Below are 72,089 nucleotides of genomic sequence, written 5' to 3' on the forward strand. Positions count from 1 at the left end.
ACATCGCAGTGTTTACACCGCGATGCCTTTATAACGCAGGGATTACAACGACTTGCGCTGGAGGGCGCTGGATTCAGGAATAGTAATATTTACTATTCCAACTCCAGTCTACGTACAGTAGGGAAGGTGTTGGAATAGTAAATCATACTATTCCTTTGGTTAGAGCAAAATCCAGCGCAAGTCATTGTAATTATTTGCGTTGTAATACCTGCGTTGTAAAGATATTGCGGTGTAAACACCGCGATGTATGCGATGTTTCCCCGTGAAAATGGATAACCATGATATAGGGAAAATCTCAAAGAATACAGACATGGAAGCCAGTGTGGTCAAGTGGGAAAGTTCTTGACTTCTAGCTAAACAGCCAGGGTTCAAACCCTGGGGTCAGAACCAGGTGAGTGATGGCGGTGAAACAAAGGCAAGTTGTTAAGTAAAGTGTGTATGTAAAGTTAGGTGCCTTGTTGGTGGATTGCAGAGTGGCCGTTGTGTGTGTTTTGGTTGAGCTAGTTCAAGGATTATGTGGTATATTGAGCCATTTCCTTTCTTTATTTTTTTTCCTTTGTGTGAGATAACATTCCCTGGCTCCATTGATGTCAGGGTAATTCCACTATGTTTCAAGCAATTGACCATGACTGGAGCAGATATGAGCCTGATTTGTCTGTAATACTTTCAGTATGTGTGGGTGCTTACAAATTGTGCCAGACCTAGCTGGTTGGAATAAATCTTAAGTCATTGATGGGGTCAGCAGTCCCAGTCATACGAGCCACCCTCAATCCAAGAGGATGGGCATTCCTTGGAGAAGGATACATTCCATAAGAACCCTGGTAGAGCTCTACCCTTATATAATCCTCATAAGGGGTCACTTTTAAACCTACAGTTAAATAGAATGAGTTCTAGAGATGTGTGTGATTATTGCTAAAATTCAATTTTAAGCTCCAAAGTGGAGTAATGCAGAAAAGATACTTTTAGGTCTTTTCAACAGAGAACCAATAATCCTCCTTTGTTATTATCAGCTTAACAAAGACTTGTTTCAAAGAGATACAGGGTTGGAAGGAGCAAGGATGTAGGAGGTTAGTGAAACAATGAGAAGGCATGGGGAGGTAGTCTTATAGTTTGTGGGTAAAAGACACCTTTCCTCTGGACACCCCTGATTCGTCTTGTCTGAAGGGACCCTCTTCCTCACTGTTGTTGGGCATTTGACTGTGTCTTGAAGTTTAGAGCAATCAGTCAACGGATGTTCAGAATAATCAGTCAACAGAAAAGCAAGTCAGTAACCTACAGTGCGGTTCATATTTTATAATTAAACTGTGTATTTCAAGTCAGTATAGTATTGTTAGGCTCCATGGTTCTTAAATTTCCAAAATGCCAAAAAGTGGCCTCTCAGTGGAATGTCGCACTCAATATCCTTATTTACCTGTAGAATACCAGCTCTGCAGTGTTTGAAGTAAGAATGTATGGGTCAGAAGAGTTTCATATAACAATGTGATACAAGCAAGAAGTAATATCAAGTTAAATGCATTCAAGGTACTATGCACAGACATATATTCTGGCCCATATAGAATAATATTTAGATGCAATCAGACAAAGAAATGATGTGCTTATGTCACCACGTGTTTTACAGGTCAGGCCAAACTATAGCAATCAATTCTATGAAGCTCCTCAACACACACTTCACAATCTACCTCATACATTGTCTACCTCAAAATTATTTTTATCTTGAACTGTAAACACTAGGGCAATTCCTTTTAACCCCTTCGCCGCGGCAGGAATTCCGCCGCGGCGCTGGGGGATTTGGGGGCAGGTGCCGTGGCGTTGTGCTCATGACGGAACCACTCTGTCACGAGCCACGGTTGAGCTGTGCTCATGACGGAGTGGTTCCGTCACGTCTCTGCCCACTGCGCTAATCGCCCGCACAGGCGGGGAATTAGTGCCGCGTGGGCGGAGCGGCCGCCAGCGGCCGCAGCATGACAGAACCACTCCGTAATGAGCACAGCGCAACCGTGGCTCATGACGGAGTGGTTCCGCCATGAGTGGGGAAGGGGTTAAAAGCTTAGAAATAAGAACAGTGCAACCTTCCTGATACCATGGAAATCAAAGAATCTGAACCAGCCCACACAAAGGCAACTTTGTTAATCCCTAAAATGCCACCTTTGATACTACTTGCTTGGTCCAGCCACAACCCCATGCCGCTCGTCATCCTCCTACACAAACAAAGCAATATCTGGATTCATCATTGACAGAGACCTCCTACTAAGAACACCTATTGCAAGGAAATTCAAGCATCATGGTTCTAGCTATAAATTATGTGCAGGACAAACCCCTTCTTTCCTGCATCAGACTTCATATATTCCATTTAATGCCTATTCCTTTTCCCATTAGATGGTAGCATTTACCAAAATAAAAGAGAATATACATATTTTATTTTTTGCATTATATTGTATTTGTAAGGACTCAACAAATATATTTGTTTGTGATTTGTATTATTTTATGGCAGTAGTCATCCATTGTGTTTGTAAACAAAGTGCCTAATTTTTGATTCATTACACACAAAAGGGAAATTAACTTTTTGTTCCTATCTCCGGAAATGCCATAGCTAAATAAAAAGAACCTACCTAATTACTTTGAATGTTAAAATAAGCTTCCCTATCATAATTGTAATATCTACTTCTAAATATAGGATCTTAATCCAACATAAAATGTCTGTTAACTATAACATGACACACACATATCCCACTCACAGCTAACGCATTTCATCTATCACACCTTATTCTCATCATACACTCAACTCCCCTTTTCTCTTTGAAAGTCTATGTCTGGGAGGTATCTGTAAATTCTTAATCATGGTATCATCTTTCAAATGAAACTCCATTCCTTTAATACCACTCACACTCTTGTTTCATTGGATTCTCTAAGAAAATTATGATCAACGTCAGTCACCTTACACACACTATTCTCATTTGTTCCATTAGTAACAGAATTGTAAAACAAAGAAAATGTGAACAGAACAATTCATAGGAAAGAGGAAGCTGCATATAATCACCTTCTGAGACTGAAGGTGAATGTGTGCAGATTAAACCATTAGAAACATTAATAATCTCTTTCTGAGCACAATGTAAATTAGAATAAGTATTTTCTTCATAATTTCCATTAAGACTATCTCTATAGTCTAACCTCTTATCTTCAGTAGTGTTATTATCCTGTGCATTATTTATTTTGATTTGAAACATCAAACAGGAGAATAAAGACTCAATAAGATTCCATTAGGTATTATCAAAGTAAAAATGAGAGGAAGTATTTTACTCGCGGATCAAAAAAATCTTCTTTATATGAAGCTATATTCTTTATGTTAAAAATCGATTTTCTCAAAAATCTTAAAGTCTCAAAACGAAATGCAAAGATTAATAAATTCTCCCAAAACGTTACACCTAATATTGTGCTAGCATTAACAAAAATAGTCCTTTAATCAACAGATGTGGAAAAAATCTTGATGCTGGGAGACATACATTCTTCTTCAACAATATGTTCAAATGTCAAGAAAAAGATGCCGGCTGAAAAGTTCATCCATTAAATACTAATGGGGTTCTCCCGGAGAACGTCTGAGGACCTGGGAATCTATACAGTATAACACTTGGTCCTGACGTGTCTTACCAGCCCTCCTCAGGTACACAGGACTATAGAAATCAATTCAAACGGTCATACAAAGAACATTAATTCTTGTTGCAGAGAGAAGGACCAAAGGCAACAATGTTTCTAAGAAAAAATCTTTCTTTATATAGTCTTCATGAACAAGCAATATTTAATCAATCATTATGACAAATAGACAGTTGTCAGAAAGAAAGTGCTCATGTGCAATGTGAAAGGTAAAGGAACAATCAGGAAAAATGAGAAACAAAAATACCCTATTTTATATACACAACAGTGGTTGGATTAAGTGATTAGCCGACCGAACCTATTTTGGGCCTGAATACATTGTCATTCCACTATCTTATTCCCTGGATGACCTCTTGGAGATTAAACAAGGGTCAAAAGGTAGTAACGCAGGCCAAAGAAGGAAATTGTCGAAGTTTCGACCTGTTTCCACGATAAGGGTAATTTCTACCTCCGCATACGTGTCTTCATCAGGAAAAAAGGACAACCTAAATATTATACAAATATAATTAAGACCTATCTCTCTACTGTATTAATGTGGTGTGAACAATACAGATTCAAAAACTTAAGGATACTGACCGCTGTGTTAGCCTGGACATTCAATAATATCGATGTTGCCTAATTAGGATGATGGTAATCGTAGAAACTATGAGAGGGTGGTCTGAAACTATTAATGTATCCTAATTAGGCAACCAACCTTATCTTGCAAAACAGCTCAATGTAAATTGTTAAAAATGCAAAAAGAGAGAACTTAGCCCCAAGACACGAGTAAAGGGGCTCCCAACAATGCTGCCAAAAATTTCAAAATTACTGCGAGGTAAGCGCCACACAAGATCAATTGTATGTCATTACATGGGCAACTTGCCAGACAAATCTAAACAAATAGGTAAAAAAGCCTTAGCACATTCTTAGTAAAAAAGATTAAAGTACTGTCAAAGGGAGAGCAATATAAAAAAAGATTTTTTCTTATAAACATTGTTACTGATCTATTAGTCTCTTTATCAGTCACATTTGTTACTGTTTCAGCTCCTTTTTTCTATATTTCTCTTCAGACTTTTACATTTTGATAATGCTCTACTTTCTCGCACACATTCAAACCAGCTTTCATTTTCTGGTTTATCTTCTTCACTTGTTCCATTTTCATTGTCATTTGTGTCTTCATTTTCAACTGGAATGCTTCGATTAACTCGAGGGGTTTTCAGAGTTCAATTTTCATCTTCTTCTTGTTGACATGTTTGAATTTGGGCATCAATTCCTGAACTTCAATTTTCATGATTTTTATCTCATTGTTCTACTTGTTAATCCTGTTGTTTTCTATGTTCTCCTGCAACTCTTTGTTCTCCTACTTCAGATCCATGTAGCAAACTCACGCTTATCACTGTGAATCAGAAGCATGTATCACTGCATCTTCACTTTTTTGTGAGGTGCATGGTTGTAATATGGACAACCGCCACACTTCAGAGCATTTTTAATTTCCAATATGAAGTGTTAAAGCCCGCTCAATCTAGGCTGAAGAGAAGGCAACCCAAACTCCAGGTTCTAGGGTGTGGCAGGATTCTACTAACATAAAATGGGAAGAAGATCTGAAAGTTTATTGGTCTATAAACTGTCAGAATAAAGTGTGTAAAAGAGTCATAAATCTTCGACAGCAGCAAGTACAACTCAAGCACTATATTTTGTACATAATAGATTATTGATAACACCATTTTCACTATTTAGATGGGAGGTTATGACACAGAATAAATGTTGGTCATGTGATATGCTAAAAATGTATTTGAAACATAAATTATTTATATCTACCTTTTGTAAATGAGTTTGGAAACAAACGAATATGATTTTAATGTCAATATTCCGTATATATTTTCAAATATCTTCCTAGAAAGCATTTCCCTTTATTGATATGCTCAATCTCATTCTTGAAAAATAGCAGACTTTTTCCCAGCTCTAGCATTTCACCAGATTACTACTAATTTGAAAAATAATGCAAATGTTACCCTTAAAGCTTGGTTATATGCTGTATGCTGCAATAATATGTTAGACAGAGCATATGTTAACCCTATCACTTTGGCTATTAAAAGGAAATAGATGTGATTGTCTTTGAAAACATTTCTTACCAATCTAGTCTTATCAGTGAGACTAACGACATATATATGCTGTAGAATTAGATACGTTTAAAGGTCCCAAATGTTTCAATGTATCCGAGTTATATTTACTTATATGACAAGAATGCCACTCCTTTAAACTAGTCGGCCACAAGACAGCAACTTAGAAGGCCCATTAAAGAGCTGTCACATGCTCCACAAATGTTTCCACAGAGCGTTTGCAAGACTAGTTAAATCTGTTTATTCTTCTAAAGCTATTTACTCACTCTTACTCACAAAGCAATGGCAATGTACCTGGTACAGAAATAGGATTCCCAAAAGGCTCCATGTTATCAGAACATCTATTTCTGCAGCCAAACAGTGCACCTGGTTCAGTTTAATTTAACACATCAGAGCAAAACACCTGAAAACACAGACTTATAAATACATAGAAACAATTGCATAGGAGCATTTATGAAGTCACAGCATAATTAAGAGGCTTCATTCCAATCCCATGACAAAAGGACAAACAACTATGGGCCTGATTTTGAGTTTTGTAGGCAGACTTAACTGTGTCAGGATGGTGGAGAACAATAGCTCCAACACCATGAGGGTTCTCAGCCCGTCAAATTTAGAGTTATCCACTGTCCCTGTGGAAAGCTCACTGCATTGACCGGAACTGCAATATTGGTCATTCCTACCTATACAGGAAAAGTTAGACGGATGGTACCGTCAAACATGGTGGCCAGCAATCCTTTCAAAAAACAACTCCCAAAGGGGGAGTTTGTTTTTGAAAAACAAAAATCGAATTGCCCACAAACAGGATGATGGGGTCATTTTGTTTTTTTAGTCCCTTACAGCCAGATTGTATCCTATATTAGGAGTGGATGAAATTCATGGAGTTTCACTCTGTGGAATTCTGAGGAGTTACCTAAAAACTCAGCGAGATTCCGTGGAGCCCCGCGAGTGGCTGAATTTCAGTACGTTGCACTGCTCGGGCTGATTTTTAGCACCAGCAGCTTGTCTCACAGTAAAATCAGTGCAAATGGCACCAGGTGACACGCCAGAGGGCTTTGCTTTTTCCTACTGCTCAAGTAGATTTCTACTTGGGCAGCAGGCTTCTCGACGTGAGCGGCAGGTTTCTCAACGTGAGCGGTAGCAAACTGCCGGGACCGTCTGCATTGAGAAATCGCTCTGGGACTCATACTAGTGCTCAATTTTCTTGCTGGTGAGCCGTGTTCAAGAAAAACTCTGCCTCCCGGCAGTTGGTGGAGTTTTTCGGGAACTCCATGTTTTACCACCCACCCCTACCCAATAGGATGAGCGGTATAAAGTCCTTCATCAAACGGTCACAGAGTGTCAGGTCATGAGAGGAAGTATTCCATCGAGAAGCCACACACAACGGAATGGTACTATAATTATTTTAACTGAATGTCATTGGAATGTGAATTAATTCTCACAGTAAATCAGAAAAAGACATATTGGCATCAAAGACACAAAAACTCACAGAGATATTTTATTCATTGACTTTATTACAAATATTGTGAGAAATAAGACACTGAATTAATGCACAAGCATTGTCAGAGACATTTTTTTATCATCATTGTTGTTGCCTACAGATTGATCATTTCACAGTTCTACTTTTATATTAATTTCGCAGACAGGGGATGTGGATTCACTGCTGAGGTTTCAGAGCAGATTTGGTGTAATTCTCTTTCAAATGTAATCTTCTGGCTGTATCTCAGACACAGCCTTTGTGCAAGGTGATGATTATCACAGCAGTAGCAATAGTGCTGGCTCTATGCATGAGTTTCCAAAACAAGGGCACAATGAGGTATGAGATTTCAGCACCTGGCTATCATCAGCCTTCCTGAGAAGTCATCATGCAGAGACAAAAATGCAGCACTGCTAAGACTCTTTGTCACCTTTAACAAGAGAAGGCTATGACCTGCACCCCACTCCTACCATCTGCCCTAAATGGTCAATGAGGAAAAACTAACCAGCAATCCTTCACTAACCAGGACTTCACATAATTTCCGGGGGGCATCATTTTCTCCATCTGTTCAGGGTCACCACCCCCACCCACAGAGATACAGTTAATACACTTTCACTGCCTAGGGAAGCTGTTTACACTCTCTATCATGTCATGCAAAATCATCCCACTAGTTCATGCACCTAGACTTTGACCACACAAGAAGGGAGATTTACAGAAAACCCATGCAAAGCAGCGCAACGCAGCCCCCTGGGAGGCTGCGCTGTGTTGCGTGACAGGGAAGGAGCAGGAGAGCACCATATCTTCAGAGATATGGCTCTCCCATCCCTCTTGCCTTGCACTGGTGCTCATTCTAGCTGCCGTGTGCCAGGCACACACCTTAGCACCATAGTGCTATGGTGTGTGCATGAGTCTAGCATAGGTTTTGTACAGGGTACCATTCCTGTACAAAATACTAAGCCTAGACATGATGCAAAGCTTTTCCCATTTCGTATGCGTCGCGCACAGTGCAGCATGCATGCAAAGTCGGAAAAGCACGGAGAAATGAAAGCATTTCTCCAGTTAGCGCCTCCTTTGAAGGGGCATTAACTTTTGGCGCAAAACCATGTCTACAATTCTTTTTAAATATGGTTTTGTATCAAAAGGCATGGGCGGTTGCATGGGAACGCTCATGTCCACCCATGTAACACCCCCTCGGTGCTAAGTAACACAAAGCAGTGCTTTGTGCAACTTTGAGAGTGCTGCCCAGTAAATAGTAAAAAAAAAACATTTTGCGCCAGTTAGGATCCCTTTTGTGGCGCTAACCCAGCGCAAAATGTTTGTAATTCTCCCCCAAGGTGTCTTACTCCTACACATTAGTTACACATCTACTGCACATATACTCACATGGAATGTAAGCACAGTTGTCGGGGAATCACCAGACTCCTCTGCTGTTCTTGACATTAAGCGCTTCTTTGCTGGCCTTCCAAACACTTCTGCTGCATTTGTATCTCCACCAACCTTCATCTAGCCCTCGGAGCAACACAGATCACCCATCCAGTGCTGAAGCTATCACTGTTGGCTTTGGTCCCAGTGCAATCACAGATGGCAATCAGAGCTGTTTGTTTCTCAGAAGGCCTCTTAGGGCCATCTAAGACGATCTTTCTGGACATCCCTTGTCCCATCTTCTGCTCATTGGAACCTTCTTATGATCCTGAGCTTCCTTTTGCTGATTGCCGCAGCCCCTTAACACCCTATGTTAGTCATTAACCATTTTTGCTGACTTCAACTGAGTTTCTCAAACCCTTTCTACCATTTTTCACAAGCCACACACTCTCTTCACTAATCTACATTTAGACCCATCTGCTAAGTTGCAGTCCCTCTGCCCTCAGACCCACAGACCACTGTGCCAGCATTAGACAGCATCTTCTATCAATCAGAGTGTAACAGTCCTGACTTCTTATTCATTTTGCATATTTTGATTTTACAGAAAATAAATTCTAGGTCTATACGTGGGCTAAAAAAGGTGGACATTTCTAGGGTATGACAACATAAGAAGCATGAATAATAACCACTTAAATCCTTGAAACACAAAAGGTGCCCTTCTATCCCCAGTCTATTTCCATCTCCTCCAGGTCCTTATGTGATTTCTGGTATTGATTCTGTTTAAAGTCCTCCTTTTTTGGGTTGTTTTGGTCCTCGTGATCCTCACCTTGGCTCTGGTCCAACTAGTTCCGGTCACCCTACTATTGGTTTCTTGAATCAGGTGGTCCTTGTTCTAGTCCTTCTGATCCCACTCTACTTGAACGTGATCTGGCCCAACCTTGAGTTAGGCTTCTTTGGGCCTCTTAATCCTCACCCTGATCCGGCTGGTCTGCTTACTCCCTCTCCACCTACTCCTGTTGCCCTGGTGCTCCTAGGTATAGCTCTCTTAGTCTTCCTGGATTGGGTTATCCTGCTTTTCCTTGCCCTGGTCCTTGTTGTCCACCTTGTACTGTGTCCACTACTCCTGGTCCTCCTTATTAGGTACTCTTGGGTTGGGCCTGTTCAATTTCATCCTGGCCTAGTCCCATTGGTCTTTGTGACTCTGGTTGTCCTGGTTCCCCTGATCCTCGCCAGTCTATTCCTGATACCCCAGCTGCTAGTCCTCTATCTGCAATTGGCACATCAAGTAGTAGGCCTCTCTGGCCTTCCTAGCCCTGTTCCTGTTTATTCTGATCCTTCTAATACACCTAATCCTCCCCATCTGGTCCTTCGACTGAATGGGCCTAGCCCACCTGCTCCTTCCCTGACTAATTCTCCTGTTCCTCCTCCAATGTATCATGATGTTTTTAGCCCTGGTCCTCCTGCTTGATGTCAAGCTGGATCTGCACTAACATGTCCTCTTAGTCCTGATCCTCCTTGACTCAAGTTGTCCTGTTCTTAGCCACCTGAATGTGTCATCCTAGCTCCTATCATCCTTGCCCTCCTTGTCTTGGCCCTCTTTTTTTGATAGCTGCACTAGTCTTCTTTGTCCTAGTATCAAAGGTTCTGATACTCCTGGGTTCCTTTGACTTGATGTTCCTTTTTCCCTTGATTGTTGCCCCACTGGTCTTCTTGCCCTGGTCCTCTTAGCGATTGTCCTGCGGGATCTGGTTTCCTGCCCATCTCCTCCTGATTCTCTGGGTCCTATTCTTCCTAGTCTTCCTCACTGCCAGTCTGGTTTGGCTAGCAATGTTCTTACTTTACCTGGTGGTACAATCTGCGTTCTATTCCTGATTTTGAGCCCACTAGATTTGATTATTTTGCTTCTGGCTCTCCTTGTTTGGGTCTTTGTGCACCTAATCCTATTGGTTCTGGTCCTCCTGGCCATCCTGGTCCTTCCAGGACCCCTTCTATGAGCTCTGCCTCTTATCTTCTGATCTTCTACTTGACCTGGTCCTTCCGATTCTTCCCACCCTGCTCATCTAGTTCCTAGTACATCAGCTCCTGGTCCTCCTGGTCCCCTCTGACCACATGGTCATTTGCATCTTGGTGCTCTTAGGCCTTGTCTTCTTAGTCCTTGTTTGGATCATCCTCATCCACCTGGTAGTGTACCTTGTCCTCATGGTCCTTCTGACACTGCACCTAATAGTCTAGGCCCTCTTTGTCCTGGTTATGTTTGTTTTGAGCCTCATCATTTTGGTCTTTGTAGTCCTTTTCAATCTGGTCTTGATTCTCCTGGCAATAGTCCTCCTGCTCCTTGCCCTTGTGGTTCTGCAATAGCAAGTCCTGGCCCAAAGATCATTTTAGCCTTTCCAAATTCTGATGTTCCTTGACCTCCATTTCATGTGAGCCTCACAACTTTCTGGCCATGTACTTCCCGGTCCTGCTCTGTCTGGTCATCTTTCCTATAGATTCCTGCCCCCGTCCTTTAGATCCTGGGTCTCCTGTTTCTCAGACTCTCAGTCATGGACCTTTCTTTCCTCCTCATCCTAATTCTGTTCCATATGTCCTCCTGGTCCTCCTCTCCTTGGTTATCTAGTTCCTCTGGTTTGCCTGTTCCCAATCCTTCTGCTTCGGGTCCCCCTCGTCGTTGTTGTCCTGGTTTTAGTTCTGGTACTCCTTTGTCTAGTCCTCATGTATTGGGTCCTGTGGTGCTGGGCCCACTGACCTTCATTTCTCGAGGTCTCTTAGTTACCCAGTCCTTCTGCCCCATCCTAGTCCTCCTGGTGTCCTGGTTTGCTTGTTATACTTTGTTCTTGTCCATCTGACTGTGGCCCTCTCAATCATGGTCATCCTGGGTCTCTCGTCTTCCTCATCCCTGTTGTATTAGTTTTTCTAGTTACCATGTTGCAGGTCAACCTCATTTATAGTGTCCTTGTTACCCTTGTTTAGGATCTCTTGAGTCTGACCCTAGTCCAACTGAGCTTCGATTTCCTGGCTATTTATATCCCTACTGGTCATACTGATCTAGGGTCTGCTGGTACTGCTAGCACTGATCCTTGCTGGTTGTGGTTTTCCTCAATCCTGGTCCATTCGCCTCTAACCCATTGGTCCTCCTTGATCTAATCTCCATGGTCTTGGTACTCCATTCTCTGACCCATCTTTACATTGGTCTCCTGGTACTCATCCTCATTGATATGTCTTCCTGGCTCTGCTATTCCTGGGCATGGACATCATTGACCCTCTGGCCCTGGTTGGTGAACTAAGGCCACCCATATTGTTATGGTACAGGACCTTCTATTCCTGGCCCTTCTATTTTCTTTGGGCCCTTGTCAGCTGAGTTGAGATCTTCCTGACCCTTCTGATCCTTTTCATCCGACTCTAATCCTGTTTTTCCTTGTGTCTTCCTCATCTGTTTGTCTCTGGTCCCCTCTGGCATTGGTAACCCTGGTCCTCATGGATTAGGTTACCCTGAACCTTGTTCTTCTCGTCCTTGTCCTCATGACACAGATCACTCTAGCCCTCCTTCCCTTCACTCTCTCCGACTGGTGATCATCCACCTAATAATGGCCTGCTCCTTCCTTTGCCAGCTCCCTCCACAGTGTTTCTAAACAGTGTTTCTAACAGCCTCCAAGCCTGTCACTCAGATTTGTATTTTATATTACTTCCAGATTTCTTTTGCTGAGGCAGCACTGTCAAAGACATAAATGAGAGTTCAGTAGAAACATAATCTCGCATACTTAAAACACTGCTTACCATGTTTAAAATTGAAAACTCTCCTTCCCAAGATACATTGTGTGGGTGACTAAAATGTCAGTGTGCCTGAAGAGGTCACTCATGACATGGGAAATCCACTCTGCTGGGTGAAATGAACGAAAAGCTTGTTTAATCAGTAGGCAGGTGAGTGAACTCCTCCCATGAATTATCCAGGTGCATTACTTAACTGTCTCCTGCTTTCCCTTCCCCATTTCACAGAAGTCACATTACTGTGTCTCACTCAATTTACCTCCTGCAAGTGTAAATTTTGAAATAACAATTAATGTGTTGTGGACGCAAATTAACTTTAACTTGGAACCTGGCTAAATGTGTGGGACAATAACTTGAACTGGGGCAGCTGCTGTTTGACACATGTGAATTCAGGCTTCTGAATAGTTATGTTTTTTGACTGAACGTTTCATGATACATTTATGAACTGAGGAGGGTAGATTTATGAACTGAGTTTTTAGTACTAGCTGTATGCAATATAAAGGCTGATACAATATGAAAACTTGTTGGTTTAATTGACGTGGCTATTTGTGTTAACAATTGAGGCTAGGTGACTGACTTGCTGAACTGCATAGGCTGTCTATGAGAACAAAAGATAGTTTAACAAATAGTGTGAAAAACAGAATGAAGGCAACACAATTCTGATGAGCTATTTTAATATACATTATTGTAAAATTTAAAGAAACATGCTATAGTTAGAAAGTGCCACGTAAAATATATTCAGACATAGATGGCCATCTCTGATGTTTAAAATGTTAGATTGCTTTATTTTGTTGTTATGTGGTTAATACGTTTTAATGAAAAAGGTTGCAAAACTGAGCATATATTTTCTAAAATACTTTGTATTGAATGACATATCATAATTGTTAAAATTGATAAAGTATATTTTAATCAGTGTACAATTTAATGCCACTAGTGTATGTTTCCCTCAGAAACCGGCTGAAACTTTAGCTCACTTTGAATCCCTGCACCGTGTGGCAGGTACTGTGAGGTGCCTGCCACACAGTGCAGGTATTTACAGGGGGGGCCCCAACAGGAGGCCACTGGGAGAAGGGGGCCCTGCTAGGGGCTCCCAAAGTCACTTTTCAACAGGCTTTTCATGTAGGAAAGCCCGATATGAAAAGCCTGTTGGAAACCAATATAATAATCCCGATGGTGGAAACGTCATCTGTAGGGGATTATATGCTGTCTTGAACTGGCCGACGGGCTCATTGAGCCCATTGGAAGCCAGCCGGAATGATGGCGGGTTTGAGTTCTGACTGCCATAATCCTAATACGGCGGTCGGAATTCAAACCAAGGATGTCAGTCGGAGGGCCTAAGTTGTTCAATTGGGTGATGAGTGCCTTAGTGTTGGACAAGTCAGCTGAATTCACTTCCGTAATGTTCTAAATCAATCAGTAAAGAAACACTTTCCCTACCACTGCACTCTGCCAGCAGATTTGCAGGTTAATCATTTGTAATTCTGCTCTACTTCTTCATCAAGTAAGGAGAAGATAATCAGGAACAGATAGTTGGTAAACCCTTAAGTTTACAGTGAATTCAAGTTCAGGCATCTCTAGTTCTAAAACGTTTCTATAGATGGTTTTAATTGTTAATTTTCCTAAAAAGAGTATTTGTCTGATTGAAAAAATCAACGGTATGTGACCTGTTTGTGGACACCTTGGCTGGTTTGTAAAAATAGAAGAATGACCAGCTGCAAACACTCCTCAGCTTGTTTGAGGCATCAACAAAAGGTTTTGAAAGGGGCTTGTTTTGAATCCTAGCGAAAAAGAGTTAGGGGCTGATTTAGAATTGGAGGGTAATGGAATTATTTAGAATAGTTAATCTGGAGCCGCACCCACCTGAATGACTCACACTACCACAAGAGCAGTATTGTTGATTAACCTCTCTCTAATTTACAACTTACCACACAAATTAAGGGAATTTTACTATCACCACCAAACACCAACTCAAGCCACTCACCATATTTAATGGCGGCAATGGAGACATGCTGCCCAGCGTTAATGTCACACATCTGTGAACCACATTTGATTAGCCAATGATGTATAACTGCCATGGCATCAGAGCTAGCCACAAGTGCCACTGCTTACCACAGATAGCCACACAAATGCATAGAAAAGAAATATAACACAACATCAGACTGAATCTGAAATAGATACTTTTCTCTCATTCAGAGACTTTCATGGGTTGTCGTTCGATATAAATGGATTTTGATGTAACTTGGTCATACACAAATCATAGAAGTAAAATAACTGTCTACACATTTCTAACAATTTAGGCATCGTCTCCACGAAGTTGCTTCCATTCAAACGTTGTATCCAAAGCCAGGTCAAAATTATCTTTTTCCTGCTCTTTGGTTAATTCTATGAACACCTAAAACAAAAAGAAAAGAAAAAATATAATCCCGTCAATTACTTAAATTCATAACAGCAAATACAAAAAAGTAAACACACTGAACAGGAAGTCCAGGGAGGAATTTCTGCCATGCCCTCCACTCCATCGTTGACTTGAGACTTTTCTAAATATCAGCAATATAAAAAAAAAGGAAGATGCCAGCAACAACCTGAATCATACAAAATGTGTAATACACAACGGCAGCTCCTCCGCAATGACGGAAGAGCGTCGCTCCACTGGCTCAGAGCCAGCAGGTGAAAAATCAAACGCTATTTTACTATCATTTTATTTTTCACCTGCTTGCTCAGCTAGTGTGTTCAAGGAGGGGCGGGCCATGGCAGGGGGGAGGAGGACCGGTTACTGCACTGTAAGTGCTCATGTGTATTTGGCCGGCCGTCTCAGGCTGGCCAAACACACATTCTCACTTGGGTTTGCTCCAACCTGGCTGTATTAAACAGCTGGGCTGTAGAAACAGCACAGACTCCCTGTACCTACGGAGCGTCAAAGCAGCCCACTCAGGCTAATCTCCGCAGTGCTCTAATATTTGAGAGCAGCACAGGTTTGCACAGGGAGTCTCTGATGCTTGCTCAGGGGCTGCTGGGACCCAGAAAGCATCAGAGAACTGAGGAGTGAGGCGGCAGAAGCAGCATCTGGTAAGTTTTAAAAAAACAATGAAACCTGCTATCTCCCCTCCACAATTGCCCCATGCTCCCCCTATACCCCTTTGCTCTCTCATGCACCACCAGGGGAGGCGTAGTATTTTGACGCATTCCCAGGTTTACCTGTACTGATACATTAGGGAGTGCACTAAAATATATCGGTGGATACGTGGGAACACCGACGCTCCACCTGTTGAATGCCTCCCTGGGGAAGAGTAACGCAATACCGTGATTTGCGCTGCATTGTGTTACTCTAGATTTATCAAGTTAAGCAGGGCCACCAAAGGTGGCCCTGCATGACTTGATAAATCTGACTTTGTAGTTGCGCCCTTGGGCTCCCTTGAGTGATGCCTGGACAATGCAATTCAATGATAAATTTGGCCCTAAGTACTAAAGTAGTGCCATTGTATTATTGGAGCTGAAGGACCTATTGCAGTAGACCACATGGAGCAACATAATTTAAATAGGGCCGTTCTTTGACATAATTGAACTCTTGAGTATTCCATTCTGACTATAACAAATGATACAGGGCTATGACTCCTACTTCAAATCACATAGATCAACTTGGTTAAGGGTTTTACTATTACAAAAGCAGTGTTGCTCATATTATCTGGTCCGAGGGTTCACACGGTGCACTGTACATTCTTACATAAATTATAAATTAGTGTATAAAAAAAAACATAAATACAGAATTTAGGGGCTCATTAAGTCATTGTAGTGGGATCGGGACCTCCCACCTGCAATGCGGCAGTCCCGCACCCCTAATTATGATGCGACGGCCATCGGGGCAGTCGCATCTGGCAATTTAAAATTGCGACAGGTGCTGGTGGCTGCAGCACCAGCCCCAATGGTAAATGGCCATGTTGTGCATTTCCCTGCACAACGTGCAAAGCCCCGCGCCATGCCTGCCACCTTGTGCATGGAAAAGTAGAGGGATACCAGGGGTAACCCCAGTGCCCAACAGCCCCTCCACAGAGGGGCCCCGTAACGGGCCCCCGAAGCCAGCCTCCACCAGCCTTTCCATGGCGGTAGAACCGCTGACACCAGCCTTGTGATCTGGCGGGCGGTGCCTTCAAGGCACCGCCCCCATATCCCCAGGCTTATCCGCTCTACCAGGCAATCATTACTATTGCATGTGGCGGAAAGTGCCCGCCACGCTTGTGGCACATTTCCCCCCACCATCCTAATGTGGCGGGGGGAAATGGGGGTCAACAAGAGGGGGGACTATGGAGCTTTTTATCGAGGACCGGCACAAATGCCCAGTCAGATCCTACTGCCTAAAGGTATGCTGTTCCTCTTGAAGTGGTGCCTAGACAATAAAAAGTCAGAAATCCAACCATCGTCATAGTCCCTCCACTCTCCCTCCCAAGCCAGATACCACCTACCCTGTCATTACGAATGATGGTGGTTGGTTTTCTGACTTTTTATTGTCTAGGAACTACTTCAAGAGGAACAGCATACCTTTAGGCAGTAGGGGGGAATTGGGGCCAAATGGCGGAGGGACTAATAACGGTACAGACTACAGAAACTTTTGTTTTTTAAAATGCTTAGCAATACAAAAGTAAAAACTAATATTTCTAAATAAAACACAAAATGCCATACCTGGATGCAGCCGATGCAGATAAGGAGTGGTGGGTGGATACAGTTGATGCGGGGGGTACAGGGGGTGCACACGCGGTTAATAATTTAAAAAGAAGACATAGCTGGTGCTGCTGGCTGCCTCCTGCTCCTCTGCTTCTGCATGAAAGCAGCATGGGGATTGGCCTGAGTGGGCTGGATTAGCTCTTGCTCAGGCACAGGGAGCCTCTATGCTGTTTCTTCAACCCGCTGTCAGTTTGGCCGGGCGGCCAAACTGACATGCACACTTAAACGTACGCATACCACTCCTCCTCCCTCTCCCACATCCCAGACCACCCCTCCCTGCACCCACTGGCTCAGTCAGCAGCAAAAAAATGACACAATAATAGAATATTGTTTTATTTTTCAGCTGCTTGCTCTGAGTCAGTGGAGAGATGCTCGTCAACCATTGCGGAGGAGCTGACGCTGGCCGTATCTCTAAAGGTTGTGACATGAATTCCACTTCTAATGATTGTAACAGGTCTTGCTCTTTGTGGCGTAGCTACATTTTGGCAAATATTGATTTAGTAGTTCTTGAGATCTTATGAAACCAGTAAGTTGCATACTGTAGTGCTAATGTGAGGTTTTGGGCTCTCTATTCTGCCAAATACGCATTTCTATCTTTTTATTAATTCTTTGCCCATCAAAAATCTAATATTACAGTAGCCCAAAATGCTATCAGTATCTAGAAACGTTGATGTCTTTTTCAAATTCATAGCAATAGCTGTGACATTATAAAGGTTTTCTCTCCCAACAAAGTTGGGTAACAACTGCATGTGCAATCAACCATTGTGGTTTTAACGTTTTTATAGGGCATGAGAAAATGCATGGAGGCACACAACATCCACACATGCAGTGAAATACATGAGACATACATGCAAATATGCATACAAGCAACATACCTACAGACATCTATTCTCAGAAAAAACCATGGCAACTGTCACCCACTAACATTGACCAGCAGTCGAACAGGCACCCATGCACAGAGATCTACTGCTACCCATAAACAGAGGCCACTTAACATCAATTCACCCATTAAGAGAAATTGGTTTATGTAATATTGTTTGCATTTGTTTATGCTTCTCAAAGGCCACGTCGAATTGCACGATGTGTCAGGAGAGTGGAAAGTAGCTTACAAGTAAGAAGGAATAAAAATCGTTGTGAATTGAAGGCTGGTAGTTGTAGCTGAACTTCGGTGTCTGGAAGGCACAGAGAAGCAGTAAAGGAAAATAGGCTGCAGCAGATTGACCAGGAGAAGTTAGAAGATTTAAATTGGGGGTGGGGTGGAGGGGAACAGACTGAGGAATCATCCCCTGCAAGAATGATAGACTATTAAGGAGGTGTCAGACCAAGATACTCAAGCGTTCAGGCCCACAACAGAAGTTGACACACATACAAAACAAACATGCAGGGACCCATCAGTCCTACAGTTGGAATTCCTGTATTTACACTGATACACATGGAGAGAAGGAGAACATTGGTGTCAATGCTAATTCAATATTTACCATCTACTGGATGATGGAAAACTTCAGTCTCCATGCCCATTTCATTACTACCATGTTCATCTGTCAATTAAAATGCAGTGCTCTCAGCATGCCCATTCCTTTCTTAGCCATATGTAGCACTACAATTCAACACTTTCATACAAAAAATGTCACAGGGAGGTGAGCCAGACCACAACAGCTACACAATCCTTTGATATCCACTCTAGACTTTCCATTTCTTCATCATTTTTATTATAGAAAGCATTGTTATAGATTGTATTTTTTAAGCTGTGCCACTACTGAATTTCATTAAAGTTAAATAAGAGTTTCACTATATTACAGGTCTCTGCAAGCATGCCCCTCTAAGCTATTACTTTAAATACTCTTCATAAAGCATCCTGGGACAGTTAAAAGCCTTTTTCAATGTTTTAACAGAGCCGGATGTTTGAAGAAATCATCCAGTTTATCAGAATAATTAAAAACACCATTTACCTGACAACAATTGTAATTCCCTAGTTTGTGAAGTCTACAAAGTGAAAGGAAAAATCCCAAATAACCTCTTTCATTGATAAAATATTCTGAAAGTAAAACATCTACTTCAAATATAGCTCCTCCTGTTCTAACATACACCATGGGATGTTTTTGAAGATCCAGTCCTGTGAAGACCTTCCCTAACATGTCCTCCTCGTGAGAAGTCAAAACACAAAGAAACTACTGGGGAGGGCAGACACATCCTCAAGTTTACTAAAATGTCTGCCTCATAACAGACTGATTCCAAGTGGTCAACAGCAGGTTGAATTTTGTTATAGAAAACGTCACTGAAAGGACAGTATATCCTATCACGAGTGACTCAAAGATGCTATTCTTTGGATTTTTGTTATGTGATATTTTCTCACACGAAAGTGATACTTTGGTGTCAGAAATTACTCTCAAAATGTATAATCAAGAATTGACCGGTCCATTTTTAATTAGAGAAGATGTACCAAGAAAGGGTATTTGAATGTTTTCTTAAAAAAATTATAGATTGAAGAATGTAGCTGACACTTGGGGGCTGATTACGATACTGCCCGTAAAGGCTCCGATCTTCGTTTGCAGACTTTAGTGCCGCATTGTAATGGGCTGGTCGGTTTCCTTTCCGACTGCCTCACCACGATGGAGGTGGTCGGGAAGGAAACTGGCCAGTCATTTCGTCAGGCTTCCGTCGAGCTTGGAGAGCCTGTCCTCCAATCGGAATCCATCCTGCAATCTCGAGGGCAGCTCTTTCCGCCCTTGAGATTACGACCACAGTTTACGACACAGGTCCAATGCTGGTCTGTCAGACAAGGAAACCATATCGGAAAGCGTGTTAGGGGGCCCCAAGCAGGGCCCACTTTGGTGCACAGCCTCTGGTTGGAGGTCGAGGGGGCCCTGTTGATCCCTGCACCTTGTGGTAGGCACATTGAGATTGAGATGAACTGCACCTCTCATTTCACTATGGGAGCATGCATTACGGCGGGTTTATGGCCATAAAGCATGCTCCCATAGTAAAATATTGGTAAGCGACCAAACAGGTTGCATCCTAATGGGGTGGTCGGGACCGCCCGCCGGGTGTCGGTCGGTACCATGACTGAGTTGGTGTCGGGCGGGAGTGATTACGCCCGACATCATAATGAGCCCCTATGAGTTTTCCCTAAAATGTGACCAATGATTGATTTCGAAGTGGAGATTTATATTCATATTGAGTTTAGTTGTTTAATGTGTCCCATCCTCACCATTTATTGGGCATCCACATTTTACAGAGTCACTGTGAGACTACAACACCCACCTGAAAAAGCATTATGCATTATTTCCAATAATGCATAATGCTTTTTCAGGGGCATAATATGACTATTTTTTTAAAAAAAGATCAGGGTGTCTGAGGCACAATTGAAATTGTTTAGCTCAATAATTGTTCCCATCTTTAGAATTAAGTCCCATACTAAGCATCAACTCGTTTTTGTTGGCTTTTAGGACTCTGTGTACTTTTTCCATGCTAACCAGTGGTAAAGGGATTTTCCTCTCTCCTTAAAACATGATAAAAATGGCCTATATCTGATTGATACTGTTAATTTACTTGTAAGTCTCACTTCATATACCCAGGGCCTGTAAATTAAATACTGCTAGCGGTTAGTAACATTTATTGTGCCACTCACTAAAGTAGTCTTTTAAAAAAAATATCTCAGGCCTGTTACTGCAACCTGTAGTGCAGTTTTTACATGGCATTTCGAACTGGCAAAATAAACCTTTTTGCCAGGGTTAAACCTTCCTTTTTAATACTTATAAGGCAACCCTAAGGTAGGCCTTAAAGGGTCATAGGGCAGGGTGCATGGCATTTAAAAAGTAAGGCGTGTGTTCAATATTTACTTGTCTTGACAGTGAAAAACTCCTAAAGTCGCCTTTCACTGTTGTAAGGCCTGTCTCTTCCATATGTTAACCCTGCAGTACCTTGTTAAATTTGATGACTGCTTTGTAAAATCTCTTTATTTTTTCTAACAAAAGACATAACATCCTCTTATAGCATCCCCCCAGCCAACTTTTGAGCTTACTGTGAGCATTGTTCAAATCACAGTGGCCACTGGTATCGCAGATACCACCATGCATTTACCGAATCACAGTTACATAGTCTTAGCATATCGAAAAGACTCCATACAACCCTCAAGCAGTCTATTAAACACCATGTTGCTGGTCAATTTCCTCATCAGGTTCCTCAATTGGTGTTTGCATTCTAATGTCCACCATGTCCGAATCAGTAAGACCACCCTTGCCAGCGTTCCTAAAAATCAGTGTGTGAAGTACCCTGCACTATGCCTGCTCCCAGCAGGCTAATTCCCTCTCCTGTCACTGCTTAGTGGGGAGTCTACCCCAGATACCATTTAGTGCTATGTATTTCTTGGCCACAACCAGCCCTATCTCAACCACCCTGCCCATGACTTTAGTGTGTTAGGAGCGGGGCACTGATCCCAGTAAACACAACTGCACCATGCTGTGTGAGCCCAGTGAGTTCATGCAGTGCAGTAAACACCTCCTTCCAATATTCCTGTATCCCCAGATACTCTGCATTTCAGGCATATCTCTGATTTAGATTAATCTAGTTTGTGTAGCCATTGTGACATTACATAATCTCTTTGTACACATTTGTAGTGGATCAATTTCAGCGAAGCATTACCCATGACCTGTCTGCAATTACCTATAATTTTCCTCCATTCCCGGTTCCCTAGGTCCTCTACTGTGTCCCTTTCCCAGTGTGTTTTGAGTGTAGTCATGCGAGCATTTATCCATGGGAGCAGCAGCGTATAGAGTGATGATATTAATTTTGCACTGCCAAGCATGTCAGGCAGTGTCTGGTTGTTGATGTGACTGTACGGCATGCTCTCTATCCCCTCGAATAAGAAGTCTGGGGTGTCTATATTTGGTGCATATGTGTTGAGGAGTACCGTGGGTATCCCACTAATGGGAGTTACCACCCCTACATAGCACCCATCTGTATCTCTAAATATTGTGTCTACACTGAGGGGGACAATGGCATCACCCCAGATCAAAACCCCGCACCCAGATGATGTGAGGCTAGCATACCAAACTTACCTGCACCCTTGTCTCAAAGTTTCTCACGTTTCACAGGGAATTAGTGTGTTTCCTGTACCATTACTATGTGCACCTGCTGTTTTCGTACATAGGACCATATTCTCAGTTGTTTAATCGGGCTCTGGATCCCCTTAATATTCCAAAACAATTCGATCACCTTCATCCGTTCATTGGAGACCAACCCCGTGTTCCAGGGCCTAGTGTGTGGTGCTGAAACTTAGGTTCGCTGATCACATGAGCTTGTACCTAACAACAGTGTCCCAACCCAACTCCATCCTCTCCCATGTGGCCATTCCCAACCTGGCCTCCACAAGTGTCTTCCCTTCCCCCCCGCATAATACAATTAGGGCCATATGTAGGAAGCCAAATACCGGTCGGTTACGGACGATTTTCGGTAAATATCCCGTTACCGACCGGTATTTAGGCATTTGCTATGTAGGGGGCATATTTCAGGATTCGGTAATTTACCGAATCGGTAAAATTACCGATTCGGTAAAATTACCGATTCGGTAAATACCGAATCCTGAAATGAGATGTAGGAAACACTCTAATGAGTGTTGTGTAGGAATTAGAATTCGGTATTTACCACCAAATATAGGTTGGTGATAAATACTGAATACATTGCAAAAAGCAATATTTTGCTGAAATAAGAGTGCCATGTGGCAGACATACATGCCCTTAGGGCATGTATGTCCGCCACATGTGCACACATGCAGGAATCAGGGGTGCAACAGGGTGTCAATGTGACACCCTGCCACCCTTGAATGTGCTCCCCCCATTACCGAATCGGTATTTACCGATTCGGTAATGAGGCATACCTTCCCATTGATTCCTATGGGCCTCCAGGCCCATAGGAATCAATGGGAAGGTATGCTTCATTACCGAATCGGTAAATACCGATTCGGTAATTACCCAATTTCTCCGATTCGGTAACATTTACCGAATTATTACCTACATACAATTTACCGATTCTTAAATACCGAATCGGTAAAATTCGGTATTTAAGAATCGGTAAATTGTATGCCACCTACATATGGCCCTTAGTAATTTCCCACCTAGCACGTGGTTTCAGCAGCTCCTAGTGCAGGTCATGCCAGAGACCACTTCAACCAGCACTTACGTACAGGAGGGTAGATGAGCACAATTAATAACAAACAACTCACCTATCGAAGCCGGCATTGGAAGTATTTTCATTTTCTCTGGTAACCATGGGTTACTAGATCACATTATTGGCACCGCCACCCCAACAGGAGGCATGTAACGTCACCAAACTAAATTGCGAGTGTCTCCACCAGTTTATCCATTCAGTTGCTTTCCACAAACTACATAGCATCCTCTGCATGATCAACGAGGTGTTGCTTAGTGAACCGAATACAGCAATACATAAGGAAGGGTGCGATACCTTAGTTTCTTCTTCACTTTCACAAATGTCTTTCTTTTCTTCTGGGTTGCATTAGCATAATCTGGATAGAAGGAGATTCTGTTTCTGTTGTATTCCACTGCTTCTTGCTGGCAGGCCACTGTCAGAATTTGCATCTTGTCTTGGTATCTCAGCATCTTGGCCATGATCATACATGGCAGCGCCCGGTGTCCTGGGAGCCCTGCCCACCTGCATGCCCTCAGTACATTCCATGTGCGGCAAAACGCTGGCCAACCAACTCTCTAAGTATTGCTCCATGGGTGAGGACTCAGTCCCCTGCAGTAGGCCCAGGATGTGTACATTATTCCATCTTGACCTCTTTTTGAGGTGCCCCAGCTTACTTTCCTGCCACTGTAGTGGACTCTCTTGATCCCAAGTTGATGGGAGTGGGACCCCACAAGTTCCTCAATGTCATCTGCCCTGGTGCCAAGCTCCTACACACGATCCCTCATTATGTCCATGTCCTGGAGTAGCAGTGCCATTGTGGTGGCCACCCCATCAATGTCTTCCATCATCACTTGATTGCCCTCCAAGATTAATTGCTTTAATTCCAGGATGAAGTATGACTCAATGTCGGCCGACTGGGATGTATCTGCGTGTGCTGTGGTCTTTGCCATCTTTGTGATTCTGTCCTTGATCATATATCACTGTTTTGAGGCAGTACCCAGACCTCTACGTGGCTTAGATGGCATCCGTAGCACCACCTTCACCCCCATGGAGCAGGTGCAGTCCACTGCCCAGCATACACCACTGCAATTCAGCTGTTTTTCCAGTGGATCTGTCTGTTTAAAACTGTCGCTCCACTCAGCGCAGCCCATGATAATCCTCAGGGGCAGCTGCATACACCAAATCCCGCAGTTGCGTGGCATAAGGCAGCTCAAAGTCTCTGCTGCTGTCGATAGTGGAGATGGGGCAGGGGAAGGAGAGCGCTACCACCAATGGGACTACTCTACGGACTATTTTCTTCATCTCATTAGTGCGTCCTGAAAACGTGGTGACGCAAACCAAGTTGTATAGAGGCACCCAGCTTCATGTCTTATCAGAAGGTCCAGAAAGTTCATCTCACTTTTGTCATTACTTTATTGGAAGGACATCCCTTTGATGAGCAAGAGGAATATCTAGTAACGCTTGATATCGTTAGCCTTTATACGAACATCCCACAGGAACAAGGGTTGGAAGCAATCGAATTTTTCCTTCACAAACGTGAACGTCCCCACAATGTCCCTACATCCTTTATCCGGAGATTGGCGGAAATCTGCTTAAAATACAATTTTTTCACATTTAATGGAGCCCAATTTGTGCAAATCAAAGGAGCCGCAATGGGTTGTCCATTTGCGCCGGAAATGGCCATTATGTTTATGGCACTATTTGAAGACATGTGGGTTTACAGCAATAATCCATATGACGGCCACATTAAAATGACTACTTGGCACCTTAATAAATTATCATCCTGAGAGGACTTGAAAAACATGAGTCCCTGGAACTCCATATAAACAATGCAGGACTTTTCCTATATGTATAACATTCTACACACAGTTGTTTAAAATAGCATGAGGAGATTCTTTGTGTCTAGTATACAGAATTGACGCTGTCTGTTATGTGAAGATTGTTTAAGTATATGACGTTGTTGTCTTTTATGTGAAGATTGTTCAAGTATATGACATTGTGTCTATCTGTCATTTGATTTTTTAAGTCTTCTGAAATATTTGTGTTTTTTTGTAGTCACAATTGCACAGAATCAACAGGTCTTGGTGTAAGAATATGAAATGTAATACGTGTACGGTGAATACAAGTAGTAGAAAATAAAAATCTACTTCTGAAAAGTAAAAAAGTTGATTTATGGTGACAGAGGTACTATGTTTTGCTAGCAGTATTTTTGATTCCAACCTCTGTTCCCCTTAAGAGAATCAATCCCCTGTTGTTTACAGAGTTTATGGTGATTCTGAGCACTGATGTTTTTCCCGCACTGTAAAATTAAAGCACATGACACCATGCACAGTGCAAGAGGGCACAGCTTCATTTCTGCTTCTCGAGTAGATTTTCTACAAACATTGGTCTGAGGTCGACCTCTCTGCCCTAAAACCATATTGAACATCACTCAAAATTTTGTTTTCTTCTGCCCAATCGCCCAGCCTATTTAAAATCACCCTCCCCAATACCTTGACTGTTGGATCCAATAAAGATATTGGTCATTGTGAGTTCTCTTTGTCCCCATTCTTGAAAATGGGAACAATCATGACAGTGGGCCAGGAGGGTAACGTCCCCTCCTGTGCAGCCGCATTCAGGACCTGCGTTAAAATTGGAGCCCAGACCTCTATATTTGCTTCGAACAGATCTGGCGGTATACTGTCAGGGCCCGGGGCCTTATTACTAGACCAGGCATTCTTGCCTTGTGTGACTTCATCTAGGGTAAATACCCCTGGGTTACCAACTGTGACCGATGCAACAGAGGTTTTCTCACCCCCACCATCCCTCTGACTATAAATACCCTCAAAATGATCTACCCACTGTTGTTCTGTGATGGCATACGAGCGGGCAAAGCAAGGCATGTTCACTACTCTCCAAAAGAGAGAGCTGTCCCCAGTCTCACAAACTTGATAGCTCCACCCAGCCTGATTCCTGATAATTATGTTTGCACGTAATTTGAGCCTGCTTATATAAATATTTAATAATGGGAAAATCAACAGTAAAAACCGGCCCATAAACAGCCAAAAAAAGGCCCACACACTGACCTGTCAAGCCAGCCAATCAGTAATTTTCAGATTGCCCTGTAGGCCAGTCCCACCCTGCAGTTTGCAATGTGATATATTTGTCAAACTGATGTCGCAGAATGATCTCCATCTTCATTCATTTCTCATCACCAACTTAGGGTTCGCCACTGGTGTTAGTAGTGTTTCGTGGTCACCCTTCTAGTGTCTGGATTTGAAATCCCTAGCCTTGCTGTCAGTTAAAGAGTGAATTCTGGCAGATATAACTTTTGCAAGGCAGCTATAGAAATCAGGGATGTGTCAATATCCAATCTTTTTATTATTTAGTATACCACGTAATAATTCAATCCAAAAGTACCCTCCAGTTCCCATTCGTCAATAAGATCATGCTTTCTTTTGTTTTCTCAATCAATCAATCAATGAATTTGTAAAGCGCGCTACTCACCCGTAGGGTCTCAAGGCGCTGGGGGGAGGGGGATCCGCTACTCCTCGAAGAGCCAGGTCTTGAGCTGTTTCCTGAAGGAGAGATGGTTCTGGGTCAGTCGTAGGTGGGTGGGGAGGGAGTTCCATGTCTTGGGCGCCAGGTAGGAGAAGGATCTTCCTCCGGCGGTGGTCTTGCGGATGCGCGGGACGGTGGCGAGGGCGAGGCTGGCGGAGCGGAGGTGGCGGGTGGGTGTGTAGAATGTGAGGCGGTTATTGAGGTATGTGGGTCCCATGTCGTGGAGAGCCTTGTGTGCGTGGGTGAGGAGTCTGAATGTGATCCTCTTGCTGATGGGGAGCCAGTGCAGGTCTCTCAGCTGGGGAAAGATGTGGCTGAAGCGGGGGGTGTCCAGGATAAGTCGTGCAGAGGTGTTCTGTATGCGCTGGAGTCTTTTCTGTAGTTTGGCTGTGGTTCCAGCGTAGATGGTGTTTCCGTAGTCCAGTCGGCTGGTGACGAGGGCCTGGGTGACCGTCTTTCTGGTGTCAGTGGGGATCCACCGGAAGATGTTTCAGAGCATGCGCAGGGTGTTGAAGCAGCATGACGAGACGGCATTGACTTGCTTGGTCATCGTGAGGGAGGAGTCCAGGATGAAGCCCAGGTTGCGAGCACTGTCCGTTGGCTTTGGAGCGTAGCCCAGGGCAGGGGGCCACCAGGAGTCGTCCCAGGCGGAGGGGGATGTTCCCAGGATGAGGACTTCCGTCTTATCTGAGTTCAGTTTCAGCCGGCTGAGCTTCATCCATTCCGCGATGTCTTTCATTCCTTCCTGGAGGTTGGCTCTGGCTGTGGCGGGGTCGTTGGTGAGGGAGAGGATCAGCTGGATGTCGTTGGCGTAGGAGATGATGTTGAGGTTGTGTTGGCATGCGATGGCTGCGAGGGGGCTCATGTAGATGTTGAAGAGGGTGGGGCTGAGCGAGGATCCTTGCGGGACGCCGCAGATGACATCGGTGGCCGCAGACCGGAACGGGGGAAGGCGGACTCTCTGGGTTCTGCCGGCGAGGAACGAGATGATCCATTCCAAGGCCTTTCCTTGGATTTCGATGTTGCTGAGGCGCTGTATCATGGTGCGGTGGCATACGGTGTCGAATGCTGCCGAGAGGTCCAGGAGGATGAGGGCAGCTGTTTCCCCATTGTCGAACTGATCTGGTTTCAAGATAAAGCGCATCACTTAAAAATGTACGTTTTAGAATGTCTCTTATCATCGATCTAGAAACCACAGAAGCAGAGGTACAAAAACACAGTCACTATAATACTTTGAGCCAATGGATCAATGGGCCAATCACGAAGGCATGTGTACAATGGTGCAAAATGGATCTGCCCAAAGATTTCCTGACTTTCCACCAATACGTACATGACACATTAACAATGGCACATTTTAGTCTCTTGCTGCGCATGTTGTGGGGTTAATGTGCTTTACTCTGCTCCCTAGTCTTCCTCATGACAACATGTCCTGCACATCTGGTTTCACAAAGAGTCTTCCTCATGCCTGTAGTGAACCTTATTGCAAAACACAGACAGGCGGATGTGATAGCACTAATCAAGAAAACGATGACCTGCTTTCAGTGCACGTTTTAGCTTATTTGATAATACATGCCTATAAGAGGTGTGAGTAAAGTAGACTTGGTGACCTCATCTCTCCAGATCAAATACTATACTGGGCATGACCTTTCAACATGAAGAATGGGGACTCGAAAACATTTGGTTTGTGACTGTAATTCATTCCAGCATGTACATCTGCTCGTCATTATCTCTTGACAAGTAATATGTATTGTATAGTTCGAAGCTGCATACTTTACCTGTTCCAGCGTGGACTGAGAAAGGCTGTACTCTTCCAGGTGAAACTTCCGCTTCACTTTATATAAAAAAGAATTAAAATAAGATACATAAGTTACTTCGAAAATAACCAAAATGAATCTTACAATTTCTGTGCTTCGATCTCGTTTAACAACCCGCACACATACACAGTCTGTCCACACAACAGGGAAGTTGGCCTTCCTGCAGAATAACCTCATTGTCTAGCTATGCACTGTTTCCTAGTCAACCCAGTTCAACACAGCGGAACTATACTGGGTCAAAATGGGTTCTTCTTGTTTCTCAGTTTTTAAAATGTTAAAAAATGAGAATATAGTTATCATGCAAAGAGAAAACTAGAATGTTTATCATAAAAAAGCTCTAACACAAAATATTTGTATTTCTAACAGCCGGCAATTCCAATAGGTTTTATGTTTTTTCTCTGTGTTCTAGGTGTTCTTTCTGGTTTCAGTTTAGCTTACACTTGGAGACCCTTTTTGAATCAGGCTCTTACAAATAAGTATGTGATAAGCCAATAGGTCTATCTTATAATGGAAAGTGCCTCTTAATTGATAGCTTCATTTTTAGGTCTCGTGAGCCAAAGGCTCGAAGAGACATTTTATATGTGGGATTTTCAAAGTGCTACCCACACTTTTGGCTGGCCTAAACCTTGAGTGCACGAGATCACATGCACGTGCACAGCTGCTCCTCTGCTAATTGCATTCCCCCCTCCCTTCTCACCCAGTCCTTTGATGCTCTGCTCGATTACTTTCACTTTCGCCGCTTTGACCCTTGCATTCCCCCCTCCCTTCTCACCCAGCCCTTTGATGCTCTGCTCGCATCTCCCTCCTCCCTGGGCGTGAAGGGAGACAGAGACATCCTCCTTAATTGCTGTTTCCCCTCTGAGCCGAGAACACATCGGGTCCTGTGGACACGTTATTGATCAGCTCCAAACTCCGATACATTGCTCTCAAGTGACCATCTGTCAGAGGAAACAAGCAGCAGGCACTTAAATGACCTCTATACATAATTATGCTTTATTATATGCCACATAATTTTACACCACTCAATGCAACACAATTCCACGCCATGCTACACAATTCTATGTCACATAATTCTACTCCACATCACATAATGCCACTCCACATCATGCCACATAATTTGACAGAACACCACATAATTCAACAAAGTGTAACATAATTCCACTCCTCCCTACATGACTCCACTCCACACAATGGCATTCCACATCACACAATTGCACTCCAAGTTACACATCTGCCCTTCATGCCACACAATTGCTCTCCATGCTGCACAATTCCATGTCTCACAATTCGACTCCACACCACAGAATCCCATGCAACCAAGTTCCACGCAACGTAATTCAACTCCACTCCACTCCACACAATGGCATTCCACATCACACAATTGCACTCCAAGTTACACATCTGCCCTTCATGCCACACAATTGCTCTCCATGCTGCACAATTCCATGTCTCACAATTCGACTCCACACCACAGAATCCCACGCAACCAAGTTCCACGCAACGTAATTCAACTCCACACCACATAATTTCATGCCATATATTACCCCTCCAAGTCACATAATTCCACTCCACCTATTTTCAATCCACTCCATACCACATCATTTCACCCCATGCCACATAATTCCACACCACTCAAGGCCTCGCAGTTCCATGCAACACAATTCCACATCTCATAATTCTACTCATGCCACAAATTTCCACTCACACAATTCCATGCCACATAATTCTACTCCATACCACATAATTCCACTTCAGTGCACAACATATAATTCCACATCATGCCACATACTATGCCACATAATTTCACTCCCTACAACATAATTCCACTCTGTGTCACATATTGCCTCTTCCCTTTCGTGCCACATAATTCAGATCAACATATTTCCACTCAACTCAATTCCTTGCCATGCGACACAATTGCACATTACATAAATCCATGCCACATAATTCTACTATATGCCACACACTTTCACTCCACACCACATAATTCCACACCACGTCACATAATTCCACTCCACATCACTTAATCCCACTCCACACAATTGCACTCCATGTCACACAGTGGCACTCCTCACAATTCCATGTCTCAAAATTTCACTCCATGGCACACAATTGCACGCCATACAATTTCACACCACACAATTCCATGCCAAAAAAATCTGCACCACTTAAAGCCAATCCATGGCATGTAATGCATGCCACACAATTCAAATCAACATAATTCGGCTCCATGCCACATAATTCCACGGCACGTAATTCCACTCAACACCACACAATTCATTACCATGTCACATAATTCCACTCCATGCTATATGATTTCCACTCCACTCAGTGACACTCCATGTCACCCAATTGCACTCCACATCACACAATTGCATTTCACGCCACACAATTCCACGTTGCACAATTCCACTTCAGTCAACACAATTACACTCCATGCAACACAATTCTGAACCACACAATTCAACTCCATGCCACCTAAGTGCACTCCACCCTCATATTTCCAATCCAAGCCACTTAATTCCACTCCATGTCGCATAATTCCAATCCTCTCAATGCCGCACAATACCATGCCAAACAATTCCATGCAACACAATTCTTCTCCACATAATTTCACGCCACCTAATTCTACTCTACACCACATAATTCCACTAGTCAACACCCCACAATTCCATGCCACACAATTCAACTCCATCCCACATAATTTCACTCCATGCAACATCACGACTCCACATCATGCTACATAATTCCACTCCATGACACATAATTCCACTCCATACCACATAATTCCACATTGTACCACACTGTACCACCTAAATTTAATCTCCCCAAACCAACATAATTTCACACCACACAATTCCACACCAGACAATTCCATGCCAGACCATTCCATGTCACGTCTCATAATTCTACTACACGGAGCATAATTCCACTCCTTGCCACCTAATTCTATGCCACACCACTTGATTTCACACCATGTCACATAATTCCACTTCACGGCACTGAATTCCTCTCCACACAATTGCACACCACGTCACATAATTGTAGTTCACGCCACACAGTAACATGTCTATCTCAGTGAATGCAAAATAATTCCACTCCACATAAAGTGCTCTCCACTTCTCATAAATCCACACCACATAATTCCATTCCATGGCACACAATTGCATGCCACATAATTCCATACCACACCCCATAATTCCACACCACATCACATAATTCCACTCCACCCCCATACTTCCTCTCAGCAGAATTGCACTCCATGTCACACAATTTCATACCACGCCACACAATTCCATGTCTCACAATTTCCCTCAACACCCCACAATTCTAGGCCACACCACACAAATCCACACCAATTAATTCCATGCCATACCACATAATTACACTCCATGGAACGTAATTCCATGCCACATAATTCCACTCCACTATTAATGAATCCACTCAATAACATAATTCCACTTAGCGGCACATAATTCAAGTCCACCACATAATTTCATTCCATGCCACATATTTCCACTCCATGACATATACTTCCATTCCTCTCAACACAATTCATTGCCACACAATTCCATGCCACACAATTCCACTCCACACAATTCCACACCACACCATATAATCCCACCACATCCCTTAATTCCACACCATGCCACATAATTTAACTCCAGGTAACATAATTCATTTCCATACAATTGCAGTCTATGCCACACCACGCCAAAGAATTCCACATCTCACAATTCAGCTCCATGCCACACAGTTCCAAGCCACTCAACATACTTTCATGCCACATAATTTCACCCCACACATCATAATTTCACTCTGCATATTTCCACTCTACTTGACAACACGTAATTCTACTCCCCTCTACATTTGCAGAACAAGCATTTGCAATGCAATAGGTCTCGCATTTACGCAAGTTTGAGCTACTCACATTACAAATAACAATGCCTTTTATTTTTGTTTTCTTTTTTATAACTTAAATAAAAGGCAGTGTCATTTACAATGCCAATAGCTTAAACTCGCGTGAATGCGAGAACTATTGCATTGCAAATGCTTGTTATTGTTGCCTTAGCACATTGAAATTCAGAGTGACGGATGTACAAGATCTTCGTTTAGGAGGTTGGAGGCTTTCCTGTATAAAGAATTGTTCAGTGTCAGAGGTCTGCAGGTGCAGGCTCCCGGGTACAGCCGTGGCCCTGCTACAGAGATTGTGGGTGACACAGCGCTTGATCAGTGATTCCGGGGTCCCTGCATGGGCCCTGAAAGGGGAATAGCTCAAGCGGTGGGTGGCTGGGGACAGCCGGTCGAGCCTGATGTCCCCCACGTAGCGCTTGGGCCTGGCCACGTACTCCGTGATATGAGCTGACTGCAGCCTGGTGGTCACACACTGTTCGTGTGATTGTCGGAGTGGGCTATACCTGGTCTGGGGTCATTGCCCAGCATTTCATAACCGCTCAAGTCTGTCACCTGTCCCTGGTTGCTTGATGTATGGCTGCTTACTCCATATTACTGCAGCACCCTAGATCCATGCATATGATGGTTATTACCCCAATTTTTAGGTTGAATGCTCGAGACTTCTTTTATATACTTTAGTATATATTTCTTTGTGGGCTTCAGCACTGCCCACTGCTTTTCATTTGTCTGTTTCAGTGTCCTTTAAAAACCCTTGCTTGCTAGTGGTCATTCCTTCCCCTTTGTCCTGTAGTGAAGGTAGCCACATACATTGCTATGGTAGCATAAGCGCGTTAGCTTTTAGAAAGCCATCTTGCCACTTTTGCTGCTTTTGCACGCAACACTGCAGATACATGTTATTATTTGAGAAACTGCTTGCTTGTCTTTGCTTCACGTGAGAACTGTCTGTTGTTCACCTCCCGAGACGTGCACTGCGACCTTGGTCTGAACATTGTGTGCAAAACACTTTGAGCAGCCAGACAATGTATGTTTTTGAATCCAGCTTGATCGGCCCACTCTCTAGTCATAATATGCACACAGCTGCAAATACCTGAATGTCGAGAGCCTTTAATATTACAGTTTGCATGCGTTTGAAACACATTCTGGAGAAGAACATTTCCAGGCGCAGAGCAGAGCTGATCCTGTGATGTGATCCTTATAAAGCTGATCTTTACGGTATGGGGTTCCCCGTTCTAGCCTAAGAGACCTTCTACTAGTCTAATAATATTATTTTACTAGCGAAAGGAAGGTGGCTGTATGCCACTGTCATTTATACTATGATTTCTCCTTTCATTTTCTATGGTATTGTAACAATGTTGATGGTTTTAATTATAATCATTTGTCTGCTTATGTTAGCCAAAGTACTGCATCTTAGGACACGTAGTTTATAAAATAAACCTTTTAAACTTTACCGTGTCTCTGATTGTGGATTGATATATGTATAATAGCGAACAGGTATTTCCGATTCCCACCATTCCTGAGAATACTCTTAGTCGCTTGTTCTGGGTTGTCTATACATTGGGACCTCCGTGATGATACGGATAACGAATGGGACACTGATGCTGGTCCGATTGGGGTTCTGGGTGCTGAGGTGAGTTTTTGGTACACCACAATTCGCTGAGGTCCTGGTTTCCTGTGCATAGTTCTGTGCATAAGCAGAATCCCTGCAACAGTCCCTCCTATTTTGTCTTTCCTTCCTCCCATGGAGCAGGGACGAAGTACTGTATGTTTATGTGTTGGTTCTTTATCTGTTCTTTGGGGGCTGCTTATTTATTTATTTACTGCTTGTGTCAACCTTGTCAGGCCGGTACAATAGATTTCTTTCATGCTGGTAGCAGAGGTGTAGATATTTTTTCAAAAATAAATGCAATTGGCTGGGCCGCTGTATTTTTCAAAAAGTCAGCTACCGAATGCTGTCATTCTCACCCATCCGTCCCTTGTGTCTGCATCCTGCCTTGGCCTCCCATTGGATAATCATAGGTAGGGTCAGGCTTGCAGCTGAACTGGAGTGAGAGAGGCTTGGAAAGCGCAGGCCTAGGAGGATCTTGGAAATGAAGGCATGTGAGGAACAAATGAAAGTGTGTACATTTGCCTCTCTGTCTGGTCCCCTAGTGCCCCTAAAACTCCTATCAGTGTGCTCACAAACTACCACCACTTTCATGCTCCTTGTACCAGTAACAGTATACTATACCAAGGCCTAGCACCATCACTCCCAAGCAAGGCCAGCTACAAGGTCCCACAGTGCCCCTCTCTCCCTAGAAGGTGCCCGGAGCAACACCGTGGAAGCGGAAGGTAGAGTCACTGGATGCTGGAATCAGCACCCGCTGCTGAGAGGTAATTAGTCAAGGTAGGAAAGGACGGGAGAGAGTGAATCCCAGTGAGTGCCTCTGTTTTTGCCTCTCTGTGCCTGGCCTCGTTACACAGGCTATTCAAAGGGAGAGAAGCCCTGGCAGATGGGCTTGGTCCGGTGTAGCATGTGCCCCCTCGCAGCCTGTGCTCGCCATCCCTGTTTAGTCACAGTGTGATTGGCTACAATCTCAATACTGAACAAGCACACAAAGAGAAGTCAAACACGTAGCAACACACACTCCTTTTTCTGTGTACTCAACAAGTGTGACATAACTATGGCATGATTGAGATGCTGATTCAGAGACATATGCGTTGGGGTTTTACAGAGCTCTGCAGGGCCCTAAGTACTCATCGTGCAAAAATATCCAAAACGGCAGCATTGTTGCACATGTTCAGCACCCTCATTCACTGTCTCATAAATCCTGTCGCACTTACTCTGTTCCAGATCCTGCAGTTACATTCTCTCCAGACTTCAGCAACAGAACTTGAAGATCCTATAGGCTTGTGCAGCTGTAGAAACTTATAACACGGACCTGTTGAGCCCCTCCCTCTATATATAACATTATCTGGTGACTGTATTGTGGTACATTTTAGAGATCCTAATATTGTTCAGAGACTTTTAGCCTGTCCTACAGATTCTTTTTCTGGCCTTTCTCAGATATTTCCCCTCTCAATGGGCTATTTTTACAAATCCCCACCTTTTAGGCCCCCTTCTGTTCTGGGTTCAGGACTAGCCTCTTTTTCAAGACCATTTATTCCGCATTATAGTCCTAATTTTCACCAATAGATTCACACCCTTGGAAGATATGTGGGGATGTGATTGACTTAGTGGTGCACGTGCTGTCAAATCTACAACCAGCAGGGAAGGTCATCATTTAAGTGTTTTTTTAGGCTGTTAGTAACTACATTTTTTCTTCCATGCCTAGCGCAGTTGCAGCACAAAACTGCCCTTCAGATAATTGATTTTCTGTTGGAATTGTGGTGGTCTTAGTTGATCAGAGATCTGTCCCTAGCACTAAGTACAGGGGTAATTTAACCGAGTTTAGTTTGATCTCCTGGAATATTGCAGGGATTTATAATAAATTTGTCCTGAAAGATTGCCTCTCCCTGGTTGAACAATATGACTTGATCACCTTGCAAGAAACCTGGGCTATATCCCCGCTGGAATATAAGGGATATTTGTGTTTTCCATCCCTGCTACCCCCGTCCCCTTTGGGTCGACCAAAAGAAGGTTTGACAATTTGGGTAAAACTTGGAGTTAAGACCAAAGTTGTCCCTATGGATCTTTGCTACTCTGAGGTCAATGTGAAAGAGCTGATTGCTTCTCATCATTTCAAATTATTTATCATCACATTTATAATAATGATTTTTCCAGTTCTAACAATCGAAACTTTCAGTCTTTATTCTGTACTGTTGACAAACTTATATCTAATTTTTATTCTGACCCATTGAAATGTAGTATTCTGATTTGTGTTGTTTTTAATGCTAAACTTAGTTTTACAACATCTGACTCTAGTTCCCTGCTTCATCGTAACATGTGTGGTGTGACCGGCTCCTCTGATAATAGAGGTGCTGATTTAGTTCATTATCTTTTGGTTCATGATCTTGTAAACATGCATGAAGATGTCTAAGATAGAGTACCAAATCAGTTATTGATTATTTATTCATTACTTGCGGTCTAACACAATATTTACATGGATGAGATATACTGCAGTCATCCTTTAGTGATCACAATCCACTGATAGGTAAATTCTTTCTTTCTATGGACATCATTAGAGGTGCAGAGAATGCAGTTAATCAGCCAATGCCACAGCACAAGGGACTTAGGCTTGTTTGGCCCATTCCCTATCCTTTAAAAATTTCGGATGAGTTAGTGAAGTCTAATTTAGACATTTTCTTGGCCTGCTTATCTGATATTTCCAGAGGGGAAAATGTGTGTAATTATTTTAGAGCACTTTGCAACGTAATAAACAATGGTTTACTGAAGCCGACTGCTAGACCAGTTTGCTCCCCTACTCAATGCTTTGATAGATCCTGTTCCCAGGCAAACAGAGATCTGAGTCTAGTCTGGTCAGCCACTCCCAGAAATCCAAGTGCAATTATCTTGGCTCAGCCATATTAAAGAAGGGGCCCTGGGAATTAGGAAGCGTGAAATCCAGAGGGCTAATTGGAATCATCTGTCGAGTGCAGTTTCACTCAAGAATTAAAGTGAATTTTGGGGAGCGGTTAGTGAATTCCAAATACAAAAGATGACACCTGCTTTCCTGAGTAGCCATAATATGGGTGACCGGTGGGTAACTCACTTTAATAACATTTATTGCAGCGCCTCTGATGGTGTTGACTGAGAAGATTCTTTTTCCTGGGTAATATCACTTATATACTCCAAATTTCTGTATTCTATATACAAGGTGTTTACTGCTCTTAACAGTAGTACCTGCTCTAAAGATCCCGGGCCGGATGGAATCCTTATTGATATCTTTAAATGCACACTTGACCTTTTGGGCTCCTTTGTTAACTAACGTTTTTGTTAAGTTGGACCCCAAAGCTCTTCCTCCCTCTTGGTCTAGTTCCATTACAGTTCCCATTTTTAAAAAGGGCACCCGCCTGAACCTAAGTGCTATAGACCTGTACCTTTAATTGACTCAACCGTTAAAATAATGAGAAGAGTCTTTTTTAACAGGCTAAGAGATAGGTGCAATGGAAAAAGTATTTTATCTCAAAATGGGTTTAGGCAACGCTTGGGAACAATGGAGCAGTGTTTAAATCTAAATGTGTTACTAGGGAAAAACACTATATCTAAAACAATCGCCTTTATACCTTAACCTTATGGATCTATCTTCCACATTTGAAAAGGTTAATCGAAATAAGTTGTGGGGTATAATGTTGGAGCTAAGGCTAAATACCACGATTGTTCACTTCTTGACCTTCCTCTATCAATATCTAAGTGCCAGAGTGACGTTTGTACCAAATGGGGTATTATCCAACGCGATTAAGTTACATAGTGGAGACAGGCAAGGTTGTGTTTTAGCATCACTTTTATTTATTTTATACATTAACAAGGTCAATGTTGTCTTAAGTGCTGCTACAGAAGATGTCCCCCATGTCCCATACCCGTATTGTTGTACACTCGTGATGCGGTGCTTATGGCATGGACTCCAAATGCTCTCAGGTGTCCGGTACAAGCTTTTTCTGAGTTTATGCTTGATTTAGATTTGTCTATAAACTATACTAAATCTCAACTATGGTATGTACCGGAAGCATTATATGTTGTGCACTTTGCGGATTAAGGAGAGCTGATTAAAGAACGTTTCTAAATTCCCATACCTTGGTTTAATATTTGATGCAAGTGGGTCTTGGGCAGAAAACATTAGTGTTAGAAACACTAAATATAAGTAAGCTATACGTTCTCTTTTTAATGTTTGCAAGTCACTAGGGGTTAACCGATACTTATAGAAATATACTGTAAGCAATGTGTACCTACTGCTAGCTATGGGTGTGGAATTTGGGGTTAGGAAGACTGTCCTATATTTCAGGCTGAGGAGAATCGCTTTGGCAGACGACTCCTATCTCTACCCCCTTCTATACCTCTATACTTTTGTACATTAAAATGGGCCCCATTTTGTTGTTGCTATCCATATGGAGCAATCCAAGGGCTTTGTTTACTCACAGCATAATGAATGACTGTGTTCATAGCGTCCATGGCGTACTTATAGCAAGAAAAATCTTACTACTCTGGGGAAAGCTGCTTTATTTGAAAATCCTTCACCCATATGTAAGGCTGACAAGAAAATTGTGAAGCGCTTGTTCATGGAAAGACACTGTGCTAAAAGGGACAGCGTAGAGCTAAGTAAACCGCTTGTATAAAATTATTACCTTTAATAGCAGTCCTGGCCTTGAACCATATCTAACGTATGTGACAAATAATTGGGAAGCAGCCTTATTGTCAAAATTCATAGCGGGGGCTATATCTTTTCTCCTGTGTTTCCAGCGGGATTTTTATGGGAACTTTGCAGAGAGGAAATCTGCTTGTGACAATGTTTGCTGCACTTTATATTTTGAAAAGTGATTTTAGATTTTGTATGTTTATCTTTTATGATTCGCAACGACTTTCGAATAAAGAGAATTGAAATGATTGCTGAGTTTGTGTTCGGGTATTATGAATGGGTAAAGGGGTGGCGGCATAAGGGTGAGGGGTGACTATGGATAGAAGCATTTGGGTGCATAATGTTATAGGCATCGAGGCTAAGAGCAGAGAGGACAAGAGCAGTTGCCTGGTTGGGACTAGGGCCAGAAATGCTGCCCATGTTCCCATTCAGTAATACCCACCCATAATTTATTCTCACTATAGATATGTACCTATCTTTGTGAATTGTCGTTCGCCGAGGGAGTCTACTGCATTTTTAAACCTGGTTTCTGCATTTTATTGAATTCATTCCTTGGAGCTGACCCCTGGATTTGTTGCCTGCTTGCTGAAAGAGGGAGGGCGCTGAGGACGGGACTGCGAGGACCAGCAGCCCAGTGATTGTCATCAGCTGTGTCCTCTTCCCGCCTTCGCTGCCTGAAGCTACAAAACTCCTCACGGACCCCGCTTCGCGGGTGCCGTTCGCCGAGGGAGTCTACTGCATTTTTAAACCTGGTTTCTGCATTTTATTGAGTTCATTCCTTGGAGCTGACCCCTGGATTTGTTGCCTGCTTGCTGAAAGAGGGAGGGCTCTGAGGACGGGACTGCGAGGACCAGCAGCCCCGTGATTGTCATCAGCTGTGTCCTCTTCCCGCCTTTGCTGCCTGAAGCTACAAAACTCCTCACAGCCCCTGCTGCGCGGGTGCCGTTCGCCGAGGGAGTCTACTGCATTTTTGAACCTGGTTTCTGCATTTTATTGAGTTCAGTCCTTGGAGCTGACCCCTGGATTTGTTGCCTGCTTGCTGAAAGAGGGAGGGCGCTGAGGACGGGACTGCGAGGACCAGCAGCCCCGTGATTGTCATCAGCTGTGTCCTCTTCCCGCCTTTGCTGCCTGAAGCTACAAAACTCCACACGGCCCCCGCTTCACGGGACACGCACGGGCGCATGCCGGGCGAAGCCCGGGCCAAGGGCGGGCCCGTCTGAGCCCGTCCGAGTGCGGCTGAGGACGGGACGGGGCTATTATCGTACATCCAGTGGTCGATATTTTGTGAGTTAAGGTGTCACTATTTCTAGAGATATTGGGCCATATGTAGGTAGCATACAATTTACCACTTCTTAAATACCGAACTTTACCGATTTGGTATTTAAGAAGTGGTAACTTGTATGTAGGTAATCATTCGGTAAATATTACCGAATCGGAGAAATTCGGTAATTACCGAATGGGTATTTACCGATTCGGTAATGAGGCATACCTTCCCATTGATTCCTATGGGCCTGGAGGCCCATAGGAATCAATGGGAAGGTATGCCTCATTACCGAATCGGTAAATACCGATTCGGTAATGGGGGGAGTACATTCAAGGGTGGCAGGGTGTCACATTGACACCCTGTTGCACCCCTGATTCCTGCATGTGTGCACATGTGGCGCACATACATGCCACATGGCACTCTTTTTTCAGCAAAATATTGCTTTTTGCAATGTATTCGGTATTTAACACCAACCTATATTTGGTGTTAAATACCGAATTTCAATTCCCTCACAACACTCATTAGAGTGTTACCTACATCTCCTTTCAGGATTCGGTATTTACCGAATCGGTAAAATTACCGATTCGGTAATTTTACCGATTCGGTAAATTACCGAATCCTGAAACATGCCCCCTACATAGCAAATGCCAAAATACCGGTCGGTAACAGGATAATTACCGAAAATCGGTCGTTACCGACCGGTATTTGGCTTCCTACATATGGCCCTAAGGGCCATATGTAGGTAGCATACAATTTACCACTTCTTAAATACAGAACTTTACCGATTTGGTATTTAAGAAGTGGTAACTTGTATGTAGGTAATCATTCGGTAAATATTACCGAATCGGAGAAATTCGGTAATTACCGAATTGGTATTTACCGATTCGGTAATAAGGCATACCTTCCCATTGATTCCTATGGGCCTGGAGGCCCATAGGAATCAATGGGAAGGTATGCCTCATTACCGAATCGGTAAATACCGATTTGGTAATGGGGGGAGTACATTCAAGGGTGGCAGGGTGTCACATTGACACCCTGTTGCACCCCTGATTCCTGCATGTGTGCACATGTGGCGCACATACATGCCCTAAGGGCATGTATGTCTGCCACATGGCACTCTTTTTTCAGCAAAATATTGCTTTTTGCAATGTATTCGGTATTTAACACCAACCTATATTTGGTGTTAAATACCGAATTTCAATTCCCTCACAACACTCATTAGAGTGTTACCTACATCTCCTTTCAGGATTCGGTATTTACCGAATCGGTAAAATTACCGATTCGGTAATTTTACCGATTCGGCAAATTACCGAATCCTGAAACATGCCCCCTACATAGCAAATGCCAAAATACCGGTCGGTAACGGGATAATTACCGAAAATTGGCCGTTACCGACCGGTATTTGGCTTCCTACATATGGCCCTAAGTGTGTTAGCCCGCAAGGGTACGGGCAGGCATTCCTGTATTTACTACCTATTGTTTCAGTTTTACCGGCCTAAGGTAATGGCCGCAACAAGACTGGGGAAGGGGCGAAAGTCACTCAATGGGGCGGGAGTGGTAGGCACTTTGGACAATTTTCTAATCAGGGCTTCGTTCGTGTTACAGAGAGAAATTGAGCTGACTGAAAAAAGGCTCTCCATCGAACAAGAGTTGGAAAAACGCTCTTCATTGGGAGCAATCGTGCTGGAAAAGTCCCCTGTTCTTCTTTTAATTAACAGCCAAGCCAACTCACCTTTAGACCCCACTCTTGCCGAACATGGAGGGGAAGAAAATCCACGTCCAGCTACCGACTATAGCTTGCTCAGTCCAATTGAGCAGGGGGACTCCCCCATAATTGATTCTTCCACTTTAGTGCACAACGTGGGAACCACGAGATCCGGGTTGCCAATACGACTGATACCGGATGAAAATGTGGAGGCAAATGGCCGGTCGATAGAACAGGTTGTTAGACGAAAACGGAGTGGTACGGCTATGATCAACAAGAAAATGAAAATTCAAAAACGGGCAACTGAGGGGAATATTGATACTGTGGCTAATTTAGATAATCAACACAGAGTGTCCACTGCTCATTCTACAGCCCATGGTATTGAGAACCCGATTCCGCAAGAGTATAGAAGAGACTTTTGGGCTAAAATGGAGCAGTTATTCACAGCGACCTGTCTCCCGATTCATGACAGATTGGACTCTATTGAAAAGACACTCTCTAAGCTGGAACTAATGTACGCCTCATTGATCGGGGGGAAGGGGATAGGGGTTGGAAGGGGCGAAACTGAGGGCACAGGGTTATTGGCTAAAGAATTAGACGGTTTTCAATGCCCCAACTCTGAAATAGTAAATAAAGTGATAGATCTTACTGCTCAACCAACCCCACAGGGAAATAGAGTGGGACTTGTTGACCAATTGGTACATAATGTGCCAATTTCATCAGTACTACTGGGGAATCCAAGGGGAAAGAAGGACCATGTTCCTGCTAATATACCACCTGAGATTGAAAGCCTTAATTCCATTCTCCCTAAAATAACCCCACCAAAGTCTGTGTTCCTATCCAAGCCTGTGCTGCCTTGTTTGGGCCTGCCCCCAGAGTCTATTCCCTATGTAGTGGTTCTTGTGGGGGTTCCTATTTTGAATTATGGAAAAAGGGAATTATTTAGTGAACTCAAAAATAAGTGTATCCACTGGTTAAATTGCAACAAACCCCTCCCTATCCAGAGTAGAAGTGAACTTTTATTTGCAAGACGTGTAGATTGGGTGGGCCCAAGAGCCAAGGATAAACAGGGTGACTGTGTCGTAATTAATTTTAGGGATTCTAGAACAATGAAGTACATTTGCTCAATGGAGCCAGGTAGTCTCGAATCAGCAATACAAGCCCTTCCTCTCACTTACTTCTATCCAGGGGCCCCCAGTTATGGGTTTGAAGCTTCCTTGAGAGGTTGGGTGGCTCGACCACAAAATGATTCGGAGGGCTGTATCCCTCACTATGGAAACAATAATCAAATCAACAACCAATACTGTCCGCTCCCACTCGAAGCCTTCCACCATATTAACAGATTCAGTGTCCTGGACCTAGTCGATTGACGCCCAGAAGCAAACAAATCATTCCTTACGGTCGGGGATTATACAGGCCTACAGAACATCAAGGAAGGTTCTAACGAACTGAATCAAAATCCTCCCAAGCAGGGGCTCACAGAAGTACTGCTAAACATGAATGATATAGCGTGTCCATCTACGAAAAGCCCAAGGAGTAGGATCATAGAACCATTAACAATACGAGCGTTGGATGGGTTGGAGAAGGGGCGTGTGTGGGGAAGTACTGGTAGGGTAATCATTCCATCTGATGCTAACAGGTATCCCAGTGTTCTGACTTCTACTACAGGGAAGCCTAATGTGAATATCAATATACTCTCTTGGAATGTGGCAGGATTAAAAAATAAATTGATCTGTGAAGAATGGGGCAAGTTCATAGATACTTTTGATATCTGCCTAATGCAAGAGACATGAGCTACGATTAATCTTCAGCGGATTGGCTTTGTGTCTTATAATATACATGCAATAGTTAGTGGCAGGGGAAGACCTTCAGGGGGCCTAAGTATTTGGGTGGCTCTGCATTTGGGAGTCACAGCTAGACAGCTCCAAACTAGCTCACATGATATCCAATGTGTCCTACTTGACCTGCCAGGGAATAAACATTTAGCTTTATTGAATGTCTATTCCAGACCTTCTCCGAGCGGGCAGGAGTCAAAGGTTATCACACAGTTGAATGATTATATCTTGACCCTAGACCCGGAGTATTCTGTGATAGTAGGTGGCGATTTTAATTGCCTGTATGAGTCACTCAGTATGTTGGATTTAGATGATCCGATTGTGGAAAACATACACTGGAATATTCCTGAGCCTCTGATTCCATTGGTTAAAGCCTGGACTCCATTGGTCTTGCAGATTTTTGCTCTTACTCTTTCCTTATCTTTGAGGTCTTGCAATGGTAGATTCAACTCCGATAGACCTGGTCATGCCACCTTTAATAGAGTGGGGCAAACCTCCATTCTAGATTATATCATGATAGAAACAAGATCCTGGGACAAGGTTTCTGACTTCAGGATTGTTGACCGAGACGATAGCGATCACAATGCCCTGGTCATGTCCTTAAAACCAGGAAGTTGGGGTCTGTCCAGTTACGAAATTGTGGTACTTCAACCTCTCATTCTGCATAACAACAGACGGAGAGTAAAATGGCCACATATACTTGCCAGTTCAAACAAGATGGCAGAAATATATAGACTGGTCCTGCCCCACCTAAGTGAAATGGCCAGTGAAGGGTTGAATTGTTCTACCATTGGGTGGGGTATTAGGACGGCCGAAATTCACAGTCAGCTGGCCTCTAAACTGGCGGAGGTGTTCTTTACGGTCGGGAGCCCCAAGGATAAATTGGTTAAAACCAATTCTTGGTACAATGCTGAGTGCCCGAAGTTGAAAAGTGATTTGATCCAAGCAATTAAGGCTAAGGATAAAGAAAGGATCAAAATACTCCGAGCACAGTATAGAAAGAAGATCGAAAGTGCAAGAAAGACTTGGGAGGATGATAAGTGGGAGGAATTAAGATTAGCCCTGCAGTACAAGGATTTTAAATCCTTTTGGGCTATTGTTAGTAATGGAAGAAAAGAAACTGACACCACAATATTCTCTAACATAGCCCCAGAAGCCTGGGAAGATCACTTTGGGAGTCTATACTCATGTATAAACCCCAACGAAATAGCTTCAACTGCTCTATATCCCCCTTTGGAGTGCCGAGCAGAGGTTCCGGTGATCTCGATAATGGAGGTGGAAACCGCTATTCACAAACTCTTACCCAACAAAGCGCCAGGACTAGATAAGGTCCCAGGCGACCTATATCGGTCAGAACCCAAAGTATGGGCTCCCTATCTCTGTGTCTTGTTTAACTCTATACTACTAGGTGCGGATCCACCAGAGACTTGGCGTGGTGCAGAGATTGTGCCTATTTATAAAAAGGGATGCCCTTTACAACCCTCAAATTACAGGCCTATAAGTCTGATTGATATTACTCAAAAGCTGTTTGGACGTATAGTCCTGCATAGAATTCAGACCTGGGAAAAAGATAACGATATATTGAGTACCCTGCAGGCGGGTTTCAGAAAGGGTACCTCAACTATCGATCAGCTATTTCGACTCCAGGTCCTCTACTGGAAAACTGTGAGTGTGGAGGGTGGCAGCCTCTACCTCATTTTTGTTGACCTGAGGTCTGCTTTTGACCTGGTGCCTCGAGGAAAGTTGTGGAGAGTTCTTCAGGAACTCAACGTCCCTCCATATCTTTTGGATGTCTTGAGAAGACTCCACTCTGAAAATAAAGCTGTCTCAAATTGCAGGAGGAATATCAAAACTTTTTAGAGGTTCAGCTTTTAAGCCTGTAGCGCCACCGGTAGAAATTTACAAGACACAAGCTAGAGCAGCGTCCATCTATGGAGCAGAACTATGGGGACATAGCAAGCCTCCTAGCCTAACTAGGACTGAACATTCTTTTATGAGAAATCTGCTGGGCTTGCCCCCAAGCACTCCGTTGGTTCCGATTAGGCTCGACCTAGGGTTGATTCCCGTGGAGGAGGAGGTGGCGATGCGACCAGTGATATACTGGAAGAGACTCTGGTCTACCCCGGAGTTGGGTTCTTTTCGTGAAAAATTCAAGGGGGTTTGGCCCCTAATCAATAACAAGAAAATCCCCTGGTTAACTCACATTAGGGATACTTGTGATAAGATTGGCCTCCCAGAATTATGGGCTTCCCGGAGTTTTCATGCTTGGGCATCCCAAGGACAAATCTGGTAGATCGGTTCAGGCACCATCATCTTATGAGCCTCCATATGAATTCTGGTGTTGGCAGACTGACTGCACAGTTTCTCCAAATTAAAGTTGACTATAGGAGGGAGGAATTTCTTGACCTGATTTTTCCTGCTGTTGCTAGGAAGTTGTACTTCCAGCTGAGAATAGGCAGTTTACCGCTTAGGTCTTTTACTTCTAATTGGGAACCAAACAAAAACACTGATTGTCCTGCCTGTGGTTTTCGAATGGAAGATGATAAATATGTTTTCTTCTTCTGTCCAGTGTACCACCAGTTACGAAATAGATGGGTAAAACCCATTTGTAAGAATCTGGGATTTAGAGAGTGTGAAAATGCCTTAAGAGTATTGAAATATGACACCCACCCTCCGATTGTCTTTGCAGTTTCCCGTTTTCTAAATGCCATGTGGATTAAACGCAGAAAATATTGTAATTAAGTAACAGGCATTAATGCATTCCATGTACTTTTATTGTATCCTAAGTACAATTTTGATTCTATTGTCCTCCATTTTTTCTTTTTTATCGTGTAATGATGAATTGTATGTTGCTATATTTTATGTGTACTTTTATGGCCTTTGCGGCCGAAATAAAGTTTATAAATGGAAATGGTTATAGGCCAGACCTATTGGCTTTAACACACGTTAATTTTAGTATACAATGTCCTCTGGCAACACAGCTGAAACGCTCTCCAGACAGACCTAAAAAGACTAGGGAAAAGGAGTAAAGAGGGAGTAAATGTAACACAGAGGGGTATCAGAGGAAAAAGAAAAATAAGTGGAGCGGATTAAAAGGGCACAGATAGGGAAAAGAAAAGTATAGGAGGAAATGTTAGGAAAAGGGAAGATACTGTTGCAGTGCCCACAATGGTATGATGTTGACTTCCTGCTGTTTTGTGTCTTCTCACACTGTCCTCCTCTATTGCTCTTCACGAGGAGACTTCTGAAGTTCTCTTTTGTAAGCTTCTCTGGGAGATACTTTTGGTGCCATACTCCATTCTGTTCTGTGCTTTTAGAATCTGGACCTTCCTAGTCCTGAAGTATCATATAACTTGCAATCCTGAAGCCTGTGCTACTCCTAAAGTCTCCTGTAAGCTGTGCTTCTGCACTCTGTGTAATAATCCTGCATTCTGTTATATGCACATATAATCTGTTCTGTATTACCACAGTGTCTGCTGTTATCCTGCCGTTTTTTCTGTGGTCCTAGAGTTTCTCATGTGCATCTGCACCTTTCTACCGCTGTCCTGTACTGTGCTTCTCCAGAGGTCTAAGCTGGTGCTGTGTTAAGGTGGTATGTGATGTGGTGCTACAGTCAGAATCATGCTCCTGCTATCTGTGCTTTGGTCTGCAGTCCTTTGCAGTCCTCCCCCATCAGTGCCGGGCTCCTGCAGTCTTTGTTGGGCCTCTGCAGTCTCTGCTCTGTTCTTAGTTTCTTCTCTGCACCTGCCATCTGTGTTATGCTCTGCTTGTCAGTTGGTGCTGCTGTGCTCCTACATCTTTGCTGTGCTTTTGCAGTCTCTGATGTGCTACAGTAGTCTGTGCTGTGATTATGTGGTCTGTGCCTTGTCATGCAGTTTCTGCTGCGCTTCTACAGTTGTTGCTGTGCTTCATCAGTATCTATTTTCCAGTGGCGTAGTCACTGCGTCTGCTGCCCGCGGTGGCATAATCGTAGACCGGGGGTGGGGGGGTGGAGTGGTGCTTTATTGCGCTGCGACAGCCGGAGGTAAGAGCGGGGGAGGGGGGCCGGCCGCCACCCCCAAAACTCGTGCCACCTGGGGTGGTCTGCCCCCACCACCCCCACTAGCTATGCATATGATGCTTTCTACAGCAACCTGTGCCTTTTCCTCTGGTCTGAGCTGCGCTTCTGCAGCCTACGTTTGCTTCTGCAGTTCTCTGCTGTGCCCCCTTTATTTATTTATTTATGCATTGTTATATAGCACGGACTTTACCCAAAGGTGTCAGAGCGCTTTACAATAGAACCAGTTACATCACATAAGGACTTCAGAGTATATGAAGTACATAAAAGATACGAAACAGATAATCTCTAAACTTACATAAGGATAGCATTAAGTACATATGTCTACTTCCGATACTAGTGGTTAGAGTTACATATATACAAGTTGCTCCCTTCGACTCTCCTGTGCTCCTACAGCATGTTCTGTGCTTTGGTAGTCTTTGCTGAGTTCCTGCAGGACGAGGTTTGGAGGGTGACGGTGGGAAGAGGGTCAGTGGCAAGAAGGAAGTACATTAGGCAGAAACCAGTGGTGGGGCGCTTCATGAGTTATTGACCTTGGTGGCACATAAAGCAACCACTTTTCTTCTGTTTCCTCATAAATTGGATAGGCAGATCATTCTTTATCTGAAGCTCCTTAAGAAATGTTAGCAGCAGAAGCGAACTCCAAGATTTCTACCTCGTCAAATTCAATTTTACTTTGGCCAGTATTTGAAGACAAACACATCTGTGAAATAAGATGAAAATAGCCTTACCTTCCTCTAAAACAGAAAACGCTTGTGATAAGGACTTGACATTATCCATGGGTATTTTATACGATAACAAGGAAGAAAACCTGTACGAGAGAAGAAAGACACACAGGCAAAATGATTCACTATTTCATGTACCTGCATCACTCCCATTCGGGGATTTATACATTTTACATCGCAGTTTGACGGATAAATGGGCAAAAAAGAAATGTTAACAAATTAGGCATATACTTACTGCAAATGATGGGTAAAAGAGAATAAGTTAATATAGTATGAATTGACAGTTATTTTTGATACTTGCAGCATTATTTCCTGCGAGAGTGTTTTTGTAATCCTGGATGACAGTTATGTCGAAATACTTGAATTGGTCATTAATATCTATGCTCATAAAAGGCATCGATTTATATATTAATAGCGGAAAGTGAGAACAGCGGTGAGATACACAAACAAGTGTTTGGAAATGTTGTAGAACTATTGTTACTGCAGGCATACCTGACATTGTATGGCGCCCTTGAGATTATTTTTTTTTGTGTAAAGACCTTAGGCAGCTTATTATTTTACTAGATATAGTAAGATACATGGAGCCCGGCAAAGCAAATAATATTCATAATTTTTTATTATCAAAGATATACATTTTAAAATCAAGGCAAATTACTGAGAACTCCAATAATTGAGTCCTATCCTATGTGTAAACTAAGATATCACATTCCTTCATCTAGTTATGATAGGATCTATGTATAAACAGATTACTAAAAAATTACGAGGGTTAGGATTTAGGGTGGCAGGGGTTTTGGTCTCTTGACTAAAGCTATCAACTGTTAGACCTGGTATCCTTGTCCGTGGTTTCCCCTAACTTTTTGCCAGCAGAAATGCTGTTTTTGCTGACATTGTGTTTTTTGGGCCTTAGAATTCTACGCACTTCCCCACTGCCAACCCGTGCTAAAGTGCTTTCTTCCTAAAACGTGGTCCAATTGGGGTATCCACAATTGGCATATTTAATTTACTTATAAGTCACTAGTAAAGTGCACTACCTGTGTCCAGGGCATGTAAATTAAATTATACTGGTGTGCTGGCAGCCCTGATTGTGCACCCACTTAAGTAGCCCTTTAAACATGTCTCAGACCTGCTTTTGCATCTAAAGTTCACTATCTTGCATGCCAGCAAGGCTGCCTTTCACCCTTCTGATTGTGGTAAACTGTGCACCATTCTTTGTGGTAACAGTAACACCAGCTATTCACAATGGTTGAAAGTAGTACCGAATGAGCCACTAAACAAAAAGCAAATTATTATTTTTATTATTAGCATTAATATTATTATAGGCAGACTCTCTGCCATCATTTTCTTGCTTTTCCTTGTCTGCCACAGTAGGGACTTACCTATATGCATTTTCCTGTGTACTTGAGCACAGAGCCTTTTCCCTATGTCTTAATGAAAAGTCCATTCAATGTGTTTTGTGTCCCTCTTTTGGTTTGAGTCACCCCCCATGTTTCTAAGTGTAATTAGTTGCAATGCACATTTAAAAAAGAACTTGAATGGTCTACCAATGCTTAATTTGTAAAATATTAAGTGTCAGGGCCCAGATCACTTCATAGAAGACCACATCAGCTGACAGAACCTAAAGCCCTGCCACTATTTCCGAATTTCATTACCAGGATTACCTAAGTGCTAGATTCATAATTTTTGAATAAACACTGCATTGATAAATTCAGCTGAAAAATATGCACACCTCATCACTGTGAGATGTAATCCCATAAATATTAAGCACTGCATTCGACCACTGCAACATTCAATACATTTTAATTATATTTAGAGAGACCATATCTCATCTGTATTACTTGTATCAAAAACAATCCCAACTAACGTTCGATTATAGGCAAATGTCCAAGATAAACCACCCTGAAACCCAGCAGAATGTTGAGCAACATGCAGACTAACCTATTAAATCCACAGGATAATACCTGAAAACACTCCTATTAAATATATGAAAGAACCTGATCACTGGAGACAACATAGTTGACTTATTGACACATAGAATGGACTAGAGAAAGAAAAGACTGGAGAAGTGGAAAGACTGCATAGAGAGTGCAAAACTGTGAAAATATGTTGTGGAGGAACATTACAAAGGAGCGAAACAAAAAGCTGCTTCAAATGGGGAAGGTACTCAAACTCATTACATCCAAGAATGGGAATACCAGAAACTACCATCATTGAGAGAATGGAAGCGTACATTGAAACAATGCTCAAAAACCTGTTTGATTCATCTGCTTTTGCCCATATGTTCGTGATTGAACCAGCCCACTGAGCTGTAATGACCGAAAACCCCTCCCAGGTCGCTGCCCTGTCCTATTCCAGCCTTCTTACTTTGATTCTAAATATCAGGACACAGTGCTTATACTTGCAGAAGAAAATCACAAGCTGCCATATGCTGGAAACCAAATTTCCATATATCCAGACTTCACAATGGTGGTGAAGGAGGCAAGCCATGAATTTATTCTAATCAAAAATAAGGTTTAAGAAGCAAGTGTCACATATGCGCTACTAAATTCAGCACACCCACAAGTGACAATTCAAAACAAAACTCATGACTTCCAGCAGTTTTTTAAGATAAACATTTTGTGACCATCTACACAGCCTGAAAATGATAGCTGACCCTCCACATCACACTTAAGTGACAATGGATGTTTGGATAATTCCCATATTCGCCACTTGGGGAGGTTGCATGGGGGCCAGTGAATTACTGATTTTCATGATGTCCCTATGTATACCACTTCCATGACTGTGAGGAACAAATGACACCCTGGTTAAGGTTCTCTTTAACCACTACCCCTATGCCGAGTTCCAAACAGCGGCCCTTTGGAGTGTACCTGGGAACGTTACCATTGAAACTCAATGATGCTACTTGTTCCAGTTAATATATGCAATGGCACTCACACACAAAAATAACCAGGGCTGGCTTTGCCCAATCGGTAAAGTTCTACGGCTCATCTCTCTGAGGTCACCAGGGCACCCACCTTTTTTGTTGGCAATTTACACTATTCATTAGATGTCTCTTGTAGTTTGGGTGATTAAAAAAATTGAGGGTAAAGTTCCTCTTATAGTTGGTGGAGACTTTAATGTAATATCTGGACCCTTATTAGATAGATTATGTCTTACTAAATTTTGACCTCCTAAAGTTTTTTTTGCTTTTAAATCATTTTTTCAAACTACAAAGCTAGTTGATATTTAGAGATTACATTTTCCCCCACATTTTTTTAAACATTTTTTTCAAATCCACAGAATTCTCATTCTAGACTTGATTATCTATTATTTTCCCGAAAATTAATTAAATCCGTAGTTACTCCTACTATTGGTAATATTGACATTTCAGATCATGCCTTAATTTCTTTTATTTTGAAACTGAATTCTAATGTTACTACACAATCCAGATGGAGAATGAATACTAGTATAGTTCCTAATGAACAAAATAAACCTAAACTCTTAAATACTATACATGATTACTTTCTTCTTAACCCTGAAGGCTCTACTTCTATGGTGAATAGATGGGACGCCTTTAAAACTTATATTAGCGGTGCTACTATTTATCTTGTGGCCCATGAAAATAAAACTTTTAATGCAAATATTAAAAATTTGGATAAACAAATTGCAAAATATGAGAGACTTTTTATTACGTCTAATGACCCTCAATACACATTCCAATTGCAGAAACTTAGATATGAGTTTAGCTCAATCCTTAGTAGAAGAGCTGGTATTCAACTTTCGAATTCTAAAGCCAAATTTGCTTTTAATGCTAATAGATCTGGAAGACTTTTAGCCAATTATTTACGCATCAAAAAAGATAAAACACAGATAAATTCAATTCATAGCTCTAATGGTAAAATTGCTCTATCCCAAAATGACATTGTTTATGAATTTCTGGATTTTTATACTACTCTATATAACAAACCTAACTTTGATGATGCTACCTTAATTGATTCTTTTTTTAAAAAGTGTGGTTTACCCAAGATTTCACAATCAGATAACATTGAACGTGACTCTCCTATTACTCAAGATGACATTTTATTAGCCATAAAATCGCTCCAAAAAATAAATCCCCTGATCCTGATGGTATTCCCGCTGAGTTTTAAAAACAATTTCAGTTACGGCTTATCCCTCATTTATTTCGACTTTTTACCTTTTTTTGGTTCTACGGGAACTACTGTTGGTTATTTTACTGAGGCTCTAATTATTGTATTACCCAAACTTAATAAAGACCCTACCCTGGTGTCAAATTATTGTCCTATCTCTTTAATAAATCAAGATGTACATTGTATGCCAAAACTACTTGCTTCTACATTATCGTCCATGTTAGAATCTAATATTCATCCAGATCAGTCTGGTTTTATGAAGAATAGATATTCAGCCAATAATACTAGAACTCTGTTGCACGTTATTGAACAGTGATCCATTTTATCTCTACCATAAGGAATCCTCGCATTGGATGCTGAAAAAGCGTTTGATAAAATTCCCTGGCAATTTTTCATTCATACTCTATTATAATTTAATTTTGGTGTCATGTTTTATACGTATGATTTCTGCTTTAAACTCTTCTCCTTCTGCTCGTTTATTTATTAATGGACAAATTTCTAATCAATTTTCTCTTTTCAGAGGTACAAGACAAGGTTATCCCCTTTCCCCCCTTTTGTTTCTTCTTGGTATCGAACCCTTACTTGTTTCTATAAGAAAATGTGATAATATTGCAGGAATTAATATCAAGGATGTTATAATTAAAACTTTAGCATATGCTGAGGGAAACATCCTTTACCACGCAACCATTACACCGCGGTATGGTTACATCGTGGTTTTTACAACGAAAGTCGTTACACCGACTTGCACTGGAGGGCGCTCTAGACTAAGGAATAGTGTCAATTACTATTCCAACACCTTCCCTACTGTACGTAGACTGGAGTTGGAATAGTAATTCACACTATTCCTAAATCCAGCGCCCTCCAACGCAAGTCGATGTAGTTATTAGTGATCCTTTATCCTCATTCCCTTCCCTACTTAAAATTATTTCATTTTTCGTTTTTTCTATATTTTGTTTGTTTTCCTTTTCTTTCTCCTCTTTCTCTTTATCAACTGTTTTGGAGTTACTATTTTCCTCTCTCTATCTTCATCTTTTTCTCCTTTTCTTGACCTTCTTTTTCTTTCTTTTTCAATAAGGCTAGTGTTCATAATATTAAAATAGTTTCTTTAAATGTCAAGGCGTTAAGTCATCCTGTTAAACGTATGGAAATATTAGATTATTTGGGTGGCTGTAAAGCGGATATTTGTTTTATACAGGAACCTCATATTGATGACAACATTTTAGAGTATATGAAAACAAAATGGGTTGATAGTATTGTATCATTGCCTGTAAACAGCAAATTTTCAGATACAGATGGAAGATATGTTATTGCTAAAATTAAAGTTCTCAATTCGGTTATGTTTTTATTAAATGTTTATGGTCTTACTGCTGATGATCTCCACTTTTGGTCTGTCCTGGCAACCGAAGTTCTCAAATTGCACAGTTTCTGGATATAAGTTAAATACTAATAAAACAGAATTATTTCCTTTAAATATTTATTGTACTCCTGATATTATATCCATGAATGATATCATTTGGCAAAAAGATACATTTAAATATCTTGGAATTGAGTTCTTTTCATCTATAAAATCAACAATATCGCTAAACTGTGACTTCATCATAAATTATATTAATGTTAAAATAACCAAATGGTCTTCACTTAATCTTTCATGGTGGGGTAGAATGGATTCTATAAAAATAACTATCGCACCAAAATTAGTTTTACACTCTTGCCATGATTCCCACTCAATTTCCTTTAAAGTTTTATTAAACTGTAGATAAACTCATATCCAAATTTCTTTGGAATAATAAATCATCTCTTATCAGTTATAAAAAATAAAAAATACCCAAGTGTAATGGAGGCTTTGGATTACCAGATTTGTTTTTATTATCACAAAGCTTTTATTTTAAAAGCAAAGCTCTATTTCGTTTAACCACTCTTTTTTAAATAATCCCCCTAATTGGCTTTTAATTGAAAAATCTTTAATAAAACCTTTTCCATACCCACTTTGTTAACTATGTCTAATAAATCTCATTTGTTTTCATAATTCTGTTATCTTAAAATCCACCAAGCTAATTTTTAATGATTTAGATTTAATTTTTCAATCACCTATGTCCTCTACCGAAGACATGTCATTATGGCATAACCCAGTTCTAAAACTTAATAGAAATGTTAGATTTGGTCTTCATGGATTAAAGCTGGTGTTTTCTACCTTAAGGATGTTTATCACAATAATGCTTTCGTTTCATTTGACATTTTGCAAACAAAATAAATTTTTTCTTCCTCTGATTTGATCAAATATGATTCATTATGTAACTCTATTTTAGATTCATTTCCTCATTGTATTCCTTCTAATGTTAAATCAGATTTATCAATTTATATTCAAACTGTTTCCACTTTACCTCATGGTGTCTCTATACTACATAAAAAAATGTCCATCTCTCAAGGAACCAACATTAAGGTGATCTCAACATTTTGGAATAATGAACTTTCAATCTCTTTCTCAATTGATACATGGAAAAATATTTGGCTTAATAATATTTCTGGTTGGTTACCTGTTTTGCTCTATCAAACAAACTCATATATTTTATATAACTGTTTATGGACTCCATTTCGATTATTTCATGCTAAACTTCTTCCGTCTTCACTTTGTTGGCACTGTAAATTACACATTGGTTCATTACAGCATATGCTTTATGATTGTTCTTTAGTTTTTAAATTTTGGAATGAAGTTTGGGTTATTATAAAAAAAAATATTTAATATTCATGAAGATGTTTCATTAAAATTGATAATATGCAAATCTGTTGTTCTTTCTCAAAAACTAAATGAATTAGAAGGTACATTTTTAAATTTTTTATTATCAGCTGCTCTAAAATCCATTACAACATGTTGGAAAGATGTTTCTTTATTATCTGTTCACGTTTGGTGGTCTTGGGTTATTTTTCCTAGAAGAGGAGCTCAGTTATCTTTACATGGTATTAATCATAATTTGAACTTATTTCATTCTTTTTGGAAACCTATTGATATCTATTTATCTTCTTAAATATGTATTAATTCATGATATATACTGTTATTATAATATTCCAGAGTTTAAGTTTTAGTAACTCTTTTTTGTCACTATTATATTACATTTATAGATGTTCCCTTTCTCTCCCCTCCTCTTTTTCTGTTCTATAAATATGATATTTACTGTTTACCTATTGCAATTTAATTAATGTTCTCATGATTTCTCTATTGTTATTGGGTATTTATTCAGTACTATTTTTTGTATTGTCTCTTGTTATTGTTGATTTATGATGAATATTTCAATAAACTATTTTGAACAAAGACTGAATAACCTGTGAAAAATTAAACAGGTCTTTGTCTAGATAAGGTGGCTATGACCCTTCTCTCAAAAACTTACCTCACCAAACACACAGTTTTTGACTTTGTAGCCACATGGTGCTCAGACCGCTATACAGTGTACTTCTTTCCCTGTTCTAACCCCAAAACGATTATAAAAGACAATGAGGGGAGATGTATAAATATTCATGAACCAACATTGATGATCCAGGCCTCTCCCAGGAGATGTGGACCAGGTAAATTTGACTAAATCCGCATTTGATTATCTGGGGAAATGATTTCAATGTGTTCATTGACCCTAACCTAGATAGAAGCGACGTAGCCCTTCGCCCAAACCCTAATGCAGCTAAGGTCTGCTTGGGCATAAGAGAGACCAAGGATCTAATTGATGTTTGCTGCAGCAGAATAATTTTTTTCCAAGAGGGCACTTGCACGTCTGCTGCCCACAATTACTGATTTAGGATTGACTGCTGGCATACCTCTAGTGACATCTGCAACTGGATGACTGCTAAAAAACATACAGCCAAACAGACCTTATCAGCCCTCTATTCAGTCCCTCTGGAGGTGGCCTTCTCTGGCCCATTGTAGAATGCATATACTTGGAGCTCTACTATACACTGTCATCATGAGTGAAGTTCAGACTACAACACAATATTCATTTATATACAGTGTGGACTCATAGCATAAGGTGCACGCACTTTGCAAAGCATTCACAGTGGTCATCAAAGGGGTTTGCATTTCCAAATAAATTGGCATAATGAAGGTGCTTAGGTCCAATTTATATAAACTAAAAACAGAACTGCATGACGCACACCAGCAATAACTAGACAATCTATCAGAACTGAAGAGATCAGTGCATGCCAAGGAGCCAGGTATTAAGAGATAAAATATAAATTTTCTAGTCCCACATTGCCTTCAATGTTTGAAGAGGTAAGATCTACTCAGATTCTCCCACTTAAACTGGAGGGAAGCATTATTAATTCTATTATTAAAGCAGGACAAGCTCCCTGGTGAGGCAGGTCCTACCAACCCACTAGCTCACATCAACACCAACAAGATATTAGCCAAAATACTAGCTAATCAGCTACACCCACATAATTCTTGGTGTGATCATGCCAGATAAATCAGGCGTTATCTGCGGCACATCCACCTCCCACAATTTATGTATCATCTTTGCACTGCTGTGCCAACTTAACCCCCAAATTAGTGCCATAGCATGCCTCCTTGATGTAACAAAGGTGTTTGACCTGGTGTGGATGTGTGTGGGGCAAGTATTTTGAGCTAGAACCCGCCGCTCTATCACTACTCTGCAACATGAATCAAGATGAATGCCATGCTATCCGCCCCTGACAAAATCACTAGCAGAGCTAGGCACAGATATTCTGCCTCTCTCATCCTCTTTGGGGTCGCCCATGGAGCTCTGAGCCTGTACATTTAGACATCACGACTCGGAGAGAACTCAGCTTTACAGCACAGTGGTGGCCCCCTGTTTACTGATGGCATGCCCCGGTTCATTCGAGACCCGAGTATAAACATTTAAGACACCGTTAAAGAGTTTGTAAAATATTGCTATTTCTCTAGCATTACCATTTGCTAGGGCACGTTAATTATTGTCCCGCTGGCACAGTGCTTACTGAATAAAACAATTAGTGCCAGGGCTGTGAGCAATTTGTAAAACAATAAACCTGGGGCCCAAAGTCCCACGGCCTGCTCTAGCAGTATTTGGTGTGCCGAATACCAAGGCTGCGTAGTCTTGATTCCACCTAATGCCGCCTTTATTCACCACCAGTCCCTCCCTGTTCATTGTCTCACTCTTGCCGGCTCTTTATGTCACTGTTTTTCATCTTTCTCTTCCATTCCGTGGTTTGTGTTTCCTCGTTGTTGAAAATGAAGCACTGCACTGATGCCAAAGAACCGGGAATGAGCACTACATTTCCCATTAGCACGGTGCTCCTCATCCACAAAAAGTCTTGGCACCTTGGTAAGCAGAGACATTGATCTAATAATGGGAAATAATTATGGGACATTTTTCCAGCTTACTATGGCAGAACAGATCACTTTTTTGAAGATGGATGCCTCTACCTAAACTCCTTGGCATGTTTCTGAATATTCTTATTGTTCGACTTGGCCCTTTTTGCCTTTCTCCGAGTCTTTTTTCTGACATTCTGTTGGTGGTTTTAGGACTCTGGGCACTTTAGCACTGCTGTTCAGTGTAAAGTGCGTGTGCTCTCTGTGATAAACATTGTAAGATTGGTCTACACTGTTTGGACTATTTAATTTACCTGTCAGTCCGTTTTAAAGTGGTATCCCATATACCCAGGGCTGGTAAATTAAATGCTACTGGTGGGCTTTCAGCGCTGATTGCGCCACCTACCAAAGTAACCTTTCAAATCTAACTCAGGCCTCTGCCATTGCAGGGCCTGTGCGCCCAGTGTTACTGCCACTGTGGCCTGGCACCTAAACTGTGTGCCATGTCTGTGACCCCCCCTTTTACTGCATGTCAGTCACCCTAAGGTAGGCCCTAGCTAGCCCTATAGGCAGGGTGCATTGTAGGTGAAAGACAGGACATGTACCTTAAGTGTGTGACATGTCCTGGTATTGACAAACAGCCATTTTGGTTTCTCACTACTGTGGGCCTGCCCTCCCATAGGAATGCATCGGAGATTTCCTGATAATTGTTTCAGTGGTAATTCTTGATATGAGAGGCGCAGCGTGGTCAAGTTTGGTACGTTTGGAATAGTGATAATAAATACTACTCCCTCACTGGTGAGGTGTGTGTGGCTCCAGAGGGGCAGGGTGAGTCAGCGCTAGGCCAAATGGAACATCTGCATTTTGAGTAGTGGGAGGAGAAGTACCTGGTCCCTGAATAGGATTGTACCTGCCCTAGTGAATGCTGGCTCTGCCCCCCTGTGGTTTGTCTGATGACGAGCCCCCACCTAACAATGGAGAAGAGGAGCCCTGTCAACAGAGTGCTCCAAATCCCCCCTGAACCAGTTGCATCTGGTTTCCCCAAAGCCCTGTACTGCAGACAAAGGAAATGTTAGTATAAAAATAGGGTCTGTGACCCCATGAAGGTGTGCTGTTTGGGTGCTCACTTGGCCCTGAAGGAAGGACCTGGCCAGGAGGTACTGCCGTGGGGGTCCAGCTGCTGACCTCAGCTGGGAGGCCCTGCGTGCTGGCCTGCCTGTGCCCAGCATCTGGACTTGGCAAGGCTTGGCCATTGGTGAATTGCCTTGCTCAAATCTCGTGCAGCGTGCTTTTTGATCGCTTCCAATTTTGCGGTCCAAGGAGGGGGGTTGCTCTGTGTAGGAGCCTGGTGAGGAGCGCTCCTTACCCTGCAGGCGTGGGCAGCACAGTCCTGTACTTCGGGACTTAAAGCAACGGGAGAGGAGAGCTGAAGGGAGAGAAGCACTCTCTCCTCCCCCGGCTGAATTGCCTGCCTTTTGTTTGGTGTAAGGGCTGGCAGCCGGGGCTCTGTTACGTGGCCCCGGGCTGCGAAGCTGTGCCTGAGCTGTTAGACTTCCTAGCGCTGGTTCAAGGAGGTGCGGGCAGTGTAGCGAGGTCTCCATGTAGCACGTGCTGAGCGCTCCCATTTTTCCAGTGCCGAGAGCTGCAGCCAAGGCCCACAGCAGGACTCTGTTGGCTGCCAGGGCAAGAGGAGGCCGCCTGGAGCAGAGGCACAGTGAACTACGAGGGCGCGACGGGCACTCCGTAAATTACCTGTCCCGGGCCCGAGAAGAGGGCTCCAACTTCTCTCTGGCCGATTACCATGGCTGGAAGTCAGGCAGCGAGTGGGTGTCGTGATTACACTCTGTGGACAGGGAGGAAAGGCAGGTAAAGCACACACACACCTTAAATTCCTCCCTTGTATGCATGGACACTGGTTTGCATGGAACAGGAGCCAAATGCACTACTTTTCCCAGATGTCCATGCGGCACAGCAGGGAAAAACAGACTTGGCATTCTCAAGGAACCCGTCCCATATAAAGCACCTCCTCCTCCGGAAGAAGGTGCTTGACAATTTGGCCCGTGTTCATCGAGAAAGCGGAAGGTATTCCCCGCTGGTCGCTACGAAGAGGTTAGAGGCGTTTTTCCTTTCTTGTGCTACTGACAGCCTGACAGATTGTCAAGCCCAAGTTGGACGCCCAGCCTGGCCGATGGACACCAATGCGGTGTTAACCTCCCTGTTGGAGAGCCTATGGGCCCTACAGCATGAGGTACAAACCACTCGTTTGGAGAATTAAGACCTTAGGAAAGAGATGAGTATGTTACGTAGGGAGGTAGCCGGCCTATCTAGGAAGGGCAAAGGGGCAGGTTCTTACATTAGGGAAGGAACACTACCCCCTCCAGTACATGCCATGCACACACCCTCCTCAGTCACCACACAGGGGGGAGGTTTCTTTTCAGCCACTCCTGCTCCCCCACCTTCTACCAACTCCACTCCCACCGTCCATGTGATACAAAACACCGGAATTCCATTGGCGCCTCCAGAACATTTCTATGGAGATCCTAAGAAAATCGAAACCTTCCTGAATCAATGTCAGCTGCACTTCTTGTGTAAACCTGCTGTCTTTCAGGATGAAATGGCTAAGACAGCTTTTATGATGTTGTACATGGAAGGGAATGCAGCCAGCTGGACATACCGCTGATGGAACGAAATGACCCCGTTTTGCACAGATTCACAGACTTTTGTGTAGAAATTAGGAAAATGTTTGACCGGAAATCCCATATGATGACCCTGGATCGTGAACTGATAACCCTTAGACAAGGGTCTCAGGATTTACTGACTTACATCACCACGTTTAAACGTATTGTAGTGGAAACCGATTGGCCCCAGGAGAAGCGAACCACTCTATTCTACCAGGGGTTACGGGTAGATCTAAAGTATGTCATTTCGCAGGTGGTACAGTTATCCCAGACCTGTGAAGAGAAGATTGATCTTACTGTACAACTGGACCACCGACTGCAGGAAATGCGAGGGGACAGAAGCAGGGGGGAAACACGTTTTCTGTTCTCCAGACCTAAACCCACTACTGAAGACAATCCCTCAGAAGGGCCCGAACCTATGCAGATAGGGGGTATCCGAGGTCCCCTCACCAAAGAAGAGAGAGAAAAAAGACGGAAGCTTAAGCTATGCCTTTATTGCGAAAGGGAGGACACTTCATCAGACAGTGTTGCACCCGGGCACAGCTCCCGGAAAGAACCAACGCTCCTTGGGCGCAAGCAGCAATAGGGCATGGGGGAAGGTCAGAAAACTGAAGAACCAGGGTCAGGATCAGATCACTGGTTCGGGTGACAGACGTAATTCGATCTCTTCAGTAATCGCCAATACCATACAACCAGCCGTGGCGCATTTACATGTTGGTATGTTTCTTTGGGTTAACAGGGAAAAAACCCTTGAGGTGGCTGCCTTTTTGGACTCCGGTGTGATCAGAAACTATATCGACCAGAAGTACGAACTGACCATCGGAGTACCATGGGGAAGAAGGAGACCCCAGAAAGTGTGAAGGCAATAGACGGAACTGCGCTGACTTCCGGACCAGTCAGGTACCATACTGTTCCCCTCATGATGCAGTTTGGCGCAGATCATTTTGAATACATCCAGTTTGACCACATTGATGCACCACAGTTTTGTCTCGTCTCATACTAGATATGCCATGGCTAACTCTGCATGACCCTGTCGTTTGCTGGGCATCCCGCACAGTTTCCCTTAGTTCCAGCTATTGCAAAGAGAATTTCACCAAACAAGCGGCCCTTCAAGAAGAAACCAAGGGCACACAGGCAAGTGTATTGACAACTGCATGTGCAAGAGACCTGTATTGTTGTTCCACTACTTTGCCCAAAGAATATAATGAGTATCAGCCTATTTTTGATAAACAGAAGGCTGCCCAACTTCCACCACACCGAGGTTACGACTGCCCCGTTGAGCTGGTGCTCTTATGCTCTTACCGAACCAGAGACACACTTCCTGAAGATCTACCTCAAAGAGAACCTAGCGTCTGGTTTTATCAGGCATTCCTCATCACCCGCCTCATCCCCTCTTTTTGTCATCCATAAGAAGGATTGCGATGAACTTCGGTCCTGTATAGACTACAGAGCGATCAACCGAGTCACCATAAAAAACCGATACCCATAACCACTGATACCTGTGCTCCTGGATCAGCTCAAGGGGGCTCATTATTTCACGAAACTGGATATACGAGGTGCCTACCATTTGGTGCGGGTTAAAAGTGGAGACGAGTGGAAGACAGCATTTCGGACAAAGTTTTGACTCTTTGAATATCGAGTGATGCCCTTCGGGCTCTGTAACATCCTGGCGGCTTTTCAATACTTCATGGACGAGGTTCTTTGGGGGTTTTTGGAAACGGTCTGTGTGGTCTACATAGATGATATCCTCGTCTATTCGTCTATTCCTCAGGAACACATGACTAATGTAAAAGCGGTCCTGGACAGGTTCCAACAGCATTCGTTGTATGCCAAGTTGGAGAAATGCCTATTTCATGTTCAAGAAGTTGCCTTCCTGGGATACAAAATCAATGCATAAGGGTTCCTGATGGATACGAGCAAGGTCAAGGCAATCACTCAGTGGAAGACCCCACACCACGTAAAATCAGTGCAGAGTTTCCTGGGATTCGCCAACTATTATCGGCGTTTTATTATGGATTTCTCGAAGATTGTACATCCCATCTCCAGCTTATTGAGAAAAAACACCCCTTTTCTTTGGGGAGAAGAGGCTGAACGGTCTTTGCAGATCCAAAAGAAAAGGTTCACTCAGGCTCACATACTGCGGCATCCTGACCCACATCTCCCCTTCATTGTCGAAACAGACTCCTCCCAGTATGCGATTGGGGGTGTGTCATCTCAGCGACATCCCAAAACAGGGCAGCTACACCCTGTGGCCTACTTTCTCAAAGAAACTCACCCCCAGTGAAGTGAACTTTTCCATTTCAGACAAGGAACTACTGGCAATAAAAAGGGCTTGCGAGGAATGGAGGCATTATCACACCATCGAAATCTACACAGACCACCGGAATCTATTGTTCTTTAAAACAGCCAGAGCTCTTACACCGTGTCAGCTGCGATGGACTCTTTTCTTTTCCGATTTTGATTTTGTTATCAAGTACCGACCAGGTCCACAGAATGGAAAGGCTGATGCTCTCTCCCGCATCGAGGATCCCGGGGATAGTACTCAACCAGAGACCCCAGAACCACCTTCGATACTCTCTGAAGTAGCCTTCCGGGACGATCCATCGCGCTGATCACATCACAAAATTTTCTAGAGGACATCAGAGTGTCCTTAGCTGACGTGGATGTTCAGGCCTGGATCCAGAAGGACCCTGAAAATCGAACGGAGAACGAGGAATTGTTGTGCCACTACCATGCATTGAATGTTCCGAACACCTATTTGCAACTACGAGTGCTCATGACTCACTGTTGGGAGGACACATGGGAAGATACAAGACCATTGCCTGTATTGAAAGTTCCTTTTGGTGGCCTACATTGAGGAAAGATACTGAGGAGTACCTAAGGAATTGTTCTGTTGTGCGCAGGGAAAAACAAGTAAACCTACACAAACAGGTTTACTACAGCCGTTACCCGTCCCTCCACGGCCCTGGAACACCGTGTCAATGGATTTTATTGTGGAAATGCCCCCCTGTGAAGGGTACACCACCATTCTGGTGGTAGTAGACCATTTAACCAAGATGGGACCCTTCATTCCTTTGGAACGATTGCCCACGTCTTCCGAACTAGCCCTTGTTTTTCTTCAACACGTGGTAAGAGCCCACGGAATACCCAGCGTTCTCATTACAGACCGGGGCACGCAGTTCACCTCTCGTTTTTGGAGGCCGTTATGCAAAACTATGAACATCGAAGCCAGGCTTTCCACCAGCTACCATCCGCGAATGGCTAGAAAAACAGAACACTTGAATCAGACTTTGGAGCAATATCTTCGCTGTTTCACCCTACAAAACACCACAAACTGGTACACACTGCTTTGGATGGCTGAGTTCACCTACAACAACGCGGATCACTCTACGCTAGGTTGTTCCCCATTTTATTGTTTGTACGGTCACCATCCAAACATGCTCCCTTTCGAATGCCCAATAGAATCCAGGCTTCCAAGCATCCACGAACATCACGCTCATCACAGGGCAGTGTTAATCAACGCCAAACGACATCTTGCTACAGCACAAACTGCACAAAAACATTTCGTTGATAGAAAAAGAACCAAAGAACCCGTTTATCAGGTGGGGATAAGGCTTGGCTAGCTACAAAGAACTTATACCTTAAGGGAGTAGACAAACTAAAACCCAAATACGTTGGTCACTACAGCATTGAGAAAATCATAAACCCCGTAGCCATGAGGTTGTCCTTGCCCCATTCATGGCGTATCCACCCTGTATTCCACGTCTCCCTAGTCCAACCATGTCCTGCTAGCATGAGGTTACAGGAATGGCCTCTCCCTTTGGCGGTTGATGGCCAGGACGGGTTCGAGGACATGAACTCATGGATTCTCGACTGGTGAGGGGGGGAGTACAGTATCTGGTGGATTGGAAAGGTTTTGGGGTGGAGGATAGAACCTGGGAGCCAGTTGTCAGGAACACCCGTCACGCCATCCACAGAGTCCCCTGCATTGTTTGTCAGCACCCATATGGCGGGAATATCAATCATATTGCAGTGCTCCTACAATAAGTACTTTGACCAATGCTTGTTTTTTCTTTAATGTATTTGCTTTTGCCAATGTTTATTCTTTTTGTATGGACCTTGCCAATGCGTGTTAGATATCTGAGGACCAGGGGGCACAGGTGCAGCTGCTTGCAGTGGGTTTAACACATGAGCTGTAAGGGCAACGCCCAGGATCTTGGTTATAAATAGCCTCGATCTGCAGACACCTGTTGCTTGGCTTTCTGTTTCCTGCCACAGGCATTCCCTGGAGCCTCAGGTTGGAGCCTCAGCTGAAGAGAAGGATTTCACCTTGTGACCTCTGCCAGCAGAAATTCTCCCTGTCTTTGAGCCAGCTCAGGACTGCGATAAGAACATTCCTGGACTCATTTTAAAAGTGCTTCAGAGCTAAGTGCTCAATTGAAGCTTTACATTCTTTGTTGTTATTGTAAATGATCAAGAGCTAAGTGTTCTATTGAAGCTTTACATTTTGTGTTGTTATTGTAAATGATCATTAGTGCTATTTAAGTGAAGAACTTGGTTTTTAAATTATTGGTATTGCTTTTGAATGCAATTTGGAAAACTGCCTGATATTGTTGCACATGTGTTTGATTGTAAAATGGGCAACAAATCTTCCTGGTGTTTTTGAAGCTTTCTGATGCTTTATGCACACGTTTTCTGGTTGTGTTTGGACAACAACTCTCCTTGTATTTTGAAATTGACTGATTTTGGTTGTGCACTTCTTTGGCAGTAGTAAGGGGACAGTTGATAACATTGTAAAGCGCCAAGGACTATATGTAAAGTGCGCCTTTTCTGATATTGTTGCGCGCAATTGCATTTTAGTGCGCCATTCTTAAAGTTGCTGGATATTTTGGGCAGCATTTTAAGGCACAGTTGCTTAGTGTGTTTTAAAACAGGCTTGGATTAAACCCTGGGAATATATTTGGAAACGTCTTTGGAAAAGTCTTATGCACAATCAGGTGAGATCTTAAGGTATTACAAAAGAACAAATATACTACGTAAATTGATAACATAGAATACACAGTCTAATACAAATTCCTGTTTTATGTTCATAGAAACCTGTAAATACATTTCTTAAATGCTTATTGAGAGACAAACTGTTTGAAGCGCCATCACGCCTAAAAGGTAATCAGAAGTAGTAGAAGACGCAATGTTGGTATTGCTAGTAGTTTAAAGAGTTTTTAGGGCATTCTGTGCTTATCTACCTCTGTATATTTTAGGAAAAGTTACGAGTGGTTCCCCATGTCAAACTCCAGAACCTGGCTGGCCCAGATGGCACACACCCTCTTCTTGGCACAGCGTGAAGAGTAGCAGTCTCTCTTTCTTGTCTTTCATCCCAAATCCCCTTCCCTCTTAGGGCACCTGCCAGGGCTTCTGTTTTTGGTCAGTAGCACTGAGAGGTGTTCAGGGGGGTTGAGGAACTGTCATTGTCCCTGCAGACGGACCTGGTTTTCAGGTGAGTGGCTAGACTCACATATAACACCAGTACAGAATCTCCACTGTCCTGAATTAGTAGAACGCTTTCATGCAGCAAATCCAGGACTGCCTGGACGACCGCCGAGTCGGCGATTCTTGAGAGGGGGTTCTGTCGCGATTACACTCTGTGGACAGGGAGGAAAGACAGGTTAAGCACACACGTACCTTAAATTCCTCCCTTGTATGCATGGACACCGGTTTGCATGGAACAGGAGCCAAATGCACTACATCTCCCAGAAGTCCAGGGTGTTGGGTCCTGATGGAACTAGGCTGTGGATAAATGTTACATACTGTGTGCCTTCCCCCCTTTTTATGGTCTACTGTGTGGCGCGGGAGCTAATGCCCTGATATATGCCTAATGTGATCTATGCCAAATGAGGTTGCCTACAGTGATTCCGTAATGTGTTGATGCCTATGGTGATTGCATACTTTGTTTATGCTTAGGATATTTAGGCGTAATGTGATTTGGGCGTAATGTTCTGGCCTAATGTGATGCAGACATAATGTATTTATGTTGCAGGTGCTAATGCTAAGTACAGTATTTTAACAGTAATGACTGGTTGTGTCTTATATCTACTACTAGTACTTTCTAAAGGTTCTGACAGTGATCCGATTGGCTCTGTCATGTATATAATCCCCTGTGAATATTGCCTAGTGCCAGTTGGCACAGTGTAAATCTGTGATTACGTTTCTAATGTGTTTATGATAATACAAAGGCTATTTTTTATATAACCTTGTGTGGAGTTCCTTTTGTGGTGTGCCTAGTGTGTTGCTGCTGTATGTGTGTGTGTTGCGCAAACGCTTTACACATTGCCTCTGGGATAAGCCTGACTGCTCGTGCCAAGCTACCAAGGGGGTGAACAGGGGTTATCCTCAGCATTTAACTACCTTACCCTGACTAGAGTGGTGGTTTCTGCCTGGCTTTGGCGCAAACCTTACCTAACCAGAAATCCCATTTCTAACACTTATTTTCCTGCCCACTCACTTGTTTGGTCATTTCAGGTCAGTAATTGTCAAAGTAGCCTAGGCAGGCAAACATCAGAGACAAAAAAGGGAATTACTTACATTGCCTTATAGCCACAGATGGTTCACGTCCCCACATTTTGAACTCTATTATCTATGCACTAAGGGTCATTATGCACACTGCAGGCATTACCCAATATCATATCAACCCCACTTAGCAGCTGAAACAGGCACAGCCCATCCCATATCCATAACCACCACCTTCTGCTCTCTACTGAAGCGTCCAATGACAAGAATAGATACTGACTGGCACGCACAGTGTGGGCCTGAGACAGACTCTGCACTCGAGCAAATAGAGCCAAGTTCCTAAACCTGACCTGAGCGCCCTGTTTCTCAGCATGCCGGATAGAAAACTGTTGTTGGGGGAGACTTCAACATGAATTTATGTAAACAACAAGTTGGCCCCTCAAACTAACAGGGCCCACTTTTCGTCCTCTACCTGATTTCCTATCCTCCTTTGGCCTGACAGATATATGGCGTGCTCATAATTCCAGAACACAGCAATACATGTTCCATTCGGGATCACATGGCAGTCTATCTTGAATAGACTACCTTTTTACCCTCAGACACCAACTGCAGTATTATTCAGGGGTCCAACACTTGGGAAGAGGATTAACAGACCACTTTCCCACATGGACTGAATTTACTCAGTACAAGGGCTCAGTGCAACAAATCATAGTGCTTAGTCCCTGGTATCTTAAGGTGCCTCACATTAGGGAGGGTTTTCTTGACAGAGCAATATTTCTCGAAAATGAGAATTTGGTTCACTCCACTCAGACCATAGGTGTATGAGCATGTCATAAAAGGGCAGGCATTTCCCTAAATGTGAGCCATTGTTAGAAATGGGGGTCTCTGGTTGGCACAGGTATGCACTTGAGACAAGCAGGGACTCTCAATTCCAAGTCAGGATAAGGGGATCACCCTTTCAAATAACCCCTGCTCACCCTTTAGGTAGTGTGGCGCAAGCAGTCAAGACTATTCTCAGGGCGCTATAGGTTAAGCATTTGTGAACACATACAGTAATGCAATGACACACCACAAATGGACACCAGTCAAGGTTGTATCAAAAATAGTTTTCTTTATATAAGGCTTAGCACAAGACCAGAATAATGTTTAGAAATGACCACAGTATTATTTCAAAGTTCAATGTTCTTGCAAAAAGGCTTAAAATGCAAAAATAGGCTTCTTTTACTCAATTCTGCTTCTTTACAGGCTTTGTACGGTTCGTACCTGGGTGTACGACTCGTCAGCATTAAAACAAAGAAAGTACAAGTCAAACAATCGGTGCGGACTCCGGGGTCCAGGACGTGCACACTGTGGTGCGAACTGAACAAAGTACCTTTAGTTCGTGGGGTCTGCAATGGACAGTGCAGGACAAGTTGATGGGTCCGGGTCGTAGTTCGGCAGCGTACTCGGTCTGGTCCGGTCGCGGCGTCGGGACGCGGCGTTGGTACGGGACCTTCAGGGGTACGGGCGGATATCCGGATCAGCTTGCAGAGTCCGTGGCGCCGGCGTTCGGGCCGTACCTTCGGTGCGGATCAGCGGCGACACTTCTCGGCGCCGTACAGCGTACGGGGATGATCAGCGTACTGCGGCTTCTCGGCTCTGAGTACGGCACGGTGCAGTACGTTAGCAGCGTACGGACCGTACCTGCGGGACAGCGAAGCTTGAGTCCGGCGTACAGGGTTCGGCAGCCAGGGATGTACGTCTCGAATCGGCGGGGAAGGTTAGGTGCAATGCAGCCGGGAGGGATACGGTGCATACTAACGTTTTTGGTTCAGCGTAGACACACGGTGCCGGGCGGCAAAGACACGGCTTCGCAGCGGATGTAGTACGAGGCGTACTGGGGCCAAATCCAGCGGGAAACAAGCAAGAATTGTCCAGGCAACTCAGTTTTTGAAGGCAGATGAGTCCAATGGTCCTGGGACTCAGTTCAGGGGGCAAGCTCTTCTTCCGAGCCCTTGGAGATAGTTGAAAAACAAAGTGCAAAGTCTCTTTCAGTCTTTTCCTCTCCTTTCTCAGCAAGGCACCAACTGCAGGCCAATCCCTCAGGTCAGGGAAAGTTACTCCTCCTTCAGCTTCTTCCAGGTCCTTCTGGTCAGGCAGAGTTCCTTCGTGGTTCAATCAGGATCTGATTTCTTAGGAGCAGGGTTCCTACATTTATACTCAGTTTCTTTTGTCTTTACAGGTCAGGGGGGCCTTTGCATAATCCCAGTCCAGTTCTTTTCAGTGAGGAGCACTTTGTTATTGAGACTCTGGCTTCTTCTTTCAACAGGCAGGGCAGAGACATCAGACGCTCCCCAGGGGGTGGAGCCAGCATTGTGGAGGCAGAGCACTGTCCTATTCAGAGTCAAGGTGCACTCCTCCCACCCATCCTGGTGTAATCTTTCTATTCACCACCTGGCAGCCCCAGCCTGTTTCCTGGAACTTCCCAGCCCTGTCACTCAAGCTACACACAAAGAAGATAGCCCTCCCCTCCAGAGGCGGACTGAAATGGTTAAGCAAGCAAATGCTAACTTTCTAAAAGTAGCATTTGCAAACCCAGGATATTAAAATAACCTTTACTAAAAGATGTATTTTATTATTCTGAGTTCAGGCATACTAAACATGAATTTCTACCATGCTTCCTGAGCCTGCTAGGATTATAGAGTGTTATAATCTAGCAGCCCATTCAGGCCTATGGAGAGCAGGTAGCCTTGCAATAGTGAAAAACGAAAATGGCTGTAATTCACTATTAGGACATGCCACACACCTCAGGGCATGTCCTACCTTATCCTTACAATGCACCCTGCCCTAGGGCCTACCATAGGGGTGACTAATATGAAGGTAAGGGAAGGTTTAGGGACTGGCAAGTGGGGACACTTGCCCAGTCAGCATGACAGTACCAGACTGCATGCAGGTTCTGCAATGGCAGACCTTAGATACATTTTACCAGGCTGCTTCTGTGGGTGGCACAACCAGTGCTGCAAGCCCACTAGCAGCATTTGGATATACAAGCCCTTGGCACCCCTGGTGCACTCTACTAGGGACTGATAGTAAACCAAATAAGCCAAACATGGAAGTCAATTCACATAATACATTTTACCATAGGGAGAGCATATGCACCTTAGCACTGGTCAGCAGTGGTAATGCGCCCAGAGTCATGAAACAGCCAACACCAGGTCAGAAAAAATACAGGAGGAAGGCAAAAAGTTTAGGGATGACCCTGCAAAAAGGGCCAAGTCCAACAGCCATAAACTAGATAATCTGGCTAAACTACAGACACTTGAGCAATATATTCAAACATTAGAATGAGACCGTATTGATCAGCAGAGCACAGATGTCAAGCATGTCCTACAACTTAAATAGAAAGAATACAAATATGTCACAACTGATGCCGCCAAGGCAGGCCACAGGGCTATGCAACACTGCCTCTATGAGGTTGGCAATAAAGTGGGCAAACTTCTAGCGAGGCTGGACAAGGTAAAACATGCTGGGCGATGGGTACTGGATTATAAAACCAATAGCATTACTGTTAGGTACAAACAAGGTGCAGCAGATGCCTTTGCCACCTACTATACTCGGCTCTATTCCCCAGCTGTGTCTGCCACAGTGGAGGAATCCAGAGAACTACTGGCTGATAATCATCAAGTCTCACAGATACTGATAAAGCTCTCCTGGGGCAGGAGATCACAGAGGACGAAATTGTGAGGGCAACCCGCAATTTAAAGTCTGGCAAGGCTCCTGGTCCCTATGGAGTGCTGATTGAACTGTATAAACTGACCACTCTGAAGCTTGCCCCTTACCTCCTCTGCATGTACAAAGAGAGTTGACAGCACAGAGTGCTGCCTAGAGATCATAGATTGTGATATATAGTAGCTATAAGGAAGGTAAACCTCCAAACGACTGTTCTTCATACCGGCCGAAATTACTCCTCAATGCCTAGGTTAAGATCCTGCCTAAAGTGTTGGGATATCGTTTAATAAAAGTAATTACGCCACTAGCCCATCCAGGCCAGTCAGGTTTTATATCTAATAGAGGTATCACTCTCAATTTGAGGCACCGTGCTGAGCCAAGTGGATAATCTCCAGGAAAACACCCAGGTACTCTCGCTAGGTGCCACGATGGCGTTGAACACTGTGGCATGGGATTATAATATTGAAGTATTAGCCAGACTGGTTTTTGACTCATGCTTTGTGAAGTGAGTGTGCCTCCTGTATTCTAACCTGTTGGCTCAGGTTAAAGTCAACAGGGGAAGGTCCCAATATTCAGGCTTCAAAGTGGCACGAGGTGGGTTTGACCTCTGTCACCACAGATTTTTGCTCTAGTGCTAGAGCCCGTTGCGGCTTGGGTTCAACAGGACCCGTTGGTAAGAGGCCTACAATGGAGTGATGAATGGGAAGACAGAATATTATTATAAGCTGACGATTTGCTGCTTTAGGTCACAGATCCAGTTCTCACTTGCAATAGATTGAAGCATATACTTACTTTATTTGGCCTTTACTCTGTGTTAGAAATTGAGTTTCTGGTTGTCTAGGGTATGCACCTAAGCCCAGCAAAACCCACCACTCTAGCTCACCCCCTTAGTAGCTTGGCATGGAGCAGTCAGGCATATCCCCAGAGATGATTTATAAAGCTTTTTTGCAACACACTCACACCAGTGACACAATAAATACACAATAAAAAAGAGACTCTACACAGGATTACATAACATATATAGTATATTGCGCATATAAACATAGATCAAAATCACATGAATCATAGATTCTGTGCATACTACGCAATTTCTGAAATAGTACTCATTATCCTGACAGTGCAAGGCATAAAACAACATACCTTAGGAAGCAACATGGTAGGTAGTGCGACATATTATAAAAAAGAGAGCCCGCGAAACATGAACACTGTGCGTACTATGCACTCCTGAAATAGTACTCGTTATCCTCAAAGTGCAAGGCATAAAACGATATACATCCCAATATCAGGGCATGCAGTAGTTTGGTTATGACAGGAGAACACAGGAATTACCATACTTCATTAAAACAAATAAATCGCAGAATATCACCATACACAACAGAGAGCAGAGTGCTCCTGCACTCTTATTAAGCTTTATGTGGTAATTAGACATGAAAACGTAGGGTACAGAAATATC

General features: G+C 43.1%; 1 long non-coding RNA gene across 1 annotated transcript; it reads right to left on the reverse strand.

Annotated features, from left to right (window-relative positions):
• Nucleotides 1-7,259: 7,259 nt before the first annotated feature.
• On the reverse strand, nt 7,260-48,420 carry LOC146810316 (uncharacterized). Its single transcript, XR_014966577.1, has 3 exons — nt 48,339-48,420; nt 28,524-28,579; nt 7,260-14,740 (listed from the first exon to the last, which is right to left on the reverse strand). It is a non-coding gene; the product is annotated as an uncharacterized LOC146810316 (long non-coding RNA).
• Nucleotides 48,421-72,089: the final 23,669 nt, after the last annotated feature.

This window comes from Triturus cristatus, chromosome 7 (assembly GCF_964204655.1).
Source record: "Triturus cristatus chromosome 7, aTriCri1.1, whole genome shotgun sequence".
In the NCBI taxonomy this organism is placed as follows: domain Eukaryota; kingdom Metazoa; phylum Chordata; class Amphibia; order Caudata; family Salamandridae; genus Triturus; species Triturus cristatus.